The 72,089-nt window shown below is 32.7% G+C and overlaps 2 protein-coding genes across 7 annotated transcripts; both read right to left on the reverse strand.

The window, feature by feature from the left end:
• Positions 1-10,671: 10,671 nt before the first annotated feature.
• LOC114169864 (TMV resistance protein N-like) lies at positions 10,672-17,642 on the reverse strand. Its single transcript, XM_028055217.1, has 5 exons — positions 16,928-17,642; positions 15,560-16,673; positions 13,188-13,463; positions 11,864-12,964; positions 10,672-11,783 (listed from the first exon to the last, which is right to left on the reverse strand). Exons 1-5 carry the CDS (start codon positions 17,437-17,439, stop codon positions 11,307-11,309), a joined length of 3,480 nt encoding a protein of 1,159 aa, XP_027911018.1. The 5' UTR covers positions 17,440-17,642; the 3' UTR covers positions 10,672-11,306.
• A 5,663-nt stretch (positions 17,643-23,305) lies between these two features.
• On the reverse strand, positions 23,306-48,271 carry LOC114169865 (pentatricopeptide repeat-containing protein At4g04790, mitochondrial-like). 6 transcript variants are annotated; one of them, XM_028055219.1, is made up of 18 exons: positions 48,056-48,271; positions 47,228-47,336; positions 46,623-46,810; positions 46,326-46,379; positions 45,557-46,180; positions 40,032-40,208; positions 36,926-36,990; positions 34,749-34,856; positions 33,838-33,951; positions 32,032-32,127; positions 30,841-30,939; positions 30,460-30,579; positions 27,713-27,817; positions 24,813-24,977; positions 24,612-24,742; positions 24,439-24,517; positions 23,833-24,050; positions 23,306-23,733 (listed from the first exon to the last, which is right to left on the reverse strand). In XM_028055219.1, the coding sequence occupies exons 3-18, from the start codon at positions 46,801-46,803 to the stop codon at positions 23,535-23,537; spliced, it is 2,535 nt and encodes an 844-aa protein (XP_027911020.1). In that variant the 5' UTR covers positions 46,804-46,810; positions 47,228-47,336; positions 48,056-48,271; the 3' UTR covers positions 23,306-23,534. The 6 variants fall into 6 exon arrangements, 5 of the variants coding, with proteins under 5 accessions (XP_027911020.1, XP_027911019.1, XP_027911022.1 ...); XM_028055218.1 differs by having other exon boundaries at positions 23,399-23,733; positions 46,623-47,002; XR_003601019.1 differs by lacking the exon at positions 24,439-24,517 and having other exon boundaries at positions 23,322-23,733.
• Positions 48,272-72,089: the final 23,818 nt, after the last annotated feature.

A 72,089-nucleotide genomic window follows, 5' to 3' on the forward strand; every position in this document is an offset into this window, starting at 1 on the left:
GAAAAAAAAAAAATCGTCGCACTGTCTCCACTACTCGCGTCTTCTTCGGGCCATCAAGACTACTGTAAGTTTGCCGTCACAGCCACCGTCAGCGTCGGAACCTCCAACGTTTCCCTTAACGCTCACTACCACAATCCTATTTTATAGCGGCAATCTAAATCCTTTTTATTTTATTTGTTAATTGCTTTGCCATTGTATGAAAAACAGAAAACAGAGAAGTTTTTGTGATTGATATTCATTTCAATTGGGACTTCTTTTACTGGTACATACTCAACCGCGATGCTCCCAACTCAGATCATCATATAACATTAAAAGAGATTTTTAGATAGAAAATGCGTACCTCTTTTGCAATTCTGCTTTTGATTCCGAAAGTTGTTGGTTTACCAATTGGTTCTCCTTTGTTGCAATTCCGAATTCAATGATTTCAATAAGAAAGTTGCATAGCCATGGTGCCAAAAAAATGCAGAGAATCTTTTTTCATCAAAATTCCTGTGTGTGTGATAACCCTCCGGTTCTTGTGTTAACTTCATTAGCAGATGGAGTGGGCAGCAGTTGGAAGAAGTTGGGATGGAAGAAAAAAAACTGTTCCCTCCAATCCACAATTTTTATTTTTAACTTTTATTTTTGAATTTATTAATTTCTGAATTTATTAATTAAAAAAACGAAAATATATTTTTTAATTATAAAAACAAAAAGATCATCTTACTTAACGTTTAAAAACATAAATTAAAAATCTTTTATTATTTAACTTTTATTTATTATTATATTTTTTTTTAACAATTTATTATTTTTATCTTTTTTTTTATATAACATTTATTTTTGAATATATATATATATATATATATATATATTATTTTATTTTATTTTTATTATTGTTATTTTATTTTATATATATTTTATTTTATATTTTTTATATTTTTTATATATATTTTTAAAAACAACATTATTTGCCCGGACGAAATTGGGTGTTGACAATAAAAAAATCATATTACTTGTTAACTAATTTAATAAAATAAAAAATAATTTACTATAGGAAAAAATATTTATGAAGTTGTTCACAAGGTTTCAAATTTTTTACATGTTTGCTTACACTTCATTCCTTAGCATTTTTATTCCATCCGTAGATGGAAAATGGGCAACAAGATGACATAATATGTTTGGATGACACTAGTTTAGTAGATGAAGATTGTAGTCTTCCTACTTAAGATGAGAAGGATAGCTTTGATACTATTGACCTGAGTAACCAGCCTAACGACGTTGCTTCTCCCATTGTTGGAATGCAATTTGACACATCATAAGACATTAAGACTTTCTACAAAAGTCATGGTCTCAAATGTAGTTTTGGAGTGCGAATTCGACATTAAAAAAGGATGATGATGACGACCAGTTCCGTTACCTTAAATTAGTTTGCCCTAGGAAAGGTAAATATGTGTCCCAAATCCCATTTGAATTGAAGACCCACCCTACCTAAAGGACTATGGTACATGACCATAATCATGACATTAGTCCTACTAAGTTAAGGTTAATACGGGGAAATAAAAGGTTGAATTTTCAGGTTAAAAGAACCCTTGAAATTAACGACAAAGTCGGTGTACGCCTAAATAAGACTTTTAGGTCCTTAGTATGCTAGGCAAGTAGTTTTTGACAACTTAGATTTCCTTGAGCGAGACGCAATGAACTACATTGGCCAACAAAGATGCGCCTTTGGAAAGGAGGGAGATGGGCAGGCATTGATGGTCTATTTCTCAAGAATGAGAGAATTTAATAATGAGTTTTATTATGAAATTGACATAGATGCTAAGAATAGAATAATTAGTTTTTTAGGCAGATGCAAGGAGTAGAGCAGCCTTAGTGGATTTCAGTGATGTTGTGTCATTCAAGATACTACATACCTAATCAACAATTATGACATGCCGTTTGCACCCTTCGTTGGTGTTAACCACCATGGTCAATCGATTTTGTTGAGTTGTGGATTGTTGTCTTTAGAAGATACTTCAACTTTTACAAGACTTTTTCGATGTTGGTTGACGTGCATTGACCCAAAGTGCTACGTTCGTGCCAAACAACATGGTACGAAGCCAATTACCCGTTAAGAGGAAGGGGTGACCATGATCAAATGGGGAAGCTTTCCGAGAAACGTAAATCTAAAGCGGCATCTAATAAATCAACAAGGGATCATGTTGTAAGTTTAACTCCAAATTTAGTTTCTTTTTAGTGTAACTTTAATGATAATGAAATGGATTTTGTAAAAATTAATTGATTATGCACCTACAACTTAAATTTCAGGAAGTTAACGTTAATATGTGAACTGCAGCTACTACACTTGACATTACTAGTGTCACATGTGACTCACATAACCCCTTCTCAGCAGCACCTTCCACATGTTTTATGTCACTAATAACTTCATTACATAACAATTTGGATACATAGATGTTTGCAAATGAGGAGTTTATGAGGTACTTTATAACTCTAGTGAAATTTATTAAGACCCAAAGCATAACAAAAATTTCATGACTTTAACCTTTTTTTGCAAAACACAGTGACGTCATTTGCATGGTTATTTACTCATATTCTTTTGGATACTATGCAATACTAATGAAGCTCATTGCGCCAATTGGAAGGAAGAAACTCCATGAATGCAGTAGAAATGCAGTTGGAATGAAGGAGTGGAGATAAGTTTGAAGGCTCTTGTACCTATAGAGTGATGTGGTGGAAATGAAGTTCTAAGATAGAAGACTATCCTAGGGAAGGGGGCTAGAGGAGCTAAGGTAGAAAACTAGTCTAGCAAGTGACTCTTGAGGTAATAGTGTGGAGTGCTCTCAACATTTAATCTATTACCAAGTAAAAGTAATCCAATACAAGTGGAAGGAGGCCCCATTTATAGTAGGATGGTTGACCTTAATGGAATGAAAATGCAACATCAAATGAAAAGTAAATGTAGCTTGGAGAGAAAGCTTGCTCTATGGTTGTGTGATGCAAAGGAGTGAAGGATCAAGAGCCATGTGGCAAGTCACACTTTCCATGCTTGCACCATGAGGAACATGTGCACTTCCAGCTTGCCCTCCAAGTCTCTTTCTCGGCCAAGCTTCTAATTGGGAAATCAAAAGTGTTGTCCTAAATTGCATGGAGAACCCTATCCCCGGTGAATATTTTCTGCATCCAAGACCCACTCACAGATGTAATCTTTTCTAAATTGTTGAAGATCTTCTTGTCATGATAAGTGAAGATCTTAGTACATCCAACTTGAATTATGAGATGACTACACCAAATAACAATTTGGACTATGTTGAATGTACTTATGCATGTGTAAGCAGGCATACTTTTGTCATCGTATTTGTTCACAAGCTCCCAAAGCTGGAGATATTTGAGGACCATAATACCATAGTCGTACCTATTTAAAACACGAAACTTATTGAAATCAAATATCACATAAGTCATGATGCCTCACACCTTAAATTTAGAGAAGCTTACAAGTTTGGTTTTTGTGGTAGGTCAGGTCTTCAATGATTACTTCAAAAGTTGGTTTCTCTATTGGGGGGGAGACATCAACATTGAAATCAAGTGCTCCAAATTGTAGGCCTTTAATCAAACCAAGTAAAAAGTCATTGATGTTTATCTGGAAAATAAAGAAACAAACTAAATCCACATATGAAATAACATGACAATACTTACAATATGATTATCAATGTGTTTTCTCCTTGGACACTTGTGAGCTAGGGAGTCAAGAACATACAATTTTCTAGATTCCAATTCAAGAGCATAACACCACCAATGATTATCACAAAGAACAGGTGTCATCAACTAAAACAAATAATTAAATAAGACTAAAATAATTCAAACATACAAGGTACCTATAACCACAAGATAGAGCATTAAGAATACTAACAAATTTGGCTATCAAGACATCCTTTATAGAGAGAAGTCGACATGCAAAGAATTCGTTGTAATCCGCTAAAGACATTACGTGCATGTTAACCTTCTGCTTAGCACAATCTTAGATGACCTTATCCTGCATAAAATAATATTAACAATAACTTGGATAGATGAATTTAATGGGTAAAAAATAATGCAGTACATGTGCCATGTAAGTTGGACTGAAAATAACTTTGTTGATGTTCGCTGTGACGCATTTTTCCTTGTACATGAAGTGGCTGGCTGCAAAAAATATTGACTACATAACATACAAGCACATAATAGTCAGTATAATCGTTTCATGTTTAATTGACCTTACCAACCTTACTATGTTGTCAATCCATTCACGAGGCCGAAAGCCACTAGTTTCATTATTGGTGAGTATTTGGTCATTAATCTCAACATATCTCAAAACCATTGGGTTGGAAATTATACACTGCATACTTAGCAAATAAAAACTTTTGGGTGCTTAATTTCACCTAAAAATGTATTTCAAATTCATACACAACGTCAATACCTTACACAAATATATAAAACATCACACACCTCATTGTTTTCTAAAGACTTCATAATCTTGCCTCCCCGGATTTTAACCAACGGCTAAGACAAAAAAAGGGGGAAAATTAATCTATCGGTTATGTCTCCCAATAAGAGCCTCCTTGCAGCCCAAACCTTTTACAAATAACGCATTATTAATATACATCAAATAAGAAAACCTATTTGTATTATTGTAATTGAAACACATTTACCTGAACCATAGCGACTGAACCCAACACAAATATCATGTGGTCATTTGCCTTTTCTCTATAAACTTTTGATAAACGACTCAAAGAAGCAATGAGAAAATTGTGAACATAACTCGCCCATTTGTACTTCCTAAGGTTATATAGGTTATCTAATAACCTAAAAGGCATGTTCGTTATAATCCTAGAGGTCCTAGGGAAATACATAATAACAAAACATAAAATCACAGAGTTGGCAAACACTATCAACATGGTCTGCTTCACTAACCAACTCCCTCATCCTTTCAATTATGTCATTGATCTTGATTTCCTTAGTAGGAAACAACAACCCCACATCACCCCACAATTCACTATCAAAATCTACATCTTCGCCTGATGCACTCAACCCGAAACATATAAAAACATCTAAACAAGTTAATTTCAGCAAGTGTTGCCTAATTTGGATGAATTCACCTTTCGGAACCCATTAACTGAGGACCTCTCTTATCAATGCATAGTTTATATTCAACTCCATTTTTAGCCGAAGGCACGACAAAAACGATGTCAATTTAAGTCTTGGACGATGTGTACTGCTCAATAGTGAAGTAGCTTCAGCAATCAACCTCGTTTGGCATCTGTGTTCAATGCGAACCTAAAATATTTGCAAAGAATTCAATTTAATATAACCAACAATGTACAAAATATAATCAATTTAATGAAAAATTTACTTATTTAACTTACATTCTTCTTAATTAAAGGTTTCACATTACTCATAGATGCTTTCTGTGTGCTCCCTTATGGCTTCAGTTTATTCACTTCCTTCTTCACATTTTATCTTTATAAGTGTTGTTTTCGTTCGCCCATTCACTAGTGCAAAATAAGCTTTTTATACCTACATTATTATACCTGTTCAAATTCACCAGGTATAAAATAAGAGGCAGATGACAATTTTGTAAATAATGTGAGATTTTTTATGCCAATTATACTTTCAACCGGTATAAAAATTAATGCGATGACATTTTTACAATATTAGAAAAGACTTTTTATACCGGTTATAATTAAAATTGGTATAAATTTTATATATATATTATTAAAAAAAATATTTTTTATTGACGGTCGAATTGTAACAGTTAAATAAACTGCTAAAATTATTTTTGTTTATGTTATTTTTCTTTATCGTCACAATCCGTCGATTATATTATTTTAAACTTAATTAGTGATTGTTTCAACAAACACCAATTCAGTACCTTGTTCACCTTGCACTCAAAAGTAGAACGAAATTGGAATCAGGATTCCTAAACTCATTCAAATAATGTGGTACAATAGCGAAACACATAACACCAAAATTATTACCTACATCGAAACAAAAACAAGTAACCTGATTTCCTTCATCAGAACACAAACGTGGAAGGAACCACATGGGAAATGAAATTAAAGTTAACCCTAAATGAAAAGAAATAAATGTTCCCAACAAAAATCAATGTAAAACCTACCAATCAAGACAACTAATAATCAACACCAAAATTACTTACCACTGACCAACTTTCCGATCACCGACCAAGATAATGATTGTGAAAAACCACCAACAGTAAATGCAACTCCTACAATACCCACACCACTCAGTACTTGAAAATGGGTTTTTTCCATGAAAAAGGATAATAAACACTACCCACCAACACTTTCGACCACTACGTAAACCCACAACATGTTGATAACGTTGTTTTCTACCTTTTATTGATGTTAAGTTTCATGAATAAAATTAACTACTACATAACTTTTATCTTGTTTAATCCTCTAGTTTATGTTGTTTTTGCATTGTTTCGTATTTTAGTTGTTTTATACTTTTTTTTTACTTCTAATCTCTATTATGAATGTGTGAAATAAAGCAATAGGAAGCAATTATGGTGGAAGAAAACAAGTTAAAACTCAAGGAAGCATGATTGAACATGAAAGATTGACTTTTACACAAATAATCATGTCGAGGGGCACCGAGATCAAGTCCAACACTGCAAACATGGAGAAAGGACTCACATATATGTATATACTGCCTTGGACCACCCTTGGAAGGCCAAAAAACGACCATTGGGCGCCAGGGTCACTCGCTGGGCGAGATAAAAGCTCGCTGGGCGAAAATATGGCTCGCCCAGTGAGTTACATGTTTGAGAACGTCGATTTTAGGCCTCGCTGGGTGAGAGTTAAGCCGCTGGGCGAGAATATCGACCCCAATATGCGAACATGGTTATTTAATCATGTTTCTACGAGAGTTTTGGGGGATTCCTCATTTTTCACGAATAGAAACACCTTGGGTGCTTGGGAGAGACTCTTGGAGGCTATTAGGGGTGTTGGGAAGCTCTCCCTTCTCTTCTTGGGTTTCCTTCTTCATCCATGGAGGTTTTACCCCTTTTGGGTTGGAGAGGATGATGGGCTACAAAATTGGAGGCGGAGATACGAATGGGAGGCGCAGTTGGAGCATGAAGCAGTATTCAAGAACCTTGGGAGAAGGATTGTTTTCTACTTTATTGTTCCAATTTCTTCCTTACTCTTCAATTTTGTAAAACCCTAGGTTCTCCACCATGGAGAGCAATTTCTATTTGTTGAGATTAGATGTAAAAACATTGAATTCTTGTGTAAAATTGTGTTGTTAATTTATATGCTCTTCAAATTCATGTTAGTATTTGATTTTCATGCTTAATGCTTGATGTGGATTGTTCCGATGCTTGATTTGTGATTCTTGAGGTGTTGGGAAACATCTTTAGAATCTAGATTTGAAATTAAATACCTAATGGATGCTTGTATCTAGGAATAGAACTTGGTTCATTAGTAATCTTAGATTCTTGAAACTAATGCATGATTTCACTTGTTGAGGATTCAAGGAATTGAAACTTGATGAGTAATCATAGGCTCAAAGGCTCTAGGAATAGGATTTGAGTATTCTTGTGAATTGATTTTAACATGAATATGGAAGTGGGATAATTTAGAATGCATGAGAATGAAATGGTTGAAGTCTAATCCTGACAAATTGTAAGTACACTATGTTAATTTCTTGTTGCACACCAACTGTTTCATAAAATACAAAAAGAATTTCCATTGCATTTGTGTGAACTTTGTGTCTAATTGAGTCGTGAATTGTGAGAGTTGTCATGCGTTGCACAAGTCCCTTGAGAGAGAACGATAAAATACTTATTACTTGCTATGTGCGACCGGTGCACTTGTCGTGTTGATTTTTCACTAACACATGTCCACCAACACCATGAACAGAGAAATCGCCAAGAAGATGGGGTTCAAGAAGAAATGGGAAACTTATGGGGTTCAGGAAGAAGAAAGACTGGATAACTGATTGGATAACTATTCAAACGAGGTGATAGGTTCTCCAACACCAACAAACGGCTCTCTAGTTTACCATGAACTCCCGCTTTCATTCAAAAACGACCAATGTGGAATTAAACAAATTAAAAAAAAATATCATTGCCACATAAGGTTTTAAAAGAAGTTGTCAACTTTTAAATGTTACTATATCATTTCCAAAAAAAAAACAATAAAACAAGTGACACAAAGGAGCCGACTTAACGTTGTCAAATGTTGTCAAATTTTCTTTTTTCAAAATATGATTCTCCTTCGATTATTATCTCCCTATTATTATCATTATGTTATATTAGTTATCAGTGGAACTAGTGAGCCAATAAGCTTTATGTATACAATCTATGATATAGGGAGTAAACACGCATTATTTTATACCATACACATTTTATTATCGTTCATTGATCCATACTTTATTTATTGACTTAAATATTGAAGAATCTTTTTTAGATTTCCTCTCTAATCTCTCGTGGACCCAAATCACTTGGCAGTAGCAACTCGAGAACGTTGACTCTTGCTTGAAGACTTTGGGTAGAATCTAGTAAGAACATTAATCTTGTGTTTGGATTGAGCATTTCAACAATACTCAAAAATTGAAATGTTTTGTATTTGAATTGCTTGCAATTAAATTCTCTTAATTTTTTAAATAACTTACACAATTTTTTGTAGTGAATATTACAAAGTAGATTTAATCGACTCTAACTTAAATAAATATAAATATTAAAGAAGTATAAGGTTAGTTTCCGCTAAGTCAATGTTAACTTTATTTATTTTTAAAATTTATTTATGTCCTCTACACAACACTTATATTATAAAAAAATTATTTGTATCCTCGACTTGGTCTACCCAATGTTTAATGTTATGATTTTTTTTTTATTTATGGATCAATTTGCATCATGTATAGTGAGCTTAACCCACACTTTTATTAATGTTTTTTTTACTCAATTTCTCTCCTTAGCGTCGGCTAAACCGACATATATATTAACAAAAATCTTTTTGTAACATTAACTTGACAAAAAAAAGTTTAATTAATTTTTATTTATTGATTATATTTACGTTCGTTTAGAGTGAGTTGGACATTTTTTATTTACTTTTCATACTTAACCTAGACTAAATTGACACATATATTAATACAAAATTATTTTGTAGCATCGACTACAAAATAATTTAAAAGATACTTTTAACTTTTAAATTATACAATCGGGAAAGAATAAAATGATAGTTTCTAAATTTATACACGAGGGAAGACTTTTCATACCGATTTTTTATGTTGGTGAACCGACAACAAAAGTTTCTTACATTATATCTCAAACCTTTTGTCAACTCATTTTCACTCACTAAAACCTTAAGCTCAAGACCAACCAGCAGGAGCTCACCATTGTCACCTACTTCGTTGCCTTTATCACACGTTTCTCTGAAGGCAACATGCTTTACCCCAGCCTCATGCTTATTACTACTGTCATTCACTCTCTATTCTGTTTCTTCCGCCTCTTCGTCATCCGCAAGATCTGCGTTCTTAACACGTCTTTCTTTCTCAATAATACCATTTTTGTTGTGTACTTCTTTACCAAAGACAGTAAACACTATTATTCTGGTACTGCACTCAAAGTATGAGTACAGTACTAGAATATTGAGAGGAAGAAAGAAATTAAAGATATTATAGTGGTTATAGTGAAAAACCAACATAATTTTTTATTTTAAATTTAAAATAATATAATATCTCACTTTCTAAGTCAATTTTGATATAATCGATATAGGAAGTCTTGTATTATAAAATTATCACTACACTCATATTTTATGCCAGTTTTAACTATAACTAATATAAAGAGTTTTTTACTTTATTAAGAAATTGTCATCACTTCCATTTTCTCTCTCAGATTTAGTGATAAAGAAATTATAATCGATATAATAAATCGTTATAAAAAGCTATTTTTGCATTAGTCACGAAAGTTGGGAAAATGTGAAGGTTTAGAAAGATGTCAGCAAAATAATTGATGTTTATCTTCATTCATGGACCATAATAGGTTATTATATTTGACGGGACCGGCTTGTGCAAGCATGTGATGTTAGGATTATATTGTTCTTTTGGTGGAACAAACATTTGTTCATTGCTTTCAATAAAAGAATAGGATTAGGTTTAGATTAAAAATCCATAACATTACTTTTGACATTTGATTTAGGTACGGGTGAAATTTGAGTGGTACAGTGAGCAATTGCCTTATATTATTCTCTTGGTTGAACAAATAATTGTTCATAGCTTTCAATAAAGTGTATTCAACCGAAAGTAAAAGCGAAGTCATGGATGGGAATTAAAAATTGATGAACGCAATTACGAGGAACCAAAGTGGGAGAAATTTCCAAGAAAACACCAACTCAACGCCCACAAGACTCTGGTCAATTTATACTTCTTCAATTGTTTGTCCATATTTCGCATCTTAACTGTTCAGTCACCAAGTTTGCTTCCACTTTTGTTGCTTGCAATGCCTTCTAAGGCCATCATGCAATGCAGTTCTTCTTCATCATCTCAAGTCACAAGAATAAGCCATAGTCGGGATAAAATCCACGAATATTTAGAATTTCTAGTGCATGTCCCATTATATAATTATGGAGAAAGCAAGAAATGTCTAGAAATATTTCCTTGTTTGTAGAGTCCAACGCTCCAAAACTTATTCTCAGCACATCCATAATCTTTTTACTTTTATTTTCTCTTAGCATAGCTAATGCACTTCTCCATTGTGATACACTTAGACCAAATAATGTTGAACCCAATATTTCAATTGCTAAAGGATGGCCTTGAGCATGCCACAGTACCTCATTTGTCATCTTTTCAAAATCACTCATAATAACATTAGCTTTGAAAGCATGTCTACAAAATAATTGAACGGCTTCTTTCTTATTTAGTGGTTGAACTTGGTGAACCTCATCTACTCCATGTATCCTCAATATTTGTTCATCTCTAGAAATTATGATGATTATACTCCCTCTACCTAGACAATCACGTAACATACTGTCTCGATTCCCACTAAAACCCAAACAGATTGATTATTTGAATTTCAAATTCTACTATTTTTTTAGGGTATTTAAATTTCTTCTAATTTAGCTAATTGAAATTGTTTTAAAAAATGCATACATTTTAAATGTTTTTCAATTTCTCTATCAAACAAAACTTTTCATTATAAAGAATTTCAAATTCTCCAAATAAATAAATCATCCTCTTGTATTGTCTCATCCAATCACACCATAAGGAATTCCGGTGAAAATGCAGTGTTTCTACTTGTTTTCTTCAAATGCCAAAACCTCGTTCTTCAAGCCCGGCTAACTTCCACCATGCATCCTTGCTAAAATAGATAATTCTAGATCGAGATCATATATCAGACGATACCCCCATTTCTTCACGGAAATATGAAAACCATCCCCGACTACTTCTGATATATTATTATACAAACGTGAGTGCTGATATTCAAGGAATTCATATTTATTCAAAAAGGTCATCCACAAGTAATCTGAACAATTGTCCATGACGGCTAGATCATCATCAAGAAGCATTGGAATCTTACTGCCTCCTTTTGCTTTCTGAGGACACATTGGTGACACAATACCCCTTTTGCATCGAGCTTCGAATAATACACAAAACACAGCAGCCACATAGTCATTCCGATAGGGAGATGCGTCAATGCTACTTACATAGCTAGACTTATACTGATGGTTGAACAACCTTGGTATTTCACTTCCAGGAGTAAGACTTGAAAAATATTTATTCGTTATGGACAACGGATCTCTGCGGTATTGTGCCTAGTACCAAAGACAAAGCTATGTTAGTTCCTGGTATTTACACACAAAAATAGAGAAAGAGAAAGAAGGATCCCGCAGACCTGTAGTATTTGTATCATCCATGAAACAGCCATTTTAGTGCAGCGTTCCCTTTCAATCTCATCTAATTTTGGGCAGTTCAAAGCATCTAATACTGAATTTACAAAATGTAGATCTATTTCTTTATCTTTCGTGTCTGTACATACTGGAAATTCTGTAGTTGGCGATGGCAAGTACGTTTGTGAAGGGAGCTCAGGCAAATATTTCAGTTGCTTGCAATGCCTTAAGACTAAATAATGCAGTTTGGAAAGCTCTTTGAGGCTTGGTAGTTTAGAAAAACTGTTTCCACTTAACTTTAGCCTTTCTAAGCTGTGCAAACTTCCAACAACATCAGGGATTTCAAGTAAAGCACAGAAACTTAGTTGAAGTACACGAATGCATGAGAAATTGGGAGAAGGCAACAAGTGGCTAGCTGAATCTTTATGTGTTCTTGAATGCAACAAGTGTAAAGGCCACTTAAACCACCTTTTCATGATAGATGATCTTACAGAAGCTTCACCTACACAAGGCCTCTTCAAATGACCTTCATCCCTTGCTTCTTCTAATAATTGGATATAAGACAGATTTGAACAGGTCGAGACATACAGATCACTGAGAGAATTGAGGCATAATATTGTGATGGGCAAGCTTACTAGCCTTTTGCAGCCTGCCAAACACAAAATAGTAAGCTTTTTTAGACGATGAATGGAGGGATTGATATGCCTGAGCTTTATACATCGATCGAGATATAGTCTTTCAAGATTTAGGTCCTCTCCAAAATCTGGCAACATTGTAAGACTTTCGCAGTGTCTTAAGTACAAAGATTTCAGTTTTCTTATATGACCAATGGATGGATGGAGCTTCTCCAGTTTTATACATCTCTCAAGATTTAGTATTTCAAGATTTTGGGTCTCTTCAAAATGTGGCAACTTTATAAGATTTTCGCAGCCTTCCAAGGTCACATTAGAAAGTTTTCTTAGGAGACCAATGGATGGATGGATCTCCCTTATTTTTGTGCAATATCTCAGACATAGCCGCTCAAGATTTATGGCCTCCCCTAAATCTGGCAACTTTATTAGTTTTTCTGAATATGAGAGATCCAAATGCTTCAAACTGTGTAAAGGCTAAAAGGACAATAACAGGAAACAAAGTCAATAATGACACTTATCTTTCTTTTGTTGACATGCATATACTTGTACAGGTTGACTGATACATACCTTGAAATGGCATGTGAATATATATCATAAAATTCATATATCATAACATATCAAATTTTTAAAACAATCATAAAGCTTAGATACTTTGATTGTTCATTTAAAATCAGAAAAGAACAATAAGTAACTATACCTTTGTATCTTCCCATAGTCGCTCGATATTGCTATAAGTCAGGGACAACGAAACAAGCTTGTATGGTAGAAAACGAGGTGGCAAAGACTTAAAAGGATATCGATTCCAATATAGATATCCTAATTCACTAGGAAGATAGTCCAGGCTTCCGGAAAAATATGGACCATTGATCTTGAGCAACTTAAGATGACTCAGGTTTGAAAACGCATCGGCGCTCAAGGTTCTTTTACGGAATTCAAACTGATTAAAAACTACGGCTTCAAGATTTTCTGCTGGCTACAACATTGAAAAGTGGAAAGAAAACGTTAGAGCATTTATAAGTATTTGCATACATTTTTGTCACTAAACTATTACAAATAAAGATATATCAGCCACGTTCAAGCTTTGTTCTCTTTAGTTTGGGAACTTGAGCATAAAAACACACCCAAAAATTTTAAGATGGTTCACAAAAGGCTATGTTGTATCTATTCAGCATGCAAATTCTTGTATTAACATCCTTCAGGAGAAAAAACTCTTTAGGCGTTTCTTTCTCAAACAACACAAGCTTATGTTCTTTTGAGAAAACAACATAAGACCACTGCAATTTGCCTACCTAAGTCTGTTGTGTCACGGACAAGAGTCACCGTTTTATCTTGCCACAAAGTTGAGTTTTCTTTCAATTCTCAATTCTCCACTCTCGATTCTCAATTCGAAAAAGTATATTCGTAATTCAGAAGTTGTCTAATGTTCAACATATTTTCATCTAGTTTTTGTACATAAAGAGTGTCATGAATTACCTTATCTCATTGTATTTTTGTAACTCGAATGTTGTCTTTGTCTTCTTCCCTTTACTTTCCATTACCTAATTTAACTTGTGATGCAAATGAGGATTTCATGTTTAACAAAAGCTTTTGTATGATGTGACTATTGCCCCCTTGTCCAAATATCATATGTTCTTATGCTCTCGTGTAGTATTTTAACAACCTAAGAACAAATTTCCTTCACCGTATTCTGCCTTAACAAATAAATTATGTTATTGATTGTAAAAGTGGCAATCTTTTTTAAACAAGCAAAAACGCTTTGGAATTATAACATTACGACTTGACTTTATTCAAGCATTCGATCTAGGTGGGTTTTTTCCTCCACCTCATACAAATATGTCACCTCTAAAGAACTCATCAATAATTAATTGTATCTCCATGGGACTTCATTCAATCACTAATTCAGAAATCTATTGGAATATTCATTCAAACTTTCCTTTTCTTTCACTTTTCTCATTTTCAAAATCTCTCTCAAGAGATTGAAGTTTGATTGTTCACACCCTTTGAATCTGCTTCAAACTCTTGTTGAAAAGTATCTCGTGCTTCCTTGATTTTTTTTGGCCGCTTTGAAATTTGTCTAGTGAGACTAGTTTTTGAATCATCACAAGAACTCCAACATATGCGATTTTCTTTTTGTGTGTTGTGCAGCTGTAGTAGCTTGATATTCATACCTCATTTAGTTTTTTATTGTTGCAAAGATCTATCACTCTAATACCACTTTGCTGGTACTATAAAATTGTTGCCTATATAAAAACTTAGAACAAAAGGAATATAATTTGGGTTTTTAATTTATGTTTTTCTTACAGTCTGTAGTGCATTCACAAACATTTTAAAGATTGACGAGTTTGGGTGTTAATAGTCAGAAAATATAAAGACTTATCGATGCCTCAAAATACTGCTTAAAAAATCTTTAATAATCATTTGACAACTATAAAATTAAAATTTGGACACCAGAGAATTGAACTGTTACTCTGGTACACCAAGAGACTATTTATCATCAAGTTGACCAGACTTGGTGTTATTAAAGTGTAATGCAAATTCTAGAAGAATCTAGAAAATTCTAAGATAAAAGGATTGAAATGTAATGAAAGTTATAGAACAAAGTAGAAAAGTCTAAGATAGGTAGAAAATATCAAGAACATTTTACATAGACAAAAATCTAGAACATTCCACACAAGTTGTGGCTAGCACTTTCTAGAATACTCTATAGGTCTATAAATACTCATGTACTCAATCATTTGATGAATGACAAGAACTAAAACCACAACTAACACACCACTCACTACTACAACTACATACTCCTTCCAACTACAACTTCCACATTCTACCATCTCCACAATTTTCTCTATCCCATCAACTATTCCTTGCACAAACCTCAAAATACTATCAGGTGTAATAACCCAAAGGACCAATTTGGTTAGATATAGAAACCTTAAGGAACCAAAATTAAAACTAGTAAAACTCAAAAGGAACACACTGAAACTTTCTGTTAAACAAGATAGCAAAATTCTATATTGTATATCCTAGATAAATGTGAACATAATAAAATTTTATAATTAAAAACAATTGTACCATGTTATTGGACAGTATTTTTTGTAGATCCTTGCAGCTCCACACTCTGCTCCAATTTCTTGGCTCTTTAGGTGATATTTCACGAACAATAGACTGGCCCAAATCGATCAACAACCGATGCATTTTAATTATCCCATGCTTAACGATCAAGAGTGATTTATTTATGAGAACTTGCAAGCCAAAGTCGGGATAAAATCCACGAATATTTAGAATTTCTACTGCATGATCCATTATATAATTATGGAGAAAGCAAGAAATGTCTAGAAATATTTCCTTGTTTGTAGAATCCAATGCTTCAAAACTTATTCTCAGCACATCCATAATCTTTTTACTTTTATTTTCTCTTAGCATAGCTAATGCACTTCTCCATTGTGATACACTTAGACCAAATAATGTTGAACCCAATATTTCAATTGCTAAAGGATGGCCTTGAGCATGCCACAGTACCTCATATGTCATCTTTTCAAAATCACTCATAATAACATTAGCTTTGAAAGCATGTCTACAAAATAATTGAACGGCCTCTTCTTCCTCTAGTGGTTGAACATGGCGAACCTCATCTACTCCATGTATCCTCAATATTTGTTCATCTCTAGAAATTATGATGATTATGCTCCCTCTACCTAGGCAATCACGTAACATAGTGTCTCGATTCCCACTAAAAACCTTTAGCTGTTCAACTTCATCAACATTATCGAGAACTATGAGTGCCTTTTTACGATGTAGCCTTTTCCATATCAAATAAGTTCCCTCAGAAACATTGCAAATCTCTTCATATTTTTCATTTAGAGAACAAGAAAGCAATTGCTTTTGTACACCTAATGTACTAGAATCTCCATATATCTGGTTCACATCATCGATATAACAAGTAAAATCATATTGATGACAGATTCTTTCGTATAAAGCACGAACAAGAGTTGTCTTTCCTACTCCACCCATTCCACTGATTCCAAAAACTCTAACTTCATTACTTGACTCCGAATATAAGAGTTTTTCTAATTCCTCAACACGAAATTCCATCCCAACTAGATTATCATTCGGAAGACTTGAAAATTTATGACCCAATATATCTGTCACCTTTCGAACAATTACTTCAATCCCTTCATATTGTGGCCTGCCATTTTAATAAAAATAAGAAATGTCAAGTAATCATCACCCTAGAGAACCAAACATATATGCATAGCAATAGGACCATAATAGGTTATTATGTTACTTCTTCTAGGATATCAATTCAAGAAAGCCATGAGCAAGAAGTTTCTTAGAAGATAAAATATATATCTATGGTATGAATAGCTAAGTGCACCTTTTATAGTCTTCATTATACGAAGTAAATTTAGATATATCAATAAATGAGAGAAGATTGCTTACCTATTTCTAATGTCCCAGCCACTGAGATTGGCAACTTGTGTGAGAGCTTCTCTCCATCTCTGTACTTCCTCCATCCATTCATTATCTTCTCTAAATCTTTCTTCGAATTCGACAAAGGGTTTCTCGTAATAGCCACTCTGTTTTCGCACATCTGACGGATCCACATCATAAAAAATAGGTAGAACATGTCTTCCCGGTGTTTCAACCAAATAGCAAATGTGTGCAAGTTCACGCAAGCACCAAGTTGAGGAAGCATAGTTCTTAGAGAAGACCACGATGAAAACGCGAGACCCTTCAATGGCTTGTTGCAGTTCCGGTGCTATGGATTCACCTTTCCTGAGATCCGCATCGTCTTTGAAGGCATCAAAACCTTTTCTACGAAGAGCCTGGAAGAGAAAATCAGTAAAGTTGTTTCGAGTGTCTTCACCTCGGAAACTCACAAACACATCATACGTTCTTGTGACTTGAGATGATGAAGAAGAACTGCATTGAATGATGGCCTTAGAAGGCATTGCAAGTAACAAAAGTGGAAGCAAACTTGGTGACTGAGCAGTTAAGATGCGAAGTATGGACAAACAATTGAAGAAATATAAATTGACCAGAGTCTTGTGGGCGTTGAGTTGGTCTTTTCTTGGAAATTTCTCCCACTTTGGTTCCTCGTAATTGCTTTCATCAATTTTTAATTCCCATCCATGACTTCCCTTTTGCTTTCGGTTGAGTACACTTTATTAAAAGCTATGAATAGTTGTTTCTTCAACCAGGAGAATAATATAAGGCAATTGCTTACTCCACCCCTCAAATTTCAACCCGTACCTATGTCAAATGTCAAAAGTAATGTTATGGATTTTTTTAATCTAAACATAATCCTATTCTTTTTCACTTGGAATATGAAGCTGCATGATAAATCTCATCCATCCATTCTCACAGTTGCGCGAGAAAGGACCATTCACGCATTTTCGACTATGTAATCATGGACTCAGTCCCATAAAAAGAAGGGTCCAAACATTTAAACTCAGTCCCATAAAAAGCAGAATAGCTAACCCATTATGGTTATAGTGTTTTCGGTGTTTTTAATTTGAAAACACACATAGGGGATAAGTGTTTTCTCATTGCAATCTATTGCTGACCTGGTTTTGGTAGGTTCTGACTTCTTATAATTGCTTCCAGTTTGTTTCCTTGCCTTTTCTGAGATGGTTGTTATTGTTGTTACGTGGCATTATGTGCCGAGAAGAATGGTCGTCTTCTCTAATTTCTTCACCTTCTCTATTGTGTTACTTTCACCAAGCTTACATGTTTTTTTTAAGTTTAAAATACTTTTTTATCTCTATTTTAGTTATTTTTTTTAATTTAATTTCTATTTTCGTTGAACGTGAGTTAGGTTCTAATCTTGGTTAATTTGATCATTTATTCTATGGTTATTTACATAGTTAACATAGGTAAACGGTGCATGTCATGTGTCAGCTCTTGGTTTCTTTTATTATTTTTGTTTTATAAGATTGAAAAAAAATATATCTATGTTTCAAGTTAGTATTATGTCACGTGTCAATCAGCGACACGTGTTAGTTTATGGTTCTGTCATTTTATTTTGTTTAATTTAGTCCTAATTTTTGGCATGATAGAACAATTGTGTTCCTTCCAAATTGAGATCAAATTTAATTTTTATATCAATATTGTATTAATATTTTTATTAATTATTTTTAAAATTTAATTGTAAATTATTAAATTTAATTATAAATTATTAAATTTAATTATAAGTTATTAAATTTAATTATAAATTAAATATAATTCTTAGATTTAATTGAGTTCTTCCAATTCTGTCAGTGTCATTCTGTATGGAGCAACAAACATCGGACTAGCTTCAGGGATTAGATCAATGGTGAAATCTACATCTCTACTTAGCGGTAGTCCATGAACTTCATTTGAAAACACATCAACATATTCTTCTACCATTGGTATGCTACGAATTTGCCCTTCTATGCTCTTCTTTTCTGCTTGAGATACTACCATGAAACAAGTAGCTCCCCCTTTCAGTTCCTTCAAGACCTTTTGAGTTGAAATTAACTCTACCCCATCCGTTTCTGTTTCTAGAAACACCACTTTGCACCGTTCACAATCAATGACAAATGGTTGATAGACAACTAGTCCATTTCTAGTATCACATCCAATCTCTCTAAAGGCTAGCATATAAGATTCACCTTGAACCTGCGACCTGCCACTTCAATGGAGCATCCAACACAAACTGAATTGGTTGAAACTTGCCCAGATGCTGGTGTCGATACTACTAACTTGCACCCGAAATCACGCGTCGATAACCAAGTCTTCTTACACATTCATTAGATGTGAAGGTGTGTAGCTCTTGAGTCAAACAATACAACTACACTTTGGCCAAACAATAAACATGTGTCTTGTATAAGATTACCTGACTATGTTACTTTAGTACTCGTCATGGCAAATACCCGTCCAGCAGGTTTAGGCCTATCTGTCGAAGGTATCTAAGGTCATGGTCCAGCAATCGTCTTCTTATTAGGACACCTATTAGCAAAGTACCTCGGTTGATCACGCACAAAAAGATTTACGGCCACCCACATTGCCCCTAGGATTATTAGCAAATCTAGGGCAATCCCTCTTAAGATGTGCTCCTCCACATTGGAAGCACTACAACCCCTGAGCTGACGTTTGTAAGCAATTATAGGGCTTCTTTTGTTGTCTTGCCTCAAAGAGATTCTTTTGTGGTCTGACCACCCAGCTTGGTCCCATCTCCAATTGTTCCATAGTCTTGGTTTGTTCCACCAAGATAGGGAATTCTCTTATCCTCAATGGTACGAGGAATATCAGCAGCTCATGCCTCAAGCCCCTCTTAAACCTCTTGCAGCGCCACTCTTCAGTGATATTTTGCAAGTAGAATCTCGCTAGATATTAAAAATTGTCCATATATGCCTGCACTTACATATTCCACTATTGTAGCGTGATGAATTCAGCCTCCCTGTCATGCTTAGCACTATCTGAAAAGTACTTTTCGAAGAACCTCATCCTGAAATTTGTCCAGTTCACCTCCTCCTCTTTGGTCTACATTTGTTGTGCATCCCTACCCACCAATACTCTACATCACCCACTAATAGAAAGAGGTAGTGTAAGTGAGCTTCTCACACCTCCGTACAAGCAGTCACTCAAAAGATTTTCTCACACTCCCTAATCCATGCACCAGCGTCATCAAGAGTGGCCTTGCCATTGAACTTGACCAGCTTATGTCTTATAAAGTCATCCGTGTAGCCACTCGTGGCACGGGCTGTGGCAACACCACTGGTTGTTGCTGCATGGCATCAACCAGACGGTAGATTGCCTAAGCAATCTCACTTGCCGAGTTATTAGCATTGGGTCAAACTCTCTTGCATGTCATTCCTAGTTTTGAAATACATTTTACCAAAACACTATCACACCCAACTGGTTTAGGCACTACAAAACCCATTCTAACACACCCAAATAATCACAGTTACACATCCAGAATACCAATTGCGTATTTTTACAGTTCAACATCCCTCAATTTGCATCACAAATCATATGCATCAATCATGAAAATCACTCATATGTTCACAATTTGCACCGTTGAATTTGACCATACATACAAGTTATCAAAGGATCCTTCATGCCAATATTAGAATTCATAAATAGCGATATCCAGGAAACCTTAATGCATATTCAGATAGCTAATTATGACTCATTTGCACAACTACATATACCTACGCATCAATTCCATCTATATTGATATACATGCACTCACCAATAATGTTATTCTCAACATGTGAATAAAACAACGGAACATTCATGTTCATGGAAAGCTCACAACAGAACCCAACCATGCTTCCAACTCATGCCACATTAAACTTACCTCCAAGACACTACCTGCAACATTCATTCATCCTAAAACCTCAAACTAATTCAAGTTTAACATTGGTGCATATTCACAATTCATACATTAGACTCACCACTATATAATTCTACACATTTTATTATCATACCATATTCAGGAGTCCAAATGAACCCCATAAGAACCCCAACTCGAGCCCAAAATAACCATAAAAGGGTTGTTGGACACTGGCTCATAAATATTTAATAAAAATGTTAGTTTTTATAAAAATACCAGCATAAGATTTCTACAAAAAATAAATTTTGTCTCAATCCAAAGAGGAACGATATTGCTTCATTTTTACAAAAATTGGGACAAAATTAAATTTAAAAAACAATTGTAGAGATCAAATTGAGACTACCCACGTGACACTGTCATGTCACACTATTACTGCCACATCATATTGACCGTACCATGTGACACAATTGTAATGTGACATGTGTAAAAAATAAAGAATTAAAAAAGTTAATAAAAGAAAATAAAAAAATAATAGAAAATTCAAAAAATTCAAAAAAAAACATAAATAAACACGTGACACTCTTTAACATCGTGTGGAAAACTAACCAAATTAAATCATTTTTATAAAAAAATTAGAACCAAATTTAATCAAATTAAAAAAGTTAAGACCAAATTGAGACAAAAAAGCTGAAAATCAGACTTGATACTTCTTGACAAAAACAATGACCAAATGAACTAATTAAGTCTTTTATTTGTACAATTATTATCAACTTAAAATTTCAATGGTTTTAAAGATAAATGTAACAAATATAATAGAAAAGACTAATACGATTGACTTTTAACATATAAAAGAACTAAATTGAAAGACAATTGACAAAAGATGATTGACTAAATTCACTACAATAAAATATCTTATCGACAGTCAATTTTAGTAACCAAAAGTTGTTAGTCACTATAGTGACTAGTTTAGACATCAATTTATAAAAAAAAAAACAATTATTGACTACTAAAATAGTCACTATTATGAGTAAAAAATTATAATTGATCTCTAAATTAGTTTCCAAAATTTAGCTACCAATGATTTAGCTACTAAAGAAAATTGGTCACTAAAAACATTAACTACCAAGATTTTTGCTACCAAAAAAATTGGTTTCTAAATTATCGCCAATTAATTAGTAATTAATTAATGATCAATTATAATTTTTTTTATTTATAATAGTGATTATTTTAGTAACCAGTAATTTTTTATTTTAAAATTGATATTTAAATTGGTCACTATAATGACTAACAACTTTTAGTTACTAAAATTAGTCGTTAATAAGACATTTTTTTTAAAATAATTAGAAAGATAGAGAATTAAAACTACACTTTATGCTACTTATTATTAATAATAATAATAATAATAAAATAAATTGCATATTATATTTAGTTAATGCAATAATCATTATAAAACAAGGATAAACTTGTTGTACATTTATCAAATTCTATATTAATTTTTCTATTTATTATATACATTTGAAATTATTTTAATATCTTAATTTACAACCATACTTTTAAAACAATAAGATTTTAAAAAATGTTCAGTTAAATTTAAAATATGCCGTTCTTATCTAGTATAATAATTACTTATTGAAATGTGTATATATAAATTAATATTTATTGCGATTTTTTATTACATTAATTAATTGTATTTTATTTACTTACATATTTATTTTTAAATTGAAATTGCATTATTATTCTTTATAACCTCGTCAAAAGTTGATTATAATTATATCTTACACATAGTTAAATATATGTATATTTTTTAAAAAGTTTATTGTTTTGAAAAGAAAACTACAACATTAAAACATTTTTACAGTATGTAGTAGGTCAACCACGCAAATATGAAACATGTCAATGAATTAGTGCAACTTATGATGTAAAATCCAGTATAAATTATAGTTGGTCATCTCTAAATTAGTATCTTCAACAACCTTCGGTAGGCCAACCAGGGAAATCATAAACATGGGTCAATGAATTACATCACATCATCGGTCAAACTCTGAAAAAGCTTTTATTAAGATTATGCAGATTCTTAATATACGACTTAAATTGTAATCTACAAATAAATATAAATCTTTTTATTGAACTATTTTTTAAAAATTGAATTAAATTTAAATTCTAGCTCCTTAATAAAAGTAAACAAATAATAAGTTCAAGATGTTTATCATGTACTAGTAGTGACAGTTACCAGACTTCATGTTCAAAAAACACCTTTTCATGCTGCAAATGAAATGCTATTACTAAATGGGATACAAGCTTACAACGTGAGAAACCAAAACTACCATTTAGCCACACTATGGACCTACATTCTATTGCTATGCGCTATTGTAAATTATGTGTTTAATCACACATAAATCTTTTGTTTATAATCATTCCAAAAATATAATGAAATCTAATGATGGCTAATAGTGAAGAAAATCTCCCTAACTTTTAGCTATATATATTTTCTACTTACTAAGATCAAATCATATCTATAACGGAATCAACATCTTCAATGATGATCAATGACTTAATTATCAGAGTAAAGTACTTTGTATGACAAAAAAGTGCAAAGTATGGAAGAGCGATTGTAGGAAATATATTAAGCATAAAATGGATACATCATGAGGTGCATCACTCTTGTGAAGCACATGTCTAAAGCCACACAAAAAATTAGGCATCACTCTTTCCCCTACCCTACACATATCACTGGAACTGGTGTATTCAGGTCTTGCTCTTTTTTTTGCTCTTTTTTCCCTTACTTTCTCCTTGCTTTTTCTTCTCTCCTAGAGAATCAAGAGCACAATATGTTTCCTGACATGCTATGATGACAGAACAAACCTCAGCATCGTCTCGTGGAATTTTCTTAAGCATGAAGGATGCAGATCTAACATCTCCAGCTGCCAAAAGTGCTTGATACATTCTACATCCATTTGGAAATAATTAAAAGCCACAACCATGAGGCAAAGATAAAAACTGTAAAAACTATAACAGGGTGAGGGAGAGAAGGCTAACATCTTACCGCAAGTAACTTAATACATTGTAAGGAAACCCAGCAATCTCGTACTCTCTCCAAATCAGGCGAGCATTGTTCAAATCTCCAGCATTGGCACAAGCACTTAGAAGAAAATCAAGACATTGCCGTGACGGCCAAAGGCCAAGTTCATCTTTGATTGCCCAAAGCAAGTCTAGGCCAATCTGTAAATGAGTGGACTCTGATTCTGCAATTGCAGAAAATACCTACAGACACACAGTTGACGTTAGCAAGATATTAAAATTAAAACCAACTTAATAAGGTTTGCATCTACTTATATATTATAATTTGGTCATATATTTAGTCGATGTAAGATCTCCAATAACCCTTTCATGCAAGGATTGGACATCTTCAAGTATGGGAAATAAGTGAGCCTCATAAACATATAGCACAATAGACCCACCAAACCTTCTTAGGATAAACTTTGATACTATTTTAGACAATAAGTTTTAAGTCTAACTCAATCTTATAAAATTGGTATTTAAGGTCAGATCTTAAGTCACACCAAAAGAGTTTCAAACTCACAAATTATATCAGTATCCTGGTGTAATATTAAGTTTATAAAAGTTAACTAGGAGGGAACAAAGAACTCACTCCGTCAAAAAGGGCTTCCATTACCATTTCATCATTTCTAAACGTATCCTTGAGTTGTTTGAACAAAAGAATAGTAGAACTGAACCATAAGATCAGAGTATGAAGATAAGCAACTTAAAGAATCCAACTTCAAAACACTAAAATTCATTGCGGGAGGGGTAAAAACCTCAAACCTCAAATTCTTGTTCCGTGCACAGTACACGATGACTTTGAAGCAGCCATCAACCCAATAGTCAAGATCACTCACTTCCTTGAGTAGAAGTAACAATCTATCCAACTCCCCATTGTGTTGAGTCAACTCTTCCTAAGAATGTCAGTAATTAATTATAATGTTGAAGGTAGATGATTAAAAAAACACTACTACAAAACCTTACAATCAGACTGGTAGCTGCTTTTGGCTCCAACTTATGTCCAGCTTTCTTAATCTGTTCATAGACAAGAAGAGCCTCGGATAATTGCCCATGTGATGCAAGAGCTGCGACAAGTACACTCTTGATTTCATTTATGTTCTTGTCTGGTATGTTTGGATCCAAAAGTACCTGCAAAATGAAATACAACTTATGCTTTACACCAATATTGAAGAAACTAATAAATAGGCAAATTTTTACCAAGTAAAACTAAATTATGTGTAGAGCCTGTATTGGGTGAGAATTGCTCCCAAACCTTTATAAGATCTAATTTGCCAATATATGTTGATAGATGTAACAAGCTTAGGTCCATCCTTTTGTATTTTATTATGTATAAAATCAATGTGCTTAATACACATTATGACAGAGAATTATCTCCTAATCCCATTCAAGAATTTGAGGAGGAATTATTGGAATTAAAAAAATGAATATCATAGCTTGGAGCACAAATTATAGAATAGTTTTATGCAATTAAAAGTATTTGTAATTTTCTTTTAATTTTAAGTGTTTGTAACTGTCTGTGGGCGAGTCAACTCCCTAGGAGAAGAGTTGAATTTCTAAGTTATTTTCAGACCCGATGTCTTTTGGCTTTCTTTAAGGATTTCTTAGTTGGCTTAACATTTGTGCCTATATATAGGGACAAAAAGATGTAGACACCTTGGTTGGTCATTATATAAAATTATTTTTCATTCTTAGTACTTGTTAGGGGTGGACAGAATGAACTGTACTGAATAATTAGTTCAGGCAAAGTGAACCAAGTTATTTTTTCTCTTAGTTTATTATTGTTGATTATCTTCCAAATTCAATAACTACAAATAATGTGATAAACACGTAAAAAATGTAGAATTATTAAATTAACTTTGTTATAGAATTTAAATAATATAAATAAGATGTTGACTTCAAATTTTACAATTGTGACATTGTAAGAAAATAGTTTTCTGATTAATTAACTTAATTGTTGGAAATTTATGATTGATATATATATATATATATATATATATATATATATATATATATATATATAAACTGCCAAAAAATCAATGGATAAGTTATGATATCATAAATAAAATTAATTTATAATTCAGTGTATTAAAAAATACCGGTCACAGGATAGAACAAAATGTGACTACATTAAAAATGAAAGTGAGGCTTGACATAGGAGATTTATAAGTTTACATTTACCCAAGTAAAAAAAATATTAGAAAAATTAACTAATGCACGTTAAATAATCGTGTTAAAAAAGCAATAAGATGTCAATAAGTTCAAATATACTACGAGTAAAAGTTAATATTATGTTATTTTAAAAATATATAATAATATACTATACAAATTATCACATGTGACGTTATCCTACTTTATCCTTGATATCCCGCTAATTGATAATGAAAAAGAAAAACCTATAAAAAGAAAATGCATTCAAATAATAGTAATGGAAAAGACTAGTTTTAAGTTAATGTTCATCAATGAATAAAAATTGTAAAATAGTTCCTGCCTATGTTACTATATGTTTATGTTTCATCAACGAAGTAGTTTTAAGTTAATGAACAGTCAAGTAAACTGCATCATTAGAGGTTCATTTCTTTAAAACTGAACTATAAAATGGTTCAGTTCAGTTTTCATTGTAAATAGTTCAATATTTTTAGTATAATAATAGTTATTTGACAGTTTAGTTTGGTTAATTCTGCCTGCCCCTAGTGCTTGTACAGAACACCGCCATATCAAAGGGCATATCAAAGATTGAATTTTGTGGCAAATCATCTTTGACTTATCAATATGCTAAATGTAGTGTCATTTATCTATGTCTTATTTCGCATTCTTTTACATCTTTTGGTATTTTCTGATTTATACATCTTTTATCGTATTCTTTCCTAAATAGGATCGTATCATTTTGACCTGGTTCTGGTTTGAATTTCTTCATCTATCTTATTTTTTCTGTCATATGAAGAAAACCCTAAAATTTTGAATGTTTGTGTTCTTCGTGTTTTTCATTTTAAATTGAGTATTTCTGCATTTGACCGTGAAAATCATTTATTTTTGTGTTTTTCTGTTCCAATTACGTTGTTTTACATTAGTGTTGGTGTTTGAAGGGCATTATGTTGCAAATTCTGGGTTTTATCGAACAACGCTCTTGCCCAATGAGAGAAGTCAGAGAGAAGTCTATGCCTTGCTCTTTTATTTCAATGTATGTAATTAATGTGGGATGTCAACACATGCCCCTATGCATAGAAGCATTTGAATAATTGGGTTTGTCAAAAGGGCCTCTTTGTATTGCATTAGAAAAACTATAGAGCTAGGTAGGCAACACTAGGAACAAGTCATGGCGGTTGTCAAAATATCAACTCTGATAGGTTTTAATACCATATGAAATTTGAGTAACATCAAACTAAATCCAAAAGCTAGCTCAGGAGTAAGGATTGCTCAAGCCTTTATAAGCTCTACTTTTCCAACATTTATAGTCAGTGAGGTATCTCAACAAGGCATGCAGAATAATTATCGAGTATCAATCAGACTAAGAATATGTAGAATAATAAAGAAAAAGCTTCTATTATACTTAAGCTACAGCTGGTATTATAAAAGTAAAGCAGAATCAAAGTTGGCTAAAATAGAAATGAAACAATCCCATAAAGGAATTCAGTGTCAATCCCAGGGCATGTGAGTTCAGAAACTATTTATGGTTAATTAGATCAAATTAGTCAGATAAAATTACTTGTAAGCATTAGCAGTCATAACTGCAAACATGACAATCTACACGCAGTTACTCATGATAATGCAAGTTCTATCAGCTAGATATTTAAAGCACGCACAATGCCTCTATTACCCTTTTAGTCCAGTAAGCATAATGCCAGGTTTTCTGCTTGTACTCATACCTGTTTTGCCTTCTCCAATTTTCCACAAGCTGCATATGAATTAACAAGGGCCATAAAAACTTGCTTTGTCGGTTGAATTCCAGATTGCTTCATTTCATCACAATACTACGAAAAAATATTGTCATTAGCAACTAAAAATGCCCATACATCGAATCTAAACTTCAGAACTTCAGTTAACATGAAATCTCAATTACATCAAGTCATCAAAAGTGGATGGATAAAGCTACAAGAATGCATACATTCAGTAGACTTCAAGTCTAACTTAACCTCACAAAAACAGTTTGTAAGGTGAAGTTTATACCTACTAAATATACTATAAATTAGTCTTATCTCTAATTAATGTGGAATCTCCAAAACACTTCCCTTACGCCAAGGCCTATATATCTTGAGCGTGAACCTAGACATTAATGGATAGTCTAATAGCGGACTGATGGCAAGTGGCACCAAATCTTTATTATTAGAGAATATAAAATCTCGTCTTTCATTCTATAGATTTTATTTTCTCAATATAAAATAAATCACTTGCACTTTTCAAAGCGACACATGGTTTCAGTCAACACTTTTTCTTATACTTCAACAATTGACTTAACTCTTGTTTTGAGGAGTTTATATATATGAAGATTTTTTATGCTCTGATACTTCAATTTGTATCACTTATTGTCAGCAATCATATTTTCTTATTCCATTTTTAGCATATTTAATTAAAGTCTATAACACTATCCCTGAATCTAGGAATCTAATTATATCCATGAATATAGGGATCTAATTATATCCCAGAATAATAGGGATTTGATTACTTTATGTGATGTTATAATATTTCCAAAATTAGTTTTCCAATCTTGTATATATACCTCAGCAATAAAATAATTCGATTCTACCCTAATATTTGAGATGGTATTAGAGCACTCAAATCCTGAGAGCTGCCTCTGATTGTGCATCGAAACATCCTATATGAGTGATATAATATGACAGCCTTCACTGCTTTCAGTAATCCACAATTCTAGATGACAACCTTCATTGTTGTCAATTATCTCTTTGAAGGCAAGATTAATTGCTGTCGTGATTTATCTTGTCATTCATTACCTTTGTCTTGCCGCAGGCATGAAACATTCAGTTGACACAACAACTGAAATGGGGGAAATAAATCCCAAATTCATGGAATGCCACCCAGCAGGGATTGGGCTCCCTAGAATCATGACAAGGAATGGGAAACAAAAGGAGCCAACAAAAAGAAAAGGAGCACAGGCACACATAGCTGAGACTAAGGAAGAAAACAGAGGGCAAGATAAAATAGAGAAAATGAGATTTTCCTCAAAATTTGATAAACCAAAAGGTACTTGTTTTCTAGCATATTCATATTCAAGTACATTTGGATATTTTTCTTTTGATGTTGGACTCATTGTCTTATATAAAATCTATAACGGATATCAGATAGTGGATTCAGACCCCTACCTAAAAATTTCTCCTCCTACACCCCTTGCCATAGCAATAAAAAAGTATTTACGGCAGATGGCACTTCCATCACTGCAGCAAGACAAGTCAAAATGAATTCATCCATAACACTGAAAAATGTTCTTCATATTCCCAAATTGCCCATCAGTTTAATTTCCGTTAAAAACCCATGAAAGACCTATCATATAATGTTTTTACCCTAAGGAATCACTCTAACTCATCAAGTCGATTACATGAAACATTTGCTCTAGTTGCAAAAATAATAACTGTGGTGATATTATCTCTAGTAGCCCACAAACCTGTAATTTTTCTCCCTTAATTCAACAAGTGTACAAGATTTTTCATTTCTAGCAAAAAGAAAATCCTTTAAATTGTCGAAAAACTTCTGTATTAAATATATGTCAATAAAAAAATACACTCTTTAAATAAATGTATATTAGGGTATGAGCAGGACTATACTCAGCCCAACATTGATTGCAAGCAGACAGAAAAAAACCATTTAAATTAGCAGCCAATACCCATTTATATATCCACTTCTTATCCAACCCACTGGTACGGATTTTTTTCATCCCTACTCTTCTCTTTCCCAAAAAGGTATTTACTTTTCTTTTACTCTTTGTTATACTAAACAAAATACTGAAGTCCCTTGGATCATTGATTCTAAAGCTAGTGGCCACGTGACAAATTGTTCAAAACGGTTTTTCACAAAAATTGTGCAGGCTCAAAAGCATAAGAATTTCTTGTGGTACCTTTTCTACTGCTGGTGTTGGTTCCATCCCTGTATCTCCCAAATTTGTTAAGTAACATTTTGTCCATTAGTAGTTTAACATGATCTATACTGTCTGGCTATTTTTGCCTCCACGTTGCAAATTTTCTAAGTTGGGTTTGATGAGGATGATTGCCAGTGGTAGGGAAGTTGATGGACTCTTTCTCTTTGAGGATGAAATTAAGGGAAAACAAATGGTCTCTATTGAAAACTCCTAATGGCTATCTAATGAGAAGGGCTCCAAGTGGGCAGGGCAGTTTTTCCCAAACAGTATTTCTAGTCATTTCTGAGATAGTTCTTGTGCGGACAAAACTATCATGTTATTGGTCATGATTTCTTTCTAAAGGTAAACTATGATTGAATATTACATTTAATTTTCAGAAGGCTAATAACATTGGAGACTGTCAATGTCAAAAGTTAACCATTTGACAAGAACACAACACAAAATTTAATAAATTGACATCAACATAAGAGTTTATGCTCAATTTCGACTCATGTATTACTATAAATTGACATCAACATAAGGTACCTTCATTATATCCTCTTCCGTTTCACAATTGTGTATCAAATAGCAGAAAGTCTGAGAATTAGGCGGTACATTGGCATCTTGCATGTGTTTCACGACCCTTAACCCAGCACTGATGTTCTTCTACAAAATATCAAAATGGTGAAAAAAAGGAATGCATTATTTGAAACAAATTCAATAATGAAGAAAAAAAAGTTCAAAAAATAGTATATGCATATAAGATAATAAGTTATTGTGTGTCAGCATGCTATTTTCACTTATTGTTGAAAAAGATAAAAATAGCAACATATTGCAAATGATATTAATGCCAAATATTAAAATCTAGTTGCAAAAATGGTTGCGTGTTTGACTGATAAACATATCCTAAAAATCCAAGAATATTACCTCTCGAAAATATCCTGCCATTATAGCATTGTACATGTTTGTCTTAAGTTTAACATTCATTTCCTCTAAGTCACCAATTATTTTGTAAGCTCCTTCAAACTGCATTAAGTAAACAAAAAATAAGTTTGCTGCATATTTGACACGTTTACAGATAGTTTGAATTCCTATCTACTACGATTTCTTTTCTTCTTCTTTTTTTCTATTTTTTTTAACTATATATATGGAGAGAGAGAGGCACACAAACACATGCATTTGCTAGCATACACCGGCTTCTTCTTTTGAAGAATTACATCCATAACTTACACCTTGGGCATATTTTTAAATAATTGTAGTAATTTACCCCTTTCAAAAATCAAGTTGGTGAATGTTAGTAAACTTCCTACTTATATAGAAAATCCCACTCTTATACAGAAAATACACCGTGATTTGTACCCTAGAGCATTGTTCAAGTGAATTCAATCAATAATGTTCACCAGTTGTACTTTTTGTGAAACTAGTGAAAAACTAGGTATATAATTAATTCCCCTTGCGTAGAAAATATACATAGGGTAATATATTTAAAATGAAGAATCATACACAGAAAAATATGGACTAAGCCCAAATACACATAATATTGTAACTAACAATATCTAATATTATCTTAACAACATCTAACAACTTTCAAGTATGTATGTTTGATTTCACAATGGGAACTATCAAAATTGATTTTTCCCCCTTGAATTGAACAACAGCGATAAAAAGTAGCTTTTGCGATAGGTTGAAAATTTTACACTTTGCAGTATACTAGCTTTCAAGGTAAAAAAATTATAACATAGACCTTTTAACTTTGAAATCAACTTTAACCAAAATTAATGCTGCAAACATTCATCCAAACATGTATCTATTTCAAGTTAATTGATTATGAGGTCATTTCTCACAATGTAATTCAATAACTCTGTAAACACAAAAACTATATACCAAGGAATAGAATTTCCTCAGCTTTTATAGGACTTTACTAAGATCATGTTTCAGGAAACGTACATCTTGAAAAAGATTAATCTGAATAAGAGATTTCATATAATTCATTCATTTCAAACAGCACATCAGCCTCTATATATAAGGAACTTTAACCCTAAAGTAAAGATTGCACAGAGATCTCTAGAGTGTACCAAGCACCCATGCACCCATGTAAACATAAAAGATCCAACTTACATCTTTGATCCTCACACAAAAGTGTACCAAGCACCTGCATATTTCACCATTCAACGCCAAATGATAGCGACATATTATTGAATGGATTCGATGTACCTTGATTTTGAGTCAAGCATGGAAGAAAAGAAAGATATCAATGCAATATGAAGAATAAAGGTTTAAAACAATTAAAAATTATCACACAATCAATTTCCACATAAAAGAATTAAGCTATCCTAAAATATAAAAACATTGAAGACTTCTCAACTTTAAGAATGAAATTTCATGAAAATACAGAAAGGGCACAATGAAGATAAACTCCATGATGTAATTCCCATCTCTATGCATGAAGAAGGATTTTCTTGTCCAATAACTTTTTTTTTCCTATCTTATGTTCTGCATGTCACCTAGTCTTTGGCAAAGGTATTGTAAAACATTAGTTCTTCATTTCTAACCAACATCACAATTTTAGATAAATGGGAACAAAGAAATCCATTTCATTATAATTAACTACTCATTCACCCTTGAATTGTAAGCCATTTAAGTTGAAAAGTGTAAGGTGGTATTAGAGACTCCATGGCCAATTATTTTAAAATTACGCATTGGCAACCCATTCTCTCTATATATATTTATATTTATATCATATACAAGCTAAAGCACAAGCTATGTCATTGACGTAGCTTAAGTTTCAGTTCTGTTTAGCCAAATTAGATTGTTCGTGAGCTGTCTCCATATAGAACTATTCACTTTGACCTATCTCTCTCATGCCTTTCCATGAGTTAGAGGTTTTATTTTGGGTGCATTTATGGACTACATTATTTAGATTAAGGAGTTTAAATAAGCATCATACTATTCACATTCTTTTATTCAACATATTCAAAAACAACATTGATGAAATAATGCCATCTATTGTAAGGATAAAACAAAAACTATCAAAAATCATTCATCTCTAATTCCAAGGCAAATAAAGCGATTGATCATTTTAAACACGCACTAGAATGATGGTTATAAGAAAAACAAATAAGAAGTTTACCTGTTCCAAATTACAATCAAAAGAAATTGACATTTGTATGGGTTTATTACAAACAAAGCCGCTTTCTCACTAGATAAAGGGTTCAATCATGAAAATAGACCTTCATCATGAAAATAATTATTATAGAGACTATAATGCACTTCAAAATGATATGTTTAATTTCCAATTATAGATTTTGTTTTTATATTATTCAAATGTATTACATGTTCGATACATATAAATTGTATAATTATGATATAATAAAAATAATAGCTTCAATACAATAGTACATCCAGACATCGCTTAAGAAATTAATTTACTAATATTTATAATGACTTGTTACTAGAACCCTTGGCGATTTATTGTTTCATAATGTTAGACATATTGTATAAATGGTTCAAAATGTGCCTGATAAATAATTTCTAGAAGGGCTTAATTTACTGAGAGCAAATATTATTTGCAAACTCATGCATTCTTGTGAAAGACAAGTTTGAATCGATTGAAAAAAAAAAAAACAAAATACTTTGTTTAGTTTTCAAAGCATTCTATAACTATTAATGTCTATGATGCCTCTGAGAGCACATGTCTACATCTAATGTAATGAAACGCCTGTGCAAGGTAGTGGACTATAGTCTGTCTTTTGAGCCCTAAGGACCTTAAAAACAAAATAGTTCTGCATATTAACACATTCAACATTGACTGCTTGGGAATCTATGACCAAATTTTTTTTTTATGTTGTGAGAAGAGATGAATAGATCATTGAGCAAATTATCAAAAAGAAGAAATAGATGACATGTAAGAAAGATGAATTATACCAAAATATATTCAAAAGATTCCTCGCAGATTTGTAATATGAATTGTAACACGCCAGTTGACAAGTTAAAGCCAGCATCACACATTTGTTCAACAATATCTAGAGCATCGCCCACCTGCATTGAAAAACGAAAGGCAAATATTTTCTGTTATCTCACTCTGTCTGACCTAAAATATTTTGTGAGTAGGATGAATGTTATTAGAGATGTACAAAATTAGTTGGCTATATAAAAATACTGTTATAAAAATACTCTAGCATTTCAAATAATGTTAGAAACATAAAAATATCTAAAATATTATCTTAGAATATTTTAGAGTATCTAAGATGAACTCTAAGCATTTATTTTTCTTTATATTTTTTATTTATTTCCCTATCTAATTAGAATGTTTATGATCTAAAATTTAGTGATAGAAAATGAAGAAAAAAAGCCAATTATTGTGGGAGAGAATAAAAAGAAGTGGAGAAAAGTTTTGTAAATAAATTGATTTAATAATATTTTGAGCAATTGGAGTGAATAATAAACAGATTACTGTTTATATTTGTTCAATCTTGGAATATGTTTAGGCATGGGATGGATGCATTGAAACAGGTTTGAGTGCTCTAAAAAGGCTCTCGAGAGAATTGGAGAAAACTTTAGTAAATAAATTGACTTAATGATATTTTGTGCGATTGGAGTGAATAATAAACAGATTACTGTTTATATTTGTTCAATTTTGGAATATGCTTAAGTCATGGGATGGATGCATTGAAATAGGTTTGAGTGCTCTGAAAAGGATCTCAAGAGAGCACTCAATACTGATCTTGTTATCATTTTCGTTCTTGTTTGTTTTCTTCTCTTCTTTCCTTCTCATGAATAAGGTTTTACAAGTTAAGTGATGCCCACAATATGAGGATGAATAAAAAGAGGCATACCTTGTCTAAACCACAGCAATGTAAAATGAGCTTTTCATATGATGACGACGAAGGCAAGAGTTCCAGTAATTCATGCATATTATTGACTTTTGCAATGATGTCCTCGACCTTCAATATTATCAAACAACACATATAGATCAATCACATCACATCATCACAGACTTATTATAGCACTTCTAACTTTATGAAATTTGTTGGACATAATTTAAAAAATAATTTTTTGTGTGATCTAATTCCTAAACAAGATACATGATATAGGAATGAAAGAGCATCCTATTAAAAATTAAAATATAGTTTTCTTCACACAAGTTTTCTTCACCACGATTCATTGGTGCTATATTTGTTTTTTAGGAATTTTCAGCACTATTATTAGTTTTTTTTTTCAGCCTATGCTTTTTGCCACCACAATGCTACAACCACCCAGTCTGATCTCCCAACCATGCTATCGCTATCAACATCGCAATTGTTGCTACTATCATTTGGCTAGTGACACCACAGTTCTGCTCATCTCGGCCAGTCGACCACAATGCTGCAATAATTGCGCCAATCAAAGCTTTGACATGTCCCCAAGCAGCACCCTAGTTCTCATCGCCATTGGCACTTCCCACCACGTGTAGCAACACGTCTAGTATCATCTACGACAGTGACCAGTGACCACCATCATCTGACTAGCCTCGCCAACCTCTTTTTGATTGTGTGATTAGGGTTTGTTGGAACTTTCACTATTCTTAGAGTTGTTTCTCTCTTTCAATAATGATTTTCTCTCTCCACAAATATTTATGGACTCTTCTACTGCTTTGATGTTTGATCCTTCAGGACCAAGGTTGTCAAACTCGAGAGTTTACGTAAACTTGTGACAGCCCAGTAAACTCAAATCGTAAACTCGTAAGAGTTTACTTCACATGATAAAAATATTTAATTTATATAAATAATATCCTAATTCAAACAAGTCCATAAAATTATATAGCTTAAAAGTATTTGAAATAAACAAGTTCATACAAATACTGTAAAACATAAATTCAAATATCAAATGTCTATGTCTATTCCTCTAATCCTCTAATGATATCATTATCTCCATCATCATCACCCTCTTCATCCAACTCCTCCCCTGATGAAACATGTGCATCCTCATCGGCATCAAAAGTTATGTTATCAAGATCAAGAGCATCTATGGATCTGTTGTTGGTCCATCTAAGGGAACATTTTGAACATCAATTTCACCTTCAGCTTGCTCAATCTCAACAATATCATCTGTCTCTTCAGTTATCCATTCATCATCTTATTCAATGTCATCAAATAGTAGAGGAACAATTTTTCGAATTTTTCTACTTTTCGACTTCAAGTTATACATCACATAAACTAAATCATTCATCTTATGAACTATAGAAGATTAGTTAGAATATTGAACTATCTAATAGTTACTCAACCTGACATTTCTTTGGCAAATAGTGTGGTGCGTTAATTTTTTTAATTCTCCATGCAAATCATTAGAATGTCATTCGTATATTGAAATACATTTAAGGTTCTCCCAGAAAAGGTTTTTTATATGGATACAATAATCATGCTAGAACTGTATGTTATTCGAATGTTGAAGTTGATTGTCATTTTATTCAAGAAAATATTATATCTGGAAAAATTAAGACTAAGTCTAGTAATTCCAGTGATCAATTAGCAAATGTGTTTATTAAATCATTATGAGGACTTAGAACTGATTATATTTGTAAAATGTTTGGTACATACAATTTATATGCATCAACTTAAGGGGAAGTGATAGATGTAACGAGTTTAGGTCCATCTCTTTCTATTTTCCATTTTATAAATACAAAACCCTATGTGCTCAAAACAGATTAGGGATTCAACCTGCCGCTCTCTTATTTCAACAAGTATTATTAAGACTTACAAAATTATAAATTCATAACTTAGCTTTTATGTTTTTCAACTTATAAATTAATTCTTTAATATATATATATATATATATATATATATATATATTTATAAAATATTAGAATAGTGGCCATCCTGTTATCCCCTTATTGGTGCCTGCCATTCTAGTCAGATATCGGGAAATGAGAAATATGGTCCTAGGATTGAAGCAAAAAGTACACGGGAAAAAGTGCATCACATTATAATACAGCATCAAGGACATTTACCAGTAGCATTCATGAGAAGTTCCTCACCGCTAAATTTGGAATGCTAAGAGCATAACTAACAATGAAGTTTGAAATTTTATCTTCATCATAATCTGCATCACATAACAATCCATCATCAACATCCTTAATATATTAAAAAAAATATTCTAATATCTCCAAAGTATTAAGAAAATAGCATATTATCTCACTGCTAATATACTAAATTTGTCCTTTGCAATTGGTGTTATGAATCAATTCATGCAAACTCCTTATTTTGATCGTTCAAATGCTATCATTTGTATTATAAGATATTTTAAAAAGGCTCCAGCATAAGAACTACTTTATGAAGATAAGGGAATACCCAAATTGTTGTCTATTGTGATATTGCGTGTTGTTTGATGCAATGTTATCTCTTGGAAAAGCAAGAAGCAAAATGTTGTTGCCCGATCATTTACCAAAGCTAATTATAAACCAATGGCCTCCCTTACCTGTGAGCTTGTAAAGGTAAACCAATTCTTACAAGAATTAGACTTTTGTGACATGCAGTTGATGAAGATACATTGTGATAATCAGGATGCCCTCCCTCCATATGGCTTCCATGAGAGGACTAAATATATTGAAATTGATTGTAACTTCATTGGAGAAAAGTTGTTGTGTAAGGAAACCTACACGAAGTTTGTTGGCTCAAATAATCAACTAGTTGATGTGTTAACAAAAACCTTGAGGGGTCATCAAATTGAATCTATTTGTTCCAAGCTTAGTACATACAATTGTATGCTCCAGCATGAGAGGGAGTGTTAGAATAAATAGTCTTTAATAGGATTTATTGAAAGGTGCTATGTTCTTTGTGTTGAAACTAGTTCCTAGGTGTATCTCTTCAAATTCCATTATTTTCGTGGATCCCAAGTTATTACAATTGTACTCTCTCAAATTAATTTTAATATTCTTGTGTATCTTTCTTAAGTATAACGTTCTAATGTGGCATCAGATTTATATTTTACTTATAAACCCAAATGCACCCTATCGCCCTTTCATCCAATGGTCTGTTAACAATTTCCCATGCTTGGTTCTTTTCAAAGGCAGTCATCTCTTCATTCATGGCTTAAACCCAATTCTAATCCTTCAATGCTTCTTGAACTAGCGTAGGGACTCTAATTGCGTCAACAGCAGGGGAAAATCTAGCACTGCATAGATACGTTTTTAGTAGTCACAAAATGAGAAAAAGGATACTTTGTACAAGGCCGAGTTATTTTTCTCAAAGCAATGGGCAAATCATCATGGTCAAGTTCACAATCAATTGCCAAGGAACTTTCCAAAGGCTTAAGGGTGCCAAAAGAAGCACTTACCCCATGTTAGATGATTGGTGTTGTTCTTAGATCAGGTTAGGTTGATTTTGTCTGCTTCGATATTATGTGAGAAATTCTCAAGATGACTAATTTTTGGATTTGTCTCTAACTCAAGAACAAAGATGTCCTTGTTAGGAGTAGCTTCACAAACACAACTAATTTCTAGAGTTAACCTTGACTCGGGAACAGAGATGCCCTTATTAGGAGTAGCCTTAGAGATATCCACACAACATGTGCTACGAGAAATATAAGGAGTACCAATAGTAGTATTAGTATGAGACAATTTGTGTATGAAAGGGGCAAAATGACTCAAGAGATTCAAAGGACTTGACTTCAAAAGAACTTTCCCCTGAAGTTGATGACGTATGTAAAAAGATTTAGTTTCATCAAAAGTGACATCCATGGAGGTAAAAAACTTCTGACTTGGAGGATTACAATATCCATTTTCAATAGATGCATAACCAAAACGAACAAGCATTTAACAACTCTAGGATCTCACTATCCACAGAAATAACTTTGAATATGGAAATACACAACACATCCATTTGATATAGGACTCCATGAACTCAATGGGACTCGGATCATCTAGGACTCGAGAGGGTAATCGGTTAATAAGATATAGGTAGTAGTGAAGATAGCCTCTACCCACTATGATTTAGAGACATTCATTTGGAAAAGATATGTCCGTGCCACCTCAAGAAGAAGCCTATTTTTTCTTTCAGCAATGTCATTTTGTTGTGGTGTATTCACACATGTAAATTCATGAACAACATTTTCAAAAAGGAATTTAGACATGTCGTGATTTACACATTCCTTCCCATTGTAAACGTCTAATTGACTTCCCAAGTTGTGTTTTTAGGAGATGGAAGATTTTAACAAACAGAGTAAATACTTCATATTTTTCTTTCATGAGGAAAATCCAATGTAACATGGGTACAGTCATCAATAAACATGACAAACCATTTAGCACTAGACTTACTATAGTTTGATGTAGGCCCCCGTACGTCACAATGAACTAAATCAAAAGGATGGACATTCTTTGTATTACTAAGGAAGGGAACATAGACCTTAGAATAGAAAATGAGGGATGCCCTAGAGGATGATGGAGAAGCCAAATTTGAGAAGACTCAAAATTAGTACAAGATTGTTGACAAGTGATACCTATTTGTGTATTGATACTATCGAAGACTCAAAATTAGTACAAGATTGTGGACAAGTGATACCTATTTGTGTATTGATACTATCTGTAATAGTACCTTAACAACAGTTCCAATCGTTCTCCCTAAGGCCTGTAAAACACAATGAATGGGAAAGAAGGTTACAGAACACTTTAGGTCATGAGTTAGTTTTTAAATGGAAATAAGATTATTAAAAGTTTTGGAACATAAAGAACAACTTTATGATTGAGGGATGGTAAATGAAAAACAATACCACGTCAAGTTACTGGGATACAAGTCCCATTGGCGACAACAATCTAGTTACCAAAAAGAGAAGATCAACATTGTTTAGTGGAGTTGTCAAGCTTAAGTAAATAATAGGGATTCCTTAGGCCCCTCTTAATTAAAATAGAATAATAAGACAAAAAGCTTTGACAGTGGCAACGGCAACAACAGCAACAATTCTGACAGTGGCAATAACTAAAGCTCTGACAACAGCTCTAGAGAATGTCCAATGACATTTCTGGCGAAGTTCTTGCGAAGTTCTCTATAATCTCTATAATCTTTTAATAGCTTCTAAACACTTCTAGTAAAGCATTTAGTATCTTACTAACAACAATACTTAAGAAGAAAATAAGATCATAATCATACCACGTGCTCTCAAATCCAAAAGTATGTCATCCGCAACAGATTCCTGTTGGAGCCTGCCTAATGATTGGAATATATTTACAATACATTCTGCAGATAAAAGCTTGATGTCTACATTCTTCACCACATCCAAAACTTGCTTCTTTCGATCACTTTCACAAAGAGCCATCAAGTAACTTACTGCAACAACAATTAATTTTAGCTGAGTTTACTCTTTCACAAAGAGCCATCAAGTAGCTCACTGCAACAATTAACTTTAGCTGAGTTTACTCTACCGCATGAAACAAAAATGGTAATTGCACATGGACATAAAAATAAACAAGAAGAATTGTTTCAATAATTGTTATAATACTAAATGCACAAATTTTCAAATAACTACGCTTAGCACAATCACTTCTATAGTAGGAAGGTGAATGCATCAACATACTTGGAATACGATTTAGTGCAAATTCAGTTTTATTTCTGTTTCCAACATGGCGTGAATTAAGAAAAACCATTGATTGTAACACAAGCATAAAACATACATTTCCAAAGCAGTTATCATTTAAATCATGTCACTTAGTACTCCCTGGTAGCAAGAACAAGAATGTCTTATAAAAGGCATCATTGTTGTCCCTAATGCTTTTTTTGCCTTTTTTTGGTTTAGGGGATGGAAATAGGTTGGTCTTGCTTAGTTTAGGGGATTTAGAGGAGAATTAATTTTTAAAGTGGTGGAACCATTACACTATTTTTAACTTATTTTCATTCATTTCTATATATCTTCTCTATTGCTCTTCAACCAAATACCTTTAATTTCTATTGTATTGCTTACTTATTTCCACTCATCCATTTTATTTTTGTTGAAAGATTGACCTATGAAAAGATATTACTTAGTTACGAGGAGATATTATCAATCTATGGAATTGCATTGTGATAATAAGTTAGTCATGAGTATTACCTATAATCCTATAGAACCAAATATATTAAAACTGACAAGTATTTCATAAAAAATGATCCTGATAGAGGTCTTGTGGTCACAACTCATGTCCCTAACGGACTTCAAATAGTGGACAGAAAAAATTCCAAGATCGTGTAGGCAAGGCAAGATGGGAATGATTGATATTCATTTACCAACTTGAGGGAAAATATTGTAAATAGCAGATTATTAGGGTAAGAATATCCCCAATATCTCCATAGTGATTAAGAAAAAATATATTTAAAATCTTCCTATTCACTGCAACATATGTTCATTTCTTTATTTTAAACAATTTATTCTTACAAATATAAATGATGAGAATGTAATTGGTGTAGTTGTCATAAATAAAATAATTATTTATTTTTTTATGTAGTTCAAGTCTGAACCCACTCAACCATAGGCTATGATAACAAACAGTGGGCGTACTTCATCTCAAACCTAGTTTCCAAATACAGGTGTTTCCTTTTAGGTACCAAATTCCACTTAAAATATACAAAAACTAATCCTGTTGAAAGACCTTATTGGATTTTGTTGGCAATGGCCAAGCTCTTCTGATCATGGTTATCAAACTAGCAAATTAACTTGTAAACTCATGAATTTTGTTCACTCAATCTTACGAGTTAACTCGGAAGCAAACTCAATTTTGGAGTAGAATCGTGGGATAGAAGGTGGAATCGGTCGAACTCGCAATTTTGTTTCCGATTTGGCGAGTTTGACAAGAAATAGTTTTTTCGCAAAACAAAATCCTTTTAGCGCTCACTTACCAGATTAGGCTTTTAGACTTGGTATCTTTTGTCTTGGTTCTTGCTTCCTTGGTCTCTTGCGAATCCATCTCACTATCGCATTGTCTCTGTCTCTCGTTTGGTGTCACCATTGCTCACGATCTGTTGTTGTCGGTGGTTTGTTCTATGGATCTTCCTATATTCCCTTCCTGATGTGGTGGCTAGTAAGGGTAGAGAAGATGATGTTTCAGTTTAGGGTTTATGCTTTCTATTTGGGCCTTAAAGCATTTAGGCCTTAACGTCAAAGTTTAGAAACTTTTTGTATTATATTAAATATGGTCTATATAATTAATTAAAATTATTATAAAAAAATAGTTAGGAAAATACAAAAAAACGTTTAAAAATATAATATGATGAACAAATAATAACATTTTAATAAATAAATATAAAAATTATTTATAATATTATATAATAAACTATTATAATTTTTATAAATATTTTAATATTTATTTATCTAAAGTAAACTCTTACGAGTTAAGAGTTTACGATCCAAGTTTACAATTCGAGTTTACCATACCACCACGAGTTTCCGTAAACTCTTGAGTTTAACAACCTTGCTTCCAATACATTCTTTTGGTTTTCCTACTTCCCTTCACCTTTTAACCAAATTGAAAAATAATTAAAACTAGGTATATGATGATTAATTCCCTTGTGTAGAATATACACATAGGGTCATGTATTTATAATAAAAAATCACAAAGAAAATATAAGCTAAGTCCACATACAAATGATATATTATAACTAACAATATATAATGATATCTTAACAATATATAACACTCTCTCAAGTTGGAGCATTTAAATCATATGTACCAAGTTTGTTATAGATATAATCAATTCTAGGTTCCCATAAGAACTTATTAAAAATATTTGTTAATAGATCATTTGAGTTAACAAACTTAGTCTTGATGTCTCCAGATATAATCTCTTCTTGAATAAAATGACAATCAATTTCAATGTGTTTGGTTATTTCACGAAATTTGGGATCACAGTCAATATGAAGGTTAAGGCCATAGTTCTATATTATACTACTACACCAAATCTTGCTACAACATCTTTCTTGTTCGTCGAAGATATCAAGTCATCACCAATGGAGACACAATATCCGAAAGTGGATCTTTTATCATAAGGACGTTTTGCCTAATCAGGTGTCAAAGTTTTGAGTAGAAGAAAAACTTTCAGAGCCATGGCAGTAGCTCTTGATACCATGTAAGAAAGGAAAGAAACAGAGGGAAGATAGAAAGAATATTGATTATTTGTAGGTTATCTATTACAATGAATATCAATTAAATGTGCTTACAACAAATAGAAAGAATAAATATATAGGGAAGGAAGAGTAACTAATAAAACAAAATTAGTTACTCTTGTAATTGTTGTGTTGTGTTATCAATCAGCATTTGAATAACATAAACTTTAGTATGGTTATTGTAACCATATAGCAAAGTTCTTTTCCTGGAAATCCTTTAATGTATTTTAATATTCAAATGAATGCATTCTAATGATCTACACATGGAGAACTAAGAAATTGACTCACCACAATGATTGTAGAAAAAAAAAATGTCAGGCGAGGAACTATAAGATAATTCAATTCTCCAACTAATCTTCTAATTTCTCCGAATCAGAGAATGGCTCCCCCCAATTGGGTAAGAGTTTAGCACATGGATCCATGGGTTTGTCTACCGACTTTTAATTCATTAACTCAGTTTCCTCCAAAATATTCAATGCATACTTCCTTTGATTGTCTACCTCAATCTCCAAGAAACATCTGAGTTGTCAAGATCTTTGGTCTAAAAATGGTGACAAAGGTGTTGTTTCATATGTGAGATGCCATGGTGGTTACTGCTTGTAGGAAAATGTCATCAACATATATTATTAAATAGATATACACCCAGCACTCGAGTGACGATAAAAGACTAAATCATTTGTCTCACTTCAAGTCATACAAAATTGTTGAACAGCATTGCTAAAGTTTTCAAACCAAACCCTAAGAGACTGTTTAAGACCATATAAAGATTTGCATTGACAACATACCAATTCGAAGACTTCGCCTAAGCAACCAAATCCACAAGTTGCTACATATATTAATCACCATTAAGAAAAACATTTTTGACATCCAATTGGTAAAGAGGTCATTGTTAAAGAACAATCATGGCTATAAAGAAGTCATATTTGTCACTAAAGAAAAAATATCACCATAATCTAAACAAAAAATTTGTGTGTAATCTTTGGCCGCAAGATGAGCTTTGAGACAATCAAAAGTATCACCTACTGCCCCTAAACAAACCAACACATGCCACCAAACAAAGATTGCCACATGTTGCACCATATATGTTAACCTTAATCCAACCAACATTCGGGAATTTCCAAAGAACCTTTATATAAGATGCATTTTTACCCTATTTGGTATTTATATCAAAATATTTCTAAATCATTCATATCATTCTACGTTGGTTTAGCTTAATTCTCACACACCTTTCAATAGTAGTAATTGCAAATTGTAGAGGAAAACCTTGTTGAAATCTATCAAAATTTCTCATCCTCCAAATCCTCCAAATAATAATAACAGCAGTTTAAATCTACAAGTTATTACATTTTAACAAACCTATTAAAGTCATTCAAACTTATTTGGGTGGAGAATTTCTCCCTTTTGCTATTTTCTAAAATCTCAAGGTATTGTTCATAGACTTGTTTTCCCTCACCCAAAAAAAAATTTTTGTTGCTGAATGTAAGAATCATCACATTGTTGATATGGGTCTTACTTATTCATGCATCTTTTCCCTTATCCAAATGATTCAAAGATTGTGCATGGCTGCCGGACTTTAACTTGAGATATTCCTAACATTCTTCACTAGAGAACTTTGGCTCAGAAACTTCAAATTTGGAAATATTGGCTGCCTTGTCAATGAAGACACATAAAGAGTAACAATTTTATTGGGTGTAACCCATTCTTTTAAATGTGTATTGAGGAGACCCTCTACCGCAAGAATGCCCTCCTCTAATTCCATGGCCTCTTTTTTCACAAGTAAAAATTATGGCAGAGGAGATAGTCCCTAAAGACATGATGAGCAAGGTAGAGGGCAGGAGGACAGTCCAGAAATGCAACAAATGCTCCCAGAATGAAAAAAAAGGGGCATAAATGGGCTCAAAATGCTCCAACAAGTCAAATCGTGGTAGTCCAAGAAGATTCCAACCACCAGAAGAGCAATGCAACGGTTGAACAGGTCGTTGGTTGGAGTTTGGATGCACAACCACCGAGGTTGGCATTCATAAATTTCTTACAACTTGCTTTAAAATAAAGTACAGTAAGCGAACTTGGAAATAGACAATGGGTTCAACTGGCAAACAGTCCTCAAGAGACTCTAGATACCATATTTAAATGATTAGTGACAAAACAAAACGTGGAGGATAGTACCGCTCTGATACTAGGTTGAGAAGACAGAAATTGAAAAAACATAAGATGAATTTTGTGTGTAATGTGTACATATGAGTATTCCAGTTTATAACGAGGAAAAGATACAATTATAAAAATAAAATAAATATCTAATAATGGGAAATATTTGGTAAGATATTTCCCTATCAAATTATATCATATCACCCTATGTAATATAATTGAATGGTGTATCTCTAACATAATGAAATCATATCTCAAACAATTTTCATTCACCATATTATCAACCAAAGCATACATGAAAAAAATAAAGCAACTCATAAATTTCTTACAAATTGCTTTTAAAATCCTGCAGTGGATGTTCAAAATTGGATAAAACAAATCATTAAAATTGATTAACCAACCTCGTAAGGCAGAAGTGTTTTCTCTATCATCAACAGTAATAAACTCGCAAATGTCCCGGATCATTTCTTCATTGTCAACTCTTAACCACAGCAACATTTCATAGTAACCCAATCGTGAAGCTGAACCAGGATTCTCAGCTTTGATAACATCAGAGAAAAGTTGAAATTCTTGAACCAGACCCATATCAGATATATACCAGAGAAGTTGACCATATGTTTGCTCTTCCAGCGGATATCCAGAATCCCTCATTGATTTGAGAAGGTGAAAAGCCTTACTCATTTCATTTACAGCTATGTGTTCATCATCAGTCGCCCTAGCCTTCTCTATGCACACTTTTAGCAATGCATTGTACTCCTTTACGCCTGTTTTTCGACCCAAGTGACCAAACACATTAACTGTTTTTGTTGTTCCTAGTTTAGCTGCACACACTTTAATTAACCTGTCAAAACGGTCATCACTAGAGTATTTAAAAATCCACTTATGCTTCCGCTCACGCACTACCCCTTTTCGTTTGACCAATAAATTACCATGACACAGGTCTGGCATCCATGGTATTTCTACCGCACTTTTCCTTTTTTCTTCGTGATCGACTTCCTCATAACCAAACCCTTTGTCCTGTTTAGCTGCAAAGGAAAAAAACAGCACATGCCCAACATTGATACAAAACTAAAACATGAGCATAAATCATTTCAATTCTCTAAGTAACCACGTCACCCAAAGTAAAAACACATGCCCAGTACTCTGTCAGTAATTTCAACAAACACTTACAGCACAGTAAAGCAGACATCTCCGCAGTACCCCCATCTTCGTCTACAAAATCCCCTGCACCAAAATATTGGAAAAAACAACACCATTACACACCCAAATACCCTAACAGCACACCAAAGTAACCCCCAAGAAACAAAACAACTGAAACCAACGCATTCGCTAGCACACAGCCCAATATTTTTTAACACGCTTAGCTCCAAAATACACAAAACTCATTAACGCAATACGTCTCCTTTATAAAACTTAACATAGACGAAAACATGGGCAGGCATAAAAAATCAAACTTGACAAGGGTACCTCGGGAAGAGTCACGAGCGAGATCGTGTTCTGAGAAGTGTTGCAGTTCAGAACCAAAACCGACATCAAATTCAGGAGAAGGTTTTATAAAGGGTTCAACTTTGGTGTTGGGTTTGCTGATTGACCGAGAGCGGAAGAGGGCGGCGAGAGTGCATAGGTTTCTTGCGGTCGGGGCGCGCATCTAAGCTCTGCAAGAAGGAAGAAAAATACGAGTTTGCTTGTTGGGTGCTTAGTTTTTGTTGCAGAAATGGTAGTTTCGTTCGTTCTAAAAATGCGCTTTGTGTTTGTGTGCAAAGCATAGAACCCAACTACAGCATACGAAGGAACAACGTTCGTTCTAAAAATGCGCTTTGTGTTTGTGTGCAAAGCATAGAACCCAACTACAGCATACGAAGGAACAACGTGAAAATGGCGAAGAACAACGGCATGTACACAGAAGAACAAAATGTTGTGGCGGAGGGCGTGGGACGAGAGTAAGAAAATAAATAAAATAAATTGAGAGAAATAACACCCACGAAGAAAGAAAATGATTAATATATCCGATTTGGCGAGTTCGACAAGAAATAGTTTTTTCGCAAAACAAAATCCTTTTAGCGCTCACTTACCAGATTAGGCTTTTAGACTTGGTATCTTTTGTCTTGGTTCTTGCTTCCTTGGTCTCTTGCGAATCCATCTCACTATCGCATTGTCTCTGTCTCTCGTTTGGTGTCAGACCTGACATTGCAATCAACATGTTAGCTAAATTGAATTACCATAGTAGCACACTTCACAAAAGTACAAGAGCAAAATCCATGTCATTAATAATCTCCATCACATCAAAAGAATCTTCAACACAACAAACTAGAGAAAATTTCATCAATGACCATCCCATGTATTAAAAAATTTCTGACCTCTGTATCCAAAGCTGCAAAATAATTACATTAAATGATTTAAAATGAAAGCGATCGAAAAAAAAGAACCCAACTAGTTTATCCTACACCACAATTTAGAACACTAACTTTAGAAAAATTCAAAAGAAATAAATAGCAAAAAGCAAAATCCCATCCAAGATTTCAGATTTTGCTTTGAAATCTTGAAATCGATAGTGACACGAACCTCAGTCAAAAACTATCACAGAATAAAAATACCATGCCTCAAATATCACTTTACACCCAAATCAACCGCAAACAAATTAAATTAAAAAAAAATAAAACAAAACAAAAAAATAAAAAATAAAACCTTTTCACTGATAAGAAACACTCAAAAAAGATCCGATCAAGACTATATCAGAATCAAATCAAATCCACGCACAGAAGATGAAAGATTTAGGAAAAACAAAAATAGGGAGTAAATATTTAGCAAACTTAGAAGAAGGATGATAAAGCAAAACAAACCCAACCCTAAAATTAGCGAGTAAGAGAAACAAAATCTTAAAACGGATGATGAGGGATTACCTGATCCTGAATTTAAGGTTTCGATACCTGAAAAATAGGGTCAAAAACCGAAACCCTAAATTGGATAAGACTGAGGTGAAACTTTGATCGGTTTCTCTGTCTAGGAGACTCGGTGAGGTATTTACGTTTGGGAAGAAAATGGATTTATTTAATACAGAGATCAAAAGCGGCACGCGTGTCGCGTGTAAAGAACTTGGGATCTAACTTTGAGTAAAAGACACGCATGAGAGAGAGTTTACCTTTTATTATGAAAAGAATTCGCGAATAATCTTTCTAAGTGTGTATCTACTTTTCTTCTATAACAAATATTTTACGAAATTATGTTAATATTTAATTCTTAAAATAAAGAAATTAAGAAATATTTTCATAAGATAGTTATATATAAATATTTTTTATAATTTTTTATAAATAATTTTTATTATGTAAATGATTCTTTTTATTATAAATAATTATAATTATTTAAATTTAAAAATATAATTATTAAATAGTGAAACTGAAAAAACTAAATTATATGAGTAATTATTTAAATTTAAAAAATAATTATAAAAGAATAAAATTGAAAAAAAAAATTATATAGTGAATTTATTATATTAATAATACAAATTAATGATAGAAATATTGTGAAAATCTCATTCTTGTACCTAGGTTTGCCAATTTGGGGGACCCAAGGAAGAAACATTTTTGGCAAACAATTGTCAGCAAAGTCAGAAGTAGGCTATCAAGTTGGAAAGGTAAACTTTTGTCTATGGCTGGTCGGGTTTACCTTATCAAATTAGTAATATCAACATTACTGTTGTACTATCTATCCTTCTTTAAAGCACCTAAATGCGTGTGTGATGAGTTAAAGAAAATCCAAAGGAACTTTCTATGGGGTTGGAGCATTGAGGATAGGAAAATAACCTGGGTTTGATGGGAAAACATATGCAAACCAAAGGAGGAAGGAGGTTTGGGAATAAGAGAAATTAGGAACTTCAATAGAGCACTTCTAGCTAAATGGAAGTGGAGATTAGGCATGGAGAACAAAGGCCTGTGGAGAGAGGTGCTAGAATCAAAATATGGGTCATGGAGGAACCTTAATGAAATTGTCATCCTAAAGTCTACTTCAAGGTAGTGGAAAGACATCCATAAGGTTTCTGGAAGCTCAACATAAGGAGCATGGTTTGAAAACTATAAAGACTGGGTGATAGGAGAAGGGGACAAAGTACTATTTTGGGAAGATCTTTGGGTGGGGGATGAACCACTTAGCTCGAGGTTCCATAGGTTATATCTAATATCAGAAAGTAAACAAAGTCTCATAGCAAGAGTAGGACATTGGGTCGACAACACATGGGTTTGGGAATTGGTTTTGAGGAGACAAAGACTTGTTTGGGAGCAAGCTATGGAAGCACAACTCTATCAGCTAATTAATAATCGTACATTTAGGAAAGGGAATCTAGATACTTGGAGTTGGAAGGAAATCGTAGAAGGAGCATACACTAAAAGGTCTACATATATGAAGTTGATGGGTAGCTACGAAGGGGAAAGCAACAAGGTGTTCACAAAGTTATGGAGTATAAGAGTGATTACAAAGGCACAATTATTTGGGTGAAGGCTACTCTTGGATAAGTTACCGACAAAGGATAAATTATCGGTGAAGGGGGTCCAATTACAACACTCTTTGTGTGAGTTATGCCTAGATTGTGAAGAGAGTGCATCACACCTATTTTTCTCTTGTACAATGTCTCAAAAGGTGTGGAAAATGTGTGATAGCTGGATAAGGGTGAGCTCAGTGCATCACAACCAAGCTAGGATACACTTTCAACACTTTCATATGAGTAGCTTGAACACTAGGCAAAACACAATGTGGAAAGGAATGTGGCTGGCTATAGTTGGGGAAATTTGGAGACATAGGAATGAGGTGATCTTTAAGCAAAAGAAAGTTGACACTGAAGAGATTTTTAGTCTTGCTCAAGTTAACGCTTGGGCTTGGTTGAAACATAAAATTCCTTCGGAGTAAAGTTTTCATATAGTGATTGGTACTTCGCTCCTATTGTGTGTTTAAAATCTCTTTGATATGATGCTCTATGTGTTTAAGTTGTCAGGTGAGCATGAAAAGGATTCCCATGTCTAAAGCAATGAGCTCTTCATCAGTGATTATGCACACCTCTTTGGTTACTCCGTAACAACCAAGAGAACATAGTCTCGGGAGCGCAATGAACCATGCATATTGTAACATCCCGACCGGATATTACAAATTTAAATATTAAAATAGAGAAAATATAATTAAACTGCATTTACTGAAATATCATTTCCCCAAAACGCAGGAAATTTTAAAACTTTTATTACCTCAGCAATAATCCAAAAAATCCATGATAATAAATACTATTATAATTGTTCAAAAGTCTAGTAATATCCATGTTTACAATTGATTTGAAATCATAAAAACAATATAAAACTCTAAGAAAATCCTTCTCCCAAGTCTAGCCCCGCTCCGACTCTACGCTCCACTAGAACCACCTGCAACATCATCTGCTCCTGTGTACCGCGTACACGATCATCGTCAAACACAAGCAGATAGAGTGAGCTAAAGGAATATAAACATATGCAATAATTTATATAACAAAACACACATTAAAGGAACTCCATCCTTTGGTCTCATCACACATAGCCACCACCATGTGATCCATGTTCTACGTCTTTGGTTGATAATCTCAAGCTATCATTGCTATCCAACCTACAAGCCACCACTTGTAGAACACATGCGGGAACACTCGCTATTCCGAGCCACAACTCAAAGAATGCTCCAGCATCTTACCCTTGAGATATCACCCAAAGTCTTGTAGACTACGTGCATCCAAAGCAAGCAAAACACAATGTCTGCTTTATCAAAAATTGTATGGCGTTCCACATGAGTTGCCAGGCGAAAAAGGCTTCCAGACTGCCTAGCGGACACCTTACGTCGCTAGGCGCCATACGCTTTCCAAAGCCTCTACCAGATCTTTTCTGCCTGGTGGGATCACATTTTTCGCCAAACGCCATGCGTTCCAAGCTTCTATGGTTTTCCCTTATCACCTGGTAGCACACCCCAAACTGCCAAGCAACACTCGCCAAACGCCATGCGTTCCAAGCTTCTTTGGTTTTCCCTTATCACCTGACAGCACACCCCAAACTGCCAAGCAGCACACCCCAAGCCGCTAGGCGCCACACCAGTAGCGTCATTGCTACTAGTTTTTGGCACTTTGAAGCAAGTTCCAAAGAACCTCAAGCACTATACATACAATCCATAACATGAAATATGATTATCCAGTCATAATCACATGACTGGATCATAGTCCAACACAATCCCAAACAACCAAACAATATACAAAAGCAAGAAGAATACATAACCATTGTCCAAAATATCACATGGACAATAAAATAGTAATAATAAAAAAAAACAACAATAACAATAATAATAATAATAATAATAATAATAATAATAATAATAATAATAATAATAATAATAATAATAATAATAACAAAACGAAACAATACAAATAATAAAAATAATAATAAAATAAAATGAAACAATAATAGTAAAACAATAATACTAATAAGATAAAATAATAATACTAAAATAATAAAAATAAAATAAAGCAATAATAATAATAAATAATGATGATAATAATAAAATCATCAATAAAATAATAATAATAATAATAATAATAAAATAGAAGTAGTAATATTAATAATAAAAATAATAACAAAATAATAATAGTAATATAAATAATTATAATATAAATATAAATAATTATTATTATTATAATAATAATAATTATAAAACGACATTTTATAAATAAAAATAATAATTAAAAAAAATAATAAAATAAAATGAAACAATAATAATAAAACAGTAATATTAATAAAATAAAATAATAATAATAATAAAATAATCAATAAAACAAAACAATGATAATAAAAATAATATAATAAAATAATAGTAAAATAAAATAAAATAAAAATATTAATATTAATAAATATAATTATAAAATAAAATGAAATGAAATTAATAATAATAATAATCAAAATAATAACAAAAATAAACATAATACAAATAAAAATAATACAAATAAAAATAATAAACAAAAATGATAGTAGTTGTAATAATAATAATAAAATAAAATAATAATAATAATAATAACAATAATAATAATAGAAATAATTATTATTATTATAATCATAATTATAATTATAATTATAGTAAAATAATAAAAATATAATATAATATAATAATAGTAAAATAAAATAATAATAATAATAATAATAAATAATAAGGATAATAATAGTAATAATAATGGTAAAATAAAATAAAATTAATAATAAGAATAATATTAAGTGTGTTGTGTTTAGAAGAAAAACTCTAAACTATCTTATAAATGCACAACCATTTAACTAATTCATGTTTCATGATACTTCACATCATTCTATAATTATGTTATCACTCCTCATGACCCAATAGATTGTTAAAATAATAATAATAATAATTTAAATAACACATAAATGACATACATAAGACTTCAACCTAAGCCCCTTCACACAATAAAGTACTCTCAACCACTTAAACTAGTACTTTTCCACATCATACATGTTAGAATTAAATGTCATAAAGCTCCCACTAACCGCATTTATTAATTAATTATTTAATTAATTGGTTGAATTTCACGGGTCTTACACATACCTGGTTTTGTATTCACTTTCTGTGTAATCTTGTAGACTAGCCGGAGAATTTGCAATATGGGTGGCTAATCTTAAGATTCCTACCCAACTTGACGTTGGGAAGGCATAACTCTTGCATTGAAAGTCCAGTTTAATTGTTCTGCTAGATTATTGTAGAAGCATAGTATGTTGTTGGCGCCTACTCAAGCTCTATTTCTTTTCCAAGAATGTTGCTTAGATGTTGTTCGATTGCCCCTATGATATATATTTTATGCCCAATGTCTAGGGGTGTCTTAGCTTTTGTACGTGAAAGTTTTATCATTGTTTTGACAGGTTTTGGAGATGCACTACATCTTTCTCTCATCTTTTTGTAAATGGGTTAGAGCACCCCTCAAGTGCTCTATTATTAATTTAATTTAATTCTTTCCGATAAAAAAAAAGAAATATTGTGAAAAAAAATTGTTTTAAGAGTGACAGTATTTAAATAATGAGATCCTATTATTATTTTAATAAATAAAAAATTATATATTAAATAGAAACTTCATAAAATGATCTCATCACTTAAAAATACTTCATCTATCTAAAAAATACTTTTCTATGAGTTTTCTCCCTTGTCTCTATAGTATCTCAATGTGTGTTCTTTTTTTTTACGATCAAAGACTACAAGAGTGACCCCTACAACAAGTTCTCTAATTTTATTTGATTTGTTTCTGAGTAATTTGATTTTCTACTCTTGTTTTGGTTAATTGTTCTTATGTATGCATGTGATCAATCTGGAATCGCATGTGACTTCTAAGTTTTCTTTGTGAGTCTCTGCTGATCAATGGTTCTGATGATGTTCTCTAATCATGTTTATGTTGCTCCTAGGTTGAATTGTGAGCTTCGTCAATGAAAAGGCAGATTTGGTACTTTTATGGTCGTTTCAACCATCTTCAGGCAAGGAAAATTAATTATGTTGTGTATAACTAGTAGAGCTGTTGAATTGATAAATTTAATGACTTGATTGAATTTGGGTGGTGAAATTGATTTGTTATGTGTTTCTTGATATCTGTAAATGGATATGTTAATTGTAATGTTGTTTGCTTAAAAATGTTATGAAAAGGATAGGTTCTGGTAGTTCAAGTTGCATTGATACTAGGGATGAAATTGAATTTTGGTATGTAATTGATATATGTGAAGTCTCTATGATTGTCTAAGCTGAATTGGGAGTGACAATTCTGCAGAATTGTTGTTCTGCAGAATTGTTGTTCTGTAGAATTGTTGTTCTGCAGAATTATGCAGACTCACTGGGCTAATAATTCTCGTTGGGCAAGTAATGATTTGTGGATTTCACTAATTTGGAAATTGCTAGGCGAGTTATTCTCGCTGGGCGAATTTCAGATCAAGGATTCCCCTGATTGAGAGTCGTTAGGCAAGAAATTCTCGTTGGGCGATTTATGGAGGGATATTTTCTTTGGATTCCTAGTGAAACACTCGCTAAGCAAACCCTTAGTCGTTGGTCGAAAAAGTGTCTTTTCGCCCAACGAGAGGATGAGTTTGTTGGACGAGTGTGTCAGATTCTGAACGGATAGCAGTTAAATGGATTTAGAATCTTTGTATGTTTTCTATACATGATTGGTAATGATTATTAGATTCTACATATAACGTCTATGAGCATAAAATGTGATGTGATAATAAGAGTTTCAAGGGGAAATTCTATGTAGAGGTTTAAACGTATGCATCTACATAAGGATTCATTATAGTATGTATCCTTTCTCTAATAACTACTCACGATCAAGTGGAGCAGAGTAGGTTATGTGGTGAAGAAAAGAAGAAGGTCTTAGTCACTGGACCCGATCAAGTCCTAGGCGTGAAGGGGATTTACATTGTTGTTAGTTGGGTGATAACCCCTTGAGGCCAAACTTTGCAAAGTTTGGGAACCATCCGCAAGTGCAGGCCACCAGAGAATCCAATGTCATATGCATGTATCCGGATAATTGAGTTAGTGTCCACTGTTTATATGTTATAATAGATTTATATGTTGTTTATGGCATGAAGTTTATGACATAATGGTGAATTACTTGAGTTCTTTTGCTATATTATCTTTCCTTGTGTTGTTGTATTTTGTTATCTCTTTTGCGATGATCACTTAATTGTGAGCACAGGGTAATGTAGGTGAGGATACTCCTATTCTGGCAAGCATTAATGTTGTAGAGTAGAGTCTGGTAGTATATTAGTAGTTTTGTTTGTTTTAGAGATCGTAAACTCTTAGATCTTTTCATAAATAGTTTGTATATATTTATATTAATATGGTTATTGTAGGATGATTGTACTGATTCATATCATTATATAATATTATATTTAGTAGTTTATAATTATTAAATGGAATGTTACAAATATAAACTAATATATCCATTTTTATTTAGTGAGAAAAAAATATTAAAAATATATTTTATCCTTATTACTAAAATTAAAATTATAAAAAATATGTTTATAAAATATGTATATATATATATATATATATATATATATATATATAATAAATATTTTATAATTCTGTCATATGTAAATATGTTTGTTACAATAAAGTTTGGAAACTAAATATATACACTAAAAACATTTATAAAAATAATCTTTTTATTAGTAGATTAACAAAAACACAGGCAGACGTATGTGTGTTTGATTATTTAATTTTTATAAAAATTTGAGTTAAAATGAATAAGAAATATATAATTCTTTTAAAAATATTATTAAATATAAAATTTTAAAAGTGGAATATGTACATAATTTTTTTTTTTTAAAATAACTAGACAAAAAATAAGAAATATATAATTTTTTTTTGAATTGATTTTCACCAAATACTTTTTAGACGTATTTGTACGTATTTTTGTAAACATATTTTCTTGTCTTATGACTTACACATGTTAACATTAATTGTTTAATAATTATTTCCATCTCTATTATCGACAACTAAATTGCCTAAACCTAGTATAGTAGCTAAGATTTTCAAATTTAGATTTAGTATTAAAATGTGTTGTTTGCATACGCTATTTAAGGGTGATCATCAGATTTTTAATGATTCAATTAACATTAATTTTAGATTTAAATAATTAGATTAGACTTTCAATCCAAACCTATTTTTTCAGCAAAATTAATTTGGATTTTTTTTTTAAATCTAAATCCAAATATTTAGATCAAGATTTAAATTCATATCCAAATATTTGGATCAAGTTCAAAATTCAGAATCTATTTTTTATAAAAGAAATTTAAATTGAATTTTCTAAAACTTGTGTCCTTAGGATTGACAGGATTGAATTTGGCAGAATTTCGGTCGGGGCCAACTCGGTTGAATTTTAGCATGGAATCGACTCGGCTAACTTTTGATCATGGCCGACTCGATCAAATTTTGGTCGGGGTCGACTTGGTCGAATTAGGCCAAATTTTGATCAAGGTCGATTCAGTAAAATTTCGGTCGAGATCGGCTTGACTGGATTCGACCGAATTTCGATGGGACCGACTTAGTTTAATACAGCGGGGCCAACATCATTATTATTATTATTTTAAAGTTTATGCGAAAATCATTAAATATGATAAGAGGAAGATTTTTCAAGTTTGCATTCATCAAAAATGTTAAAATGGTACAATATTTAGTAAGAAGGATTAAATATATAGCATACTACTCATAATTATGATGGACATTAGTTTGAATTTGTTCCATAAAACTATTATCAATAAGATCAATGAGACTATCATTTATGTTGAGTTGCACCTAAACCTCCCTATTATTAGATGGATCGATGAAAAAATAAATAATATATGCATATATTATTTATTATAGTGTCATCAATTATAGTTGTTAAATTAAGTTCAACAAATTTTATGTTTAATTTTTATTATGTTTAAATAATTAAGTATAAAATATAATTTTATATATTATTAAATCATGTAAAACATAAATTTAACCTATCAAATACAACTTGTATGGTTAAATAAATGTAAATGTTGTTCAATATTGTTTGACAAATAGAAATGTTGTGTCTATGCATTGTCTATTAGAATGTTATTTAGACAAGCATAAACAAGTATACTTAGTTAAATAAGTTTTTTCTTGGATAAACGATAAGTATATTTTATTCATATATGTAAGCTAAAAGCTCTTCATAATACATATCAAACATTTCATAATATTTGTCAACCATAAAGATCTCTCAAAGAAAATGATGAAGGTTGCTTCATTCAAACAACTAATTTGGAAAAGACAAGATGCCAATACTACAAAGTTAGTTAGTTGTGTCAGGTCTTGCACTTTGACTAAAAGGAAGAGAGAAGTCAATTACCTTAGGTTGTGAAGCTTTGAGAAGTGTTGCCAAAGAACTCACATGTTGGCAAAAGCAATACAAGTCTAAATGCTGAAGCAAGATTTTGATGATGACAAAAGAAGCCATGAAAGCCATCTGGAAGTCAATATGAAGATCATGTGTTGTTGTGTTTAAAGTTATCTTGTAAAATGTAATTAGATTAGTTAGACTCAGTATTATACAAGAAAATTCTGGTATTTCTCGAAAAATCAAAGTGATAATCGATTATCACTTAGAATAATCGATTATCCTGAGCTGAACAAATTTTTTTAAGAAAGCACGAGAATAATCGATTATCACCTCTGATAATCGATTATCTGCTCAAAAATTTGTTTTTCATAAACCACACTGGAATAATCGATTTTCACAAATGATAATTGATTATCCTGGTCAGTTGGGCGCGACTGTTCAACTTTTTGACCTAATTTCTGAAACCCCTATTTAAGGAACCTCAGAGTTACTTCTCACTCACCTTTTTTAGAAGCTAGAGTACTAGTGTTGTGACTGCAAGAGAGTTCTCTGAGTGTTCTCAAATAGAAGCTTTGAAAAACCTAGTGTGGGTAGAGCGATAACTTTTCCTAAGAGGTATTCTAGGAGATTGAGTGCTGCTGCTGTTGCTAGGAAAGCTAAGGTCAAGATTCTATGTGTGATTCGGAGAAAGGTGTTCATCTCTTGTGTGATTCAAGAGAGGTGTTTTCTTTCCTTACACTCTTAATATCTGATTGTAAATCTGTTACTTGTTAGTGATTTAGTTAATCTTGTTTTTGAGAGATTAACAACTAGACGTAGGGTCTTTTGATCCGAACCAGTATAAATACTTGTGTTCAATCTTCTTCTCTATCTCCTTATTTCATCTATTATTGTGTTTAAAGAAATTGATTATTGATTTAATTGATAAATTTTGAAAAAATTTTAAAGTATTAATTTTATTACTTAAAAACCAATTCACCCCCCTCTTGGTTTTGTCTGCACGCTCAAACATTCCGCTACGTGATACCAACAATTGGTATCAGAGCTTGCTTTGATAGTTATTCAAAATTTTCGAAAATGGTTGGACAAAATCAAACCTTTGCTGAGGGTACGTCTATCAACAGACCTCCTCTATTTACTGGTGAAAATTATCATTTCTGGAAAGTTAGGATGCAAAGTTTTCTGGAATCTGTTGATAGAGGTATTTGGGATGCTGTTTTAAATGGTCCATTTGTTCTTGTTAATATTGTAAATGATGTGCAGGAACCAAAGCCATTCTCGCAATGGACAGCAGACGAAAATAGAAGAGCCCAATATGATGTAAAAGCTAGAAATATAATTTCATCTGCCTTAACCCTAGATGAGTTTTACAGGATCTCAGTCTGCACCAGTGCACAAGAAATGTGGGAAATATTGTATTAACCCATGAAGGAACAGACGATGTGAAAAGAGCACGCAAGAACTCCCTGATCCAAGAATACGAAATGTTTCGGATGCAACAAGGAGAAACTATATACGATGTGCAAAAACGTTTCACACATATCGTCAATCATCTCACAAGTCTAGGTAAAACTTTTGACACTGATGAATTAAATATAAAAGTTCTTAAATCCTTGAACAGGATTTGGCAACCGAAGGTGACAGCCATCACGAAGTCACAAAATCTTGCGACAATGACGATGGCGGCTCTTTTTGGAATGTTGAGAGAACATGAGCTTGAATTGGGAAGATTAAATAACGAAGAAGATATTGGAAGAAAAAGAACATAGCCTTTAAAACCGAAGTGATTAAAGGCAAAAGGCAAAAGGAAGAAGAAAATTCGGATGACGATGAAAATCTTAGTCTTATGATTAAGAAATTTACAAAATTCATGAAGGCCAAAGGTAAAAATCAATTCAAGAGCAACAAAAACGATAATCAAGGATCATCCTCAAATTTCAAATGTTATGGATGTGGAGAATCTAGACACGTCAAAGCTGACTGCCCAAATTCAAAGAAAAGTGAAGAAAAGAAGGGTAGAAAATTCTTCAAAAATAAAGCATACATAGCTTGGAAAGACAATGCCTCAAGCTCATCAAATTCTAGCGATTTTGAAAATGAAGAAGCAAATCTATGTTTGATGGCTAATCATGATGATTCTGACAGTGAGGTAAATTCTACTTGCCACGAAAATGACTATGATGATTTGTATGATGCCTTTCAATAATTACTCATTAAATCTAGTAAATTGGATACTGCTTATAAAAAGTTAAAATCTGATTTTAAAGATTTGCAAAGTAAATTTGAAAAATCTCTTGATGAAGAAGAATTTTTGAAAAGTAAAATTTCAATTTTATAAAATTTTTGAAAATTTTCTTACAATCAGATATTAAGAGTGTAAGGAAAGAAAACACCTCTCTTGAATCACACAAGAGATGAACACCTTTCTCTGAATCACACAGAGAATCTTGACCTTAGCTTTCCTAGCAACAACAACAACACTCAATCTCCTAGAATACCTCTTAGGAAAAGTTATCGCTCTACCCACACTAGGTTTTTCAAAGCTTCTATTTGAGAACACTCAGAGAGCTCTCTTGCAGTCACAACACTAGTACTCTAGCTTCTCAAAAAGGTGAGTGAGAAGTAACTCTGAAGTTCCTTAAATAGGGGTTTCAGAAATTAGGTCAAAATTTGAACAGTCGCGCCCAACTGTCTAGGATAATCGATTATCACTAGTGATAATCGATTATTCCAGTGTGGTTTATGAAAAACAAATTTTTGAGCATATAATCGATTATCAAAGGTGATAATCGATTATTCCAGTGCTTTCTTGAAAAAATTGGTTCAGCTCAGGATAATCGATTATTCTAAGTGATAATCGATTATCACTTTGATTTTTCGAGAAATACCAGAATTTTCTTGTATAATACTGATTCTAACTAATCTAATTACATTTTACAAGATAGCTTTAAACATAACAACACATGGTCTTCATATTGACTTCTAGATGGCTTTCATGGCTTCTTTTATCATCATCAAAATCTTGCTTCAGCATTTAGACTTGTATTGCTTTTGCCAACAATCTCCCCTTTTTTGATGATGATCAAAACAATATGTTTAAAGTATCTGCAATCAAAATATCTTACAAGTAGATTTGTTAGTAGCACTGTTTGGTTTAAATGTTTAAACTTTTTCTCCCCCTGTTTTGATCATATGAAAAAAGTTTTAATAAAGAAGCTCCCCCTCAATTAGGCAATGGTAAAGAATAACAAGACAAATATACTCTTATTGAAAAAATAATAAAACTGGAAAACATATTACAATTGGGAAAAAAATAGACTATGATGTAGACTTTTAAAAGTCTTGACTCATGTCATCATCTTCCTCATATTTATGAAATTTATGTTCTGAGTTAGAGATCCTAGAATCTAATCCTCTAATTAAGCCAATGAATTCTTATATCTGTGAGTGGAGAGAAGAAAGAATTCTTCAAGTCTCTGGTTGAGATTTAAAATGTGATCCTCTAAAGAAGAGGATGAGCCACCAACACCATTGGATGATCCAACATTTGTGTCAACAGGAGGAATAGGAGCAGTGGGAGGATTTTCTTCTTCTTCATTGTCCGAGGGAGGCATATCATCCTTGTGAATGTAGGTATTCCCAAAAGGAATAAATTTCATCTGCTTCAAGGAGTTTTCCGCAATTTTGTTGGTTGTAGTTGTCTTATGAGACTGTTCATCAGAGACATTTACCCCTTTATACTCACAAATACAAGAGGTGAGCAAGGAATACGGGAGAGGATATTGAGGCAATCTCTTAGCTTTGAGCATGGTGTCAAGAATGATGCTTGGCCAATAGATGGGGATGTGGCTGAGCATGGTATAGATGATCATAAGATCTGCTTCACTACATTGTGCGTGGTTTGTATCACGTGGACATAAAATCCAAACAATGAGATAATCAAGTAGACGCTCATCGATTTTGAGAGGTCCGGCTAGCAATTGGCGGCCTATTTCTTGATCTGGGCGTCGCATAAAGGATCTATATGCAAAAATTTTGTTGAACCCTTCAATGCCAGCCGTGAGAATTGGAGATGTGCCATCATGAATGGGAAATTGTGCAACATTTTCCCAAATATCATCATCTAGAATAATGTCGACACCTTTCACTTTTGTGAACCCAACTCCATCTCTGAATTTGTAATTGAAGTAGAAGGCTCGTACCAAGTCGGGGTAGTAGGTGCCTTGCATCTTTGTGAAGAATTTCACACCTTGTTCAGCCAGAAAATTTTGAATTGTGAAATGGTGATTTACAAACCATTGAGACTGGATGAATTTTGGAGTGATGAGGGGTTTTTCTTTCCACAATGTGATGAATTCAGATCTTCTTTCTTCATCCGAAATCCATCCTTCAATGGAAGTTGTTCTAGGTGCTGGTGAGGGTTGAGAAGCACGAGATGCAGTCCTTCTACGTGTAGGAATCTTTCTACGAGAGGGTTCAACCATGGTTGAGGTAAAGGAGAGAGAAGCTTTTGAGAGTTTTTGAGAAAATGAGAAAATGAGAGGTTCTTGAGTGTTGATAGAGAGAAAAGAGTGTTCTGGTGACAAAAATGGCTAATGTTTATAGAGAAGAGACTCCAACGGCCATATACACGCAATTTGATGCAAATCTAGCCGTTGCAACGGCTAGTTTTTGAATTTAGTTGGTCCAACGACGTGTAATAATTGATTATCCTAAGATGATAATCGATTATTGGTTCATGAACTGGGCAAAATATGAATCCTGACGAGCTGATAATCGATTATCCTAAGTGATAATCGATTATTCCAGTGAGTTTTTGATTTTTGGCTCAGAATTAAGGATAATCGATTATGGCCCTAAATAATCGATTATTGCAAAATGTTTTTGAATTTTAAGGTTGAGAATTTTAAGGATAATCGATTATTGCCCCAAATAATCGATTATTCCAGAATGTTTTGGGATTTTTAAGAGTGGCTGATAATCGATTATTGACACTTATAATCGATTATTGACGCTATTTTTCGGATTTTTAAGGATTTTGAATTTTTGGCAATTTAAGAGATCTCTAATATGCCTAAGTCTTTTCTTAGTTCATAAAATCTATCTTTAGCTAAAGGTTTGGTAAAGATATCAGCTAATTGGTGCTTTTTATCTACGTATTCTATCTCACAATTTCCTTTATTAATGTGATCTCTTAGGAAATGATGCCTTATTTCAATGTGTTTTGTCCTAGAGTGCATTATGGGATTTTTGGTTAAATTAATAGCACTGGTATTATCGCATTTCAGAGGTATGTGATTTAGAAATATATTATAGTTTTCTAGTTGTTGTTTCATCCAAAGAATTTGAGCACAACAGTTTCCAACTGCTATGTATTCAGCCTTTGTAGTTGACAAAGCCACACAAGCTTGTTTCTTCGAGTGCCAAGAGACTAATGAACTACCTAAGAGGTGACAAGTACCACTGGTACTTTTTCTATCTATTTTACAACCACCATAATCAACATCTGAATATCCTATCAAATTAGGAGATGCTCCTGAAGGATACCAAAGTCCAAAACATGCAGTTCCTTTTAAGTATTTTAAAATTCTTTTTACTGCAGTAAGATATGATTCTTTTGGATTGGCCTGAAAACAAGCAGTATCCATTCAGGCCTACTTGTAGTAAGATACAACAAAGAACCTATCATGCCTCTAAACATAGTTTGATTTACCTCTATTCATGATTCATCTTTGTCTAAGTAGCAGGAGGTTCCCATAGGAGTACTTCCTTCCTTAGCAGTATCCATTCAAAATTTCTTAAGTACTTCTTTACAGTACTTAGATTGAGAAATGAAAGTTCCATTTTCCATTTGCTTAATTTGAAGACCCAAAAAGAATGTCAATTCTCCCATCATTGACATTTCAAATTCTCCTTGCATTATGCTTGCAAAGCCTTTACATAGTGAACTATCAGTACACCCAAATATTATGTCATCTACATAAATCTGAACTAGCAAAATATGCTCATTTACTCTTTTAATAAACAGAGTTAAATCAATTTTACCTCTTTCAAAATCATTTTCTAACAAAAATGTACTTAATCTTTCATACCAAGATCTAGGTGCTTGTTTTAATCCATACAATGCTTTCTTTAATTTATAAATGTGATTAGGAAACTTATAGTCTTCAAAGCCAGGTGGTTGTTCAACAAACACATTTTCTTTTATAAATCCATTTAAAAAGGCACTTTTAACATCCATCTGATATAGTTTAAATTTCATGAGAGAAGCATAAGCAAGAAGTAATTGTATAACTTCTAACCTGGCAACTGGAGCATATGTCTCATCATAGTCTATACCTTCTTCTTGTCTGTATCCCTTAGCTACAAGCCTGACTTTGTTTTTAGTGATGTTTCCATCTTCATCCAGCTTGTTTCTGAACACCCATTTTGTTCCTATGACTTGGTGTGAATCTTCCTTAGGAATGAGTTCCCAAACTTCATTCCTTTCAAATTGATTTAGCTCTTCTTGCATTGCTATACACCATTGATCATCTTGAAGAGCTTCTTCTACATTTTTGGGTTTTATCTGTGAAACAAAAGCAACAGTCATACAGAAATTTGACATATTTCTAGTAACTACTCCCTTTGATATATCTCCAATGATATTTTCTAGAGACAATCCTCTAGGTGATTCCCAGCTTTTGGCAAGATCTTCAGGTTCAGTCAGTGGATTTTCATTTAGATACATCTCATCAAGGGCTTCTTTGAAATATTCTTCATCACCTGCATTTGTTTTATTTGACTCAAGAGGGTTCTCCTCAAGGTCCACAATTTCATCAAAAACAACATGCACAGATTCTTCCATATTCAAGGTTCTTCTATTGAAAATTCTATAGGCTTTACTAGTTAATGAATATCCTAAGAAAATAGCTTCATCAGCTTTAGAATCAAATTTTCCCAAATTCTCTTTTCCATTATTTAGAACAAAGCATTTGCATCCAAATATTTTTAAATGTGCTACATTAGGCTTTCTTCCTTTAAACAATTCATAGAGGGTAATTTTTAAAATTGGTCTAATGAGCATTCTATTTAATACATAACAAGCTGTGCTTACAGCATCAACCCAAAAATATTTAGGCACATTATATTCGTTCAACATTGTGAGAGCTAATTCTTCTAAAGATCTATTTTTCCTTTCTACAACTCCATTTTGTTGAGGAGTTCTAGGTGCGGAAAAATTATGCATAATTCCATTTTCTTCACAAGTTTTCAAATAATTCATTTTGAAATTCTCCACCATGATCACTTCTTAAAACTTTAATTTTCAAATCTTTTTCATTTTGAACTGCTTTTGCAAACTTTTTAAAAGCTTTAAATGCCTCACTTTTTAGTGTGAGAAAGAAAGTCCATGTATATCGTGAGTAATCATCAACAATAACAAGAGCATAATAATTTCCTCCAAAGCTTTTTGTCCTTGAAGGACCAAACAAATCCATATGCAAAAGTTCTAAAGGTTTTGATGTAGAAATCACATTTTTTGAATGAAATGAAGATTTTATTTGTTTTCCTTTTTGACATGCATCACATAGTTTATCTTTTTCAAACTTTATTTTTGGCAATCCAATTACTAATTCTTTAGAAATCAGTTTGTTTAATTGTTGCATGTTAATATGAGCAGCTCGTTTATGCCATAACCAAGGATTTTCTTCTTCAACAACCAAACAAGTTATATCACTAGATGATGTAGTATCAAGATCAATTAAGTAAATGTTATTGTGTCTCATACCTTTTAAGGCTATTTCTTTGGAGTCCTTTTGATGAATAGTGCAGTAATCACTCTCAAATATTACTTTGAGTCCTTTATCACATAATTGGCTTATACTGAGAAGATTGTGTTTTAGTCCTTCCACATACAGTACATCCTTGATCTCCAAAGTATTTCCTCCACCTACATCACTTGTTCCAAGTATTTTTCCTTTGTTGTTATCCCCATAAGTGACAAATCCTTGTTCCTTCTTTTTAAAGTTTTTAAACTTCTTTTTATCTTCAGTCATGTGTCTTGAACAACCACTGTCGAGATACCACATTGATCTTCTGGATTTAGAAGTCATCTGCAAAATAAGGAAACAATTCATTTAGGTCCCCAACAACTTGTTTAGGTCCTTGGGGTTAGAATAAAAATATCTACTTATGAACAGGAACCTAATGATATTTCTTATTAGGAACACCAAAATGTTTGATATTCCATTTGTTTGAAGTATGACCCTTTTTCATGCAATAAAAACATGTAGCAGTACATGCATATGTATTCATAGAATGATATATTCCTTTTTCTACCCAAACTCTAGGAGTTCTTTTAGTTTTATTTTTAAAACTATGATTATGAGCATGCTTGGTCTTATTTGGGTTTTTCTTGATATTAAACTTTTCACAATTTTTATTTTCTAAGGCATTTTCAAGATGTTTTTCCAAAATACATATATCAAACATATAACTTTTGCATGAAGCACATTCAACAGTTTCTTTTTCTTTATTTTCTAAAATTGAAATTTTATTTTTCAAAAATTCTTCTTCGTCAAGAGATTTTTCAAATTTACTTTGCAAATCTTTAAAATCAAATTTTAACTTTTTATGAGCAGTATCCAATTTACTAGATTTAATGAGTAATTGTTGAAAGGCATCATACAAATCATCATAGTCATTTTCGTGGCAAGTAGAATTTACCTCACTGTCAGAATCATCATGATTAGCCATCAAACATAGATTTGCTTCTTCATTTTCAGAATCGCTAGAATTTGATGAGCTTGAGGCATTGTCTTCCCAAGCTATGTATGCTTTCTTTTTGCAGAATTTTCTACCCTTCTTTTCTTCACTTTTCTTTGAATTTGGGCAGTCAGCTTTGACGTGTCTAGATTCTCCACATCCATAGCATTTGAAATTTGAGGATGATCCTTGATTATCCTTTTTGTTGCTCTTGAATTGATTTTTACCTTTGGCCTTCATGAATTTTGTAAATTTCTCAATCATAAGACTAAGATTTTCATTGTCATCTGAATCTTCTTCTTCCTTTTGCCTTTTGCCTTTAATCACTTCGGTTTTAAAGGCTATGTTCTTCTTTCTTCCAATATCTTCTTCGTCATTTAATCTTCCCAATTCAAGCTCATGTTCTCTCAACTTTCCAAATAGAGTCGCCATCGTCATTGTCGCCAAGTCCTGTTCAAGGATTTAAGAACTTTTATATTTAATTCATCAGTGTCAAAAGTTTTACCTAGACCTGTGAGATGATTGACGATATGTGTGAAACGTTTTTGCACATCGTATATAGTTTCTCCTTGTTGCATCCGAAACATTTCGTATTCTTGGATCAGGGAGTTCTTGCCTGCTCTTTTCACATCGTTTGTTCCTTCATGGGTTACACGCAATATTTCCCACATTTCTTGTGCACTGGTGCAGACTGAGATCCTGTAAAACTCATCTAGGGTTAAGGCAGATGAAATTATATTTCTAGCTTTTACATCATACTGGGCTCTTCTATTTTCGTCTGCTGTCCATTGCGAGAATGGCTTTGGTTCCTGCACATCATTTACAATATTAACAAGAACAAATTGACCATTTAAAACAGCATCCCAAATACCTCTATCAACATATTCCAGAAATATTTGCATCCTAACTTTCCAGAAAGGATAATTTTCACCAGTAAATAGAGGAGGTCTGTTGATAGACGCACCCTCAGAAAAGGTTTGATTTTGTCCAACCATTTTCGAAAATTTTGAATAACTATCAAAGCAAGCTCTGATACCAATTGTTGGTATCGCGCAGCGGAATGTTAAAGTGTCCATGATCGATTATAAGTGTCAATAATCGATTATTTAGGGCCATAATCGATTATCCTTAATTCTAAGCCAAAAATCAAAAACTCACTGGAATAATCAATTATCACTTAGGATAATCGATTATCAGCTCGTCAGGATTCATATTTTGCCCAGTTCATGAACCAATAATCGATTATCATCTTAGGATAATCGACTATTACACGTCGTTGGACCAACTAAATTTAAAAACTAGCCGTTGCAACGGCTAGATTTGCATCAAATTGTGTGTATATGGCCGTTGGAGTCTCTTCTCTATAAACATTAGCCATTTTTGTCACCAAAACACTCTTTTCTCTCCATCAACACTCAAGAACCTCTCATTTTCTCATTTTCTAAAAAACTCTCAAAAGCTTCTATCTCCTTTACCTCAACCATGGCTGAACCCTCTCGGAAAACTCCTTGAAGCAGATGAAATTTATTCCTTTTGGGAATACCTACATTCACAAGGATGATATGCCTCCCTCGGACAATGAAGAAGAAGAAAATCCTCCCACTGCTCCTATTCCTCCTGTTGACACAAATGTTGGATCATCCAATGGTGTTGGTGGCTCATCCTCTTCTTTAGAGGATCACATTTTAAATCTCAACCAGAGACTTGAAGAATTCTTTCTTCTCTCCACTCACAGATATAAGAATTCATTGGCTTAATTAGAGGATTAGATTCTAGGATCTCTAACTTAGAACATAATTTTGATAAATATGAGGAAGATGATGACATGAGTCAAGACTTTTAAAAGTCTACATCATAGTCTATTTTTTTCCCAATTGTAATATGTTTTCCAGTTTTATTATTTTTTCAATAAGAGTATATTTGTCTTGTTATTCTTTACCATTGCCTAATTGAGGGGGAGCTTCTTTATTAAAACTTTTTTCATATGATCAAAACAGGCGGAGAAAAAGTTTAAACATTTAAACCAAACAGTGCTACTAACAAATCTACTTGTAAGATATTTTGATTGCAGATACTTTAAACATATTGTTTTGATCATCATCAAAAACGGGGAGATTGTTGGCAAAAGCAATACAAGTCTAAATGCCGAAGCAAGATTTTGATGATGATAAAAGAAGCCATGAAAGCCATCTGGAAGTCAATATGAAGACCATGTGTTGTTGTGTTTAAAGCTATCTTGTAAAATGTAATTAAATTAGTTAGAATCAGTATTATACAAGAAAATTATGGTATTTCTCGAAAAATCAAAGTGATAATCGATTATCACTTAGAATAATCGATTATCCTGAGCTGAACCAATTTTTTCAAGAAAGCACTGGAATAATCGATTATCACCTCTGATAATCGATTATATGCTCAAAAATTTGTTTTTCATAAACCACACTGGAATAATCGATTATCACCGATAATCGATTATTCTGGTCAGTTGGGCGCGACTGTTCAACTTTTTGACCTAATTTTTGAAACCCTTATTTAAGGAACCTCAGAGTTACTTCTCACTCACCTTTTTGAGAAGCTAGAGTACTAGTGTTGTGACTGCAAGAGTTCTCTGAGTGTTCTCAAATAGAAGCTTTGAAAAACCTAGTGTGGGTAGCACGATAACTTTTCCTGAGAGGTGTTCTAGGAGATTGAGTGCTACTGCTGTTGCTAGGAAAGCTAAGGTCAAGATTCTCTGTGTGATTCAGAGAAAGGTGTTCATCTCTTGTGTGATTCAAGAGAGGTGTTTTCTTTCCTTACACTCTTAATATCTTATTGTAAATTCGTTACTTGTTAGTGATTTAGTTAATCTCATTTTTGAGAGATTAACAACTGGATGTAGGGTCTTTTGATCCGAACCAGTATAAATACTTGTGTTCAATCTTCTTCTCTATCTCCTTATTTCATCTATTATTGTGTTTAAAGAAATTGATTATTGATTTAATTGATAAATTTTGAAAAAAATTTAAAGTATTAATTTTATTACTTAAAAACCAATTCACCCCCCTCTTAGTTTTGTCCGCACGCTCAAACATTCCGCTGCGCGATACCAACATCACATGCATTCAATATCAAGTTAAAGCATTTAATGTGTTTTCAAGCCTCAAAGCAAGCTATAATGCAAGAAGCAAAAATAGTAGAAGATGACTCACAACAATTGCAAAAGATGTGCAATAATTATTTTTTCTTATGCTTTATATTTATAGAAGATCTCTTAGAAAAAGGAACACAATTGATGATCACATTTTCACTCGCATTTAGAACATATAATCATAGCTTTATTGGATTATAAATAAGTATAAACCCACTATTTTAACTAGAATTGCCCAATTAGGAATAATTGAGCTTCAATTAAAATCATTGACTAAAATTAGATTTTGAACCTGGGTAAATGTTAGATGGTCTATGTAGTTACTAAAAGAAGTATACAAGAAGGGCCACAAACCTAAGGAGATACATGGAGACACGTGCTCTTGCCTTGTGTCATACTCCTAGTGGAGAGGATTAATGGCCATGTGCCACGCTCCTATTGGGAGAGGATTTTGCCTTGGTCTCCAAGTTAGTAGAATTAAGGTTTTGCTTCTCCTTTTTGTGAAACACCTATAGGGTTTCTTAACTATAAATAGAGGTGTCTCCCTCCTGTAAAAATTACCTTTGAATTGAGTAAAGTTATGCCGCCAATTTTATGCTATACAACTTATTTAGGTCACCAAAGGTTATAGTGCTCCTTCTAGGTTTCCTCTACCACCTGTCCTTGAGAGTTGGCCAACCTCTTTTGAGAGCACCCAAGCATCACACCATCTACACCATAATTTCACTAAAATCGAGTCATATACCTCCATTCTTCATAGCTTCTACACATCATTCATCCTTAGGCTTATCCACCTTGTTTAAGTCATATAACTTAGAGGAAGAGCCTACCATCAATTATTAAGGTAGAACACCTAATATGTAAGTTGCATTTGGATCAGTTATTCCAAAAGTTATTCATTTTAAGAGCATTTGGATCACTTAAAAACTTGAATAGAGTGTTTGGATAAGGCATTTTAAGAGGGTAATTCATTTTGTTTAGAGAATTTGAAATGCTTTATGAATAAATATGTTAGGAATTTTGAAAGAAATTGAAATTCTAGAATTTCATTAGAGTAATTGGATTAATTAAAATTAAAGAATTTCAAATTTCACCTAAACAATAAGAATTTGAAATTCTTCATATTCTTATATTCATATTTTGGTCTTCGTAGTTTAGGAATATTCATATTTTGATCTTCGTAGTTTAGGTTAACATGGGTTCGAGTTGATTCAGCTAGACTTGGGTCGAGGTAGACTTAGCTCGATCACAAATGGGATTGACCTAATTTAGTTTGACATGACCCAAATCTAATGTCTCGACCTAACACGGGTCCAACTCAACTTAACCAAACCTGGCCCGATTTTTCGCAATCCGCCTAGGCCTAACTTGACTTAAACCTAGTCTGAGCTTCACCCGAACAAACTTGACCCGACATGGGCTTAGCCTAACTCAATTTAACGGGATCTCACCCCTATTCAACTCATCCTAGACCTAGCAAAGCCAATTCAGCTTGACTTGACCTTGCTCAAGCTAGGTCTAACCTGATCTTGATCGAACTAAGAACCACGTAGGCCTAACCCAACTCCACTAAGCATAGGTCACCCTTGACTTGTATGAATGTTGACCCATCCTAACTCGATTTTACTAGAACCCTGACCGACTCAGCTCAATCTGGACCCAAGCTGACGTAGCTCGTTCAACTCGACCTAGCTTAACATGATCTTGATGAACTAGGTTGAACCTGGTCTAATCGAACTAGAACCAACTTGGGTCTAGCCAAGTTTGACAGAACATGGGTCGACCTAACTGGGATGAATATGGGCTCGCCATGACTCAACTAAATGTAGCATGCCCCAAAACCTAGTGTTGGGTTTGATTTAAATATATCATTCATAACTTGAAAAGAAATCTTCTATACCATAAATTGAGAACAAATTTTGCAAATATAAAATAAAAATCTTGAGAACTTTGACCAAAAAATAACATAAATCATGATTAATTACAAAATATTACCAATATTGACATTTATTAATTTTTAACGATTATTTATATTTAATTTTTTTTTTGAATTTGATGACAATTGAAATACTTTATCTAAGGAAGAAAATAAAAATTCACTAATTTGAATTATTTTATAAAAAACAAACATTTAAAAGAAATAAAACAATTTAAAAGGAGAGCGATTTAAATTCAATATATTTAAATAAGTTAGAAATTGTGAAATTCTCTCTCTGAACACAAGGAATGATGATATATTGTGGTACTACACAATGCCTCACACCCTTCTATCACATGCACCAAATATATTAGCCCAATCATTAAAAAAAAACATTCGAAAGTATAAAACCAACAGTATTAAACGATTTCTCTTTCAATGCACTATTGAAAGAAGAACCACTTGGTTATATATATATATATATATATATATATATATATATATATATATAGTAATTTTCCATTTATTCCACAAGGGGCCGCGATGGCTTTTTATGGAATTGGGGTCTCTTTATTAGTTTTTATTTGTGGTGGATTATTTTGTGGGATATTGGCGGTGGTTTTGATATCTTCGATAAAAAAAATAAAGAAGAAGTATGTTTTCTTCGTTGGGGATTTCCTGGAAAAAATCATCGTATTATTCTCAAAATACCTATGAACGAGATTAAATCTATCAGAATAATAACAGGAGTTCAAGAACGAAGTATTTTGACTCGTACTCTTACTTATGAGAGTATCGTTTATATGGAAACAATAGAACAGGGGTTTATTCCCTTGACTCGTATTGAAGATAATTTGACTCCACCAGAAATTGCAAATAGAGCTGGCAAATTATCTTTTTTTTAGGTGTACCGCTTCTTTATTGATGAAAATTGGACTTAACTAGAAATAAAATTGCACAAAAAGTTTCAGAATTGTCCTATTTATTTAGTGTACCGATTGAAATATTTTGAAAAAAAAACTATTTTTTTCAAAATATTTCAATTTTTATTTTTATAGATGGGACATTTTTTGATTTCGAAATTTGAATATTATAGTCATAACTCGAAGTGCTCCTTGGTGTATTTCTAAAAAGAATCCTTTTTTCTTCGAATCTTAGCAATTAATATCCTTTCGAAACAATATTTTTTTCTTCATTGGATTGGAATTGACTGTGAATTCTTTCGATTTCTTATTCGATTTATGTATTCTTTTTTCTCAATTA

The sequence above is a fragment of the Vigna unguiculata genome, chromosome 11, assembly GCF_004118075.2.
Source record: "Vigna unguiculata cultivar IT97K-499-35 chromosome 11, ASM411807v1, whole genome shotgun sequence".
Taxonomy (NCBI): Eukaryota; Viridiplantae; Streptophyta; class Magnoliopsida; order Fabales; family Fabaceae; genus Vigna; species Vigna unguiculata.

Coding starts and splice junctions, on each gene's coding strand:
- LOC114169864 (XM_028055217.1), bottom strand. CDS start 17,439: ATGCCTTCTAAGGCCATCATTCAATGCAGTTCTTCTTCATCATCTCAA. Junction 12,965..13,187: donor GACTATGGGAAGATACAAAG/GTATAGTTACTT, acceptor TTGTCCTTTTAG/CCTTTACACAGTTTGAAGCA. Junction 11,784..11,863: donor GGATGATACAAATACTACAG/GTCTGCGGGATC, acceptor CTTTGGTACTAG/GCACAATACCGCAGAGATCC.
- LOC114169865 (XM_028055219.1), bottom strand. CDS start 46,803: ATGCGCGCCCCGACCGCAAGAAACCTATGCACTCTCGCCGCCCTCTTC. Junction 46,181..46,325: donor GATGTCTGCTTTACTGTGCT/GTAAGTGTTTGT, acceptor TTTCCTTTGCAG/CTAAACAGGACAAAGGGTTT. Junction 24,051..24,438: donor TGGAAGCCCTTTTTGACGGA/GTGAGTTCTTTG, acceptor GTGTGTCTGTAG/GTATTTTCTGCAATTGCAGA.